The sequence below is a fragment of the Vanessa tameamea genome, chromosome 14 (assembly GCF_037043105.1).
Source record: "Vanessa tameamea isolate UH-Manoa-2023 chromosome 14, ilVanTame1 primary haplotype, whole genome shotgun sequence".
In the NCBI taxonomy this organism is placed as follows: Eukaryota; Metazoa; Arthropoda; class Insecta; order Lepidoptera; family Nymphalidae; genus Vanessa; species Vanessa tameamea.
The window spans coordinates 9,552,567-9,624,655 of NC_087322.1; the positions used below are offsets into that span (position 1 = coordinate 9,552,567).

Here is a 72,089-nt window from a genome sequence, read left to right on the forward strand (position 1 = left end):
AATTAATTAAAACAATTTAACTGTCGAGTCTATTATTCGTCGTGTAAATTGGCTGGTTCTTATTATGTAAACGTGATATGCAAGATTGATAGCAATTATAATACAATTAAAATTCTACACGCGTCCAAACAGCATAACATTGTAAGTCGTTTCTCATCATTTGACAATTGGACTCTAAGCGATATCTATCTGTCAATTGTAAATCTTCGATCACGTGATATCGAATTACTTAAATATATTTTATAGTTCTTTGTGTTTTCTACGAACTAATTCAATCAATTCAACTCTTAGTGGTTCTTCATTTAGTGAATTCTTGCTTTTTACAGTGCCTTTTTACCTACTGTAATGTCAACGACGATTTATTTGCCTCTTTGAATGTTTGATGAAACATGTGTATGGATTATTTTTCATTTTCCCCCTTCCATTTGTGGAAGGGTGCTTAGCCTATTATCACAATCTATGTCAACATCTTTTCTTGACCGAGTCTCGCTCGTCAGCGGGCAACATAAGTCAGTTTCAAATAAAATTTGCTCTTTTTATACTCTACTAACTGGCTGATTTACGTTCAGAAAATTCAATCTGTTTTGATAACTAAATGATTAAGTAATTATAATTTTTTCAATAACAAAAAAATATTTTACTTTTAATTCTTAATAAAACTTTTTTTTTTGTTGAAAGTAGGAATAAGGATGAATAGATTTTACATAAACTGAAGAGGAATAGAGTTCTTAAGATTCTAATTGGATAATATGTTATTACGAAAAGGTCACATACCTACCTCATAAGTTTTAGTAGCTAGCTCTCTTATTGTACCGTATCCAAGTAACAAAAATCTCTATTAGGTAATACCCAGCTGTAAATACTGTTTTACTTAAAAAGTTGTTTTTATTCTACCAGAAAAACATTTTCGCAGTTGTGTTTCATATTATACAATCTTAGAGGATGTCATTTCTGAGAGCTATTTGAGCTTTCGTTACCTTTTATCGTAATCGGTTCGATTTATTAATCGATATTGTTGCCACTTCTAGCACAAGCTTTAAGCTTCATTGAAGAGATAAATTGCATATAATGCAAATGCAAATATAATGCATTTTTACTCTAAAAAAATTAACTCACAAGATACATTTATAACATAAATATTAACGATGAAACTATTTTTATAATAGGTTATCATTTTAAAGTCCTTTCACACGAACTGTTACACGTAACATCCTTTCCGCAATATAATATGTTAGTTTCAGGCACTAGGAATTTCGTGGTTTCAGGTATCACTCACACAGAGTGCCACACGCACACGTGGGCGCAGGGGCGGGCCGACCTCTGACCCGCCCTCTCTCCCCACGGTCAGGGGAGGCTTATTAGGAGACTCAAGTTTTCCTGAATGCAGAGAAATACGAACTTTCCTTTTGTCGTTCATGTACATAACTAAATATATCTACGGTCCTGTTTATTGACGTTGTATTTATATTAAATATAGTTACTGTTTTATCATCGTTATTTATTTAAGAATTATTTTAATAAATTTAATTTTAAGCTATTTATAATTATAAAAATGAATCATTCATTTCATACATTTCGGTCATTCGTTCTTAATCATTTTACATATGAATATATCTAATGTAATTAATATCTCAGGGATAGGATTAGATTAAATTATCGCAACATCTAGAACCATTATTGACTTCTTTCATGAGACACACCATACACGTATCTACTAGACTTATTCTACTAATATTATAAATGAGTATATGAATGGATTTGTATGAAATAGTGATAGGTGAATGACTAATAGATACACGCGGACCAACTCTTTAAAACAATATTAAAATATTCATAACCTAAATAGATCTTGATATATATTTTTTCCATTAAACATTTAAATGTAATTTATTGAACGCGTTTAGCTTTTGGATGTCCATGACGATACTAAGAGTTTATATTATATTATATTTAATTATTAAATTTTATTTTTTTTACTAATCAGTAAGTATTTATGATATATATTTTTTTATTCTTTATTCAAGTAACTTTTATAAGCTCCTTAAATGATCATGTATCGGTTCGGAATATAGATTCCATTGCAGTACCGGCAAGCTCAGGTTATATTTTTATTCTCAAACGAAAAACAGAATATAATGTAGCAATTAAATTGATGCCCCTAGGGAAATTGACGAATACTTAGTTAATACTGCAATGAAATTTACTTGTAAATTTCTGCAATAAAAAATATGTTGTCTCAAATGAACAACACTCCATTTTATCTTATTGAATGAAGATTCACCTAAAAATTTTTTAATTCTTTAAAGCATTTGATAAGTGACACGTCTTCAATGAATATTTATTAATTTAAGCCTTAATTGCTGGTATTGAACATTTAAATAATTTAGTCTAGCACATCGGATTTAGTGTTAAGCCTGTCTTGTGTCACATTGGTCCTTCCAGTTTCCATTCATTACTGTTCTTTGTGTGAACAGATAATCCCTCCAATCGTCTTGAAATCGCCTGTCAACCTTTTTATCGTCTACCTCCTTTTCTTTTCCTATGGTTGCCACTCTGTTATGATTTGTATCAATTTCCTTCTCCATTTCAACTCTTCCACAGTCCGTCAGATCTTCCGCTCTTTCTCGGTCTTTTAACTTTGACGCCTGTCACACTTCATTCTATTCCTTTGGCATGTTACTCGCTTTGAAAGCTGTTTCTGGGTTTGTGTGCAAGTTTGGCATTGATATATAAGGCATGGTATATAATATTATTATCCAATCAATATAAACTAAATATTTAAGTATTAAATCATATACAGAATCATATTTTAGAATATATTTATAAATATAAATCTTTAGAAGGTAAGTATAATCTCAGACACATAAATAAAACGCAAACAAAAAAACATCACTAAAAAGTCATTAAAGAAGATCAATCCGCAAAGAGAACCACAGACTTCAAAACGCGATTAAAATCAAATTCAATTTTGTATTTAAAACGTCACAAGTACCGTTATAGCCGATACAAATACTTTTAAATACATAAATCAATCAGATCCCATCGCAATTTAACCGATCGATCCGCAAATAAGATTAAATAGACAGTCAACAGTCACCCTTAAATCACTCGTTTGTTTTCTTGCTTTTTTGTCTTTTCACGATGCATGTGTTAATTTAAGAACGTCTGTCGCGTTTTCTTTTGTTTTGTTCATCAATTTTGCGTCGGTTAACGTTTTGCGTAGAGCTGAGACTGTCTTAAGACGTTTTAGTAGTCGGCTAGCAATGAATTAGTTTTGTCTTTGATAATACAGTATTATCTATAATGGTAAGTATTACATTCTTAATTAACTTTACATAATTTGGACAATTTTAGAAGCTTTTAAATTAACATGGTTATTTTTATTACTAACAGTATTTAAAACGGGTTATTTACCATGTTTTTTATTTTTATTTGGTGGAGCTCGATATTTCAACATTATCTACGAATGTCTTGTTCCCGTTTTAAATACTGTTAGTAATTTTAGAAGCATCTCACGTATTGTAAATTGCTACTTACTCTTTTTTTTTTTTTTTTAACAATCGTTGAACGACTATTTTGTCTGAAGTCTAATCTGTTGTCAGTACCAGCTTAGAGTATAAGAAGTTTAATAGTTTCAGGACTTGATTAAATAATTTAGGACTTTTTAAGAATTAAATGTTAATAGTATTTTTGTTACAACACTATCTGAATATACAGTGTTTAGAGTAATATCAATCAAATAAAACAAAATTCGTTTCGACACTTATACTAAAATAAATTAAATTGAAATAGTCAAGCGCGTAACATATTTTTTTCTGTTATGGTCTTTGAAAGAAAACAAAATTATGTTAAAAAAAAATTACGAATAAGACCGAAACAATTTAGGCATTGATTTTTTTAATTGCAATTTTATACTTAATGGATCATTAGTTCTAAGTTGACACAGATCATGCGTCCAATGCCACGCTTCAAGAAAGAGGTTAGTTAGGTCAAGCAACAAAGTTCAAAAGTATGTAATAATAGATTTATTTAAAAAAATACAAGAACAAAGCATATTTAGTACATGTTTTTTATAACAGGAGTTATTGAACTGTAACAGGAATTTTATAACAGGTTAGTGAGTACCTACGTTTAAAGACACCGGTGTAAGAAATATTGACTATGGAACTATGACTCAGGTGCCTGTGATTTTACTGGCTCACTCACCCAGACCAGAACACAAGAATACTATATTTTTGGTGGTTGAAGATGTGACAAGTGGTGGTAGGGTGGTGTCTACACTAAGGAGCTTGCACGACGTCTGAAAAGCCTGAAAATTTAGACGATGAGATAGAATGAGATAGAATGAGAATAGATTGTTATAATATTATTTTTGTAATGTATAAGCCAGTACGAGCTTGGTGGTTAGGTTAGTCCCGTTGCTCCACTGTGTATTTGATCCGACACGTGCAGGATGTTTTCCTTTGCGGTAATTACTCAGTGCGAAGTAATACCTCATATGATTTATAAAAACATAGAGCATGTGGAAACTCAATGTTTGAACTGATTCGAGCTCCAAAACATAGACAAGACTTTTAGGTAGAAATGTCATTTGCGATGCAATTACTTGAATCTTAAACAGTAACTCTTTTGTGAAAAGTATAATGATTATCAACGGTAGATATAAATTTAACGACTAATGATTGTAAAAAGTTATTCCTTCGTCATATAATACAGTCAATAAGTCAATCTCAGAATTAAGCATAAATGAAGCTAGATTCTATGAATCTATGTTTTGAACTTTTTTTTGTTGTTTTAGGAGTCCTTTAGAATATCGTATCCTAATCAAGATATCCAAGGTCATATTTTTTAATTTTTGGAACGAACTTCGCACGCGACTTACAGTAGAGTGAACTGGCAAAAATTGTCATGTAAGGAAAAGGCGTCTTGCCCCCTCCAAGCGAAAATTCCCTCTCGTTCTCTATACATTGTATATGGTTTAATATTTGACTGAGAGCCGAGATGGCCCAGTGGTTAGAACGCGTGCATCTTAACCGATGATTTCGGGTTCAAACCCAGGCAGGCACCACTGAATTTACATGTGCTTAATTTGTTTATAATTCATCTCGTGCTCGGCGGTGAAGGAAAACATCGTGAGGAAACCTGCATGTGTCTAATTTCAACGAAATTCTGCCACATGTGTATTCCACCAACCCGCATTGGAGTATGCTCCATACCTTCTCCTCAACGGGAGAGGAGGCCTTAGCCCAGCAGTGGGAAATTTACAGGCTGATTATGTATGTTATGTAAAATTTATTTTAGTGAGTCTGTTATTTGATATGTATATAATAAATGGCGAACGCAGTTTTGTGTCCGGGTGTCCCAAAACGCCCATATTTTTTATGTAAATATCATGATTACTCTGCTCTATATATTTAGTCCCTTATCTTGCCTCATAACTCTTCTATTATAATATCCGCTGATCCTATCGGGAGATTCTCTGAGTGATTTTTCCCGATCCTTTTGTAGCTACTGTAATTATCAATAAGTAATTAAATTTCGATAAATAATTTAATAATTTTAATTTGCCATTGACTATAACAGATGTATCTTTTAAATAAAATGATCAGAAACGTCCCGAATATAACCCATATTTATTGCTGATAGCGAGATCGAAGGTTATCGCTCTTGGCCAGTCTTAAGTGTATCAGTAATGGCTTCCCGATGTCATCCTCGTGGTATGTATATGTACAAAGGGGCAAGCGAGAGGTGGATATAGAGTTGGAAAGAGAAAACACGAAAGAAAAAATTACGTCTTGTTAATACGAAAGTTGGGATTTTATCATTCCATGTTTTTGATGTTTTAATTATGAAATTATACTTTAGTTAAATCTCATAAAAATGAAATGTATATATAGTATAATGATTACAACTTACATACAGATTAACATGAAATACCTTCTCAATATAACATAGCTACCGAAATAATCATATAACAGATTTCCTAGTAAAAGAACAGAGTACGAATCAGCAAAGCTCTACGTAGCAATATTCGTCCGAAAATCTGTCGAAAAAATGTCCCTCAATAATCCGCGGTCGGTCAGAGGCGCGCAACCGTCGGTCGCGGTCCGGAGCCGCTGATGCGATTTCACGCTTCAACACGTAGCGATGCGGCTACTTCGACTGCTAGTTTCATTGGATGCGAAAATACGCACAAAAAATCTCACGGAATTCGAATGCCGAATCATCGAAAGATTTTTTTCTTTGTTTTATTTTTTAGCTTTTTACCGTTCAGGACTATGAGATTTGAATTTGGAATAAGAAAAATATATTGTCATGGTGCGTTATTACCTGTATGAATTAAACAGAATTTCGAAATTAAATGAGGTTTCGTAACGATTCCCTCTTATAAAACGTCACCCTAACAAGTCTAATAAAAGCTCGCTCTGATTCACAATATCACCGCATCGCGGCGCCAACGCTTTGTGCGGAGGCGACCAATTGTGCAGAACCCCTGGCTGATCACTTAATTGACTACAAAGCGAACGGTTTTCGACACCACGACATATCCTCTCGACTCTATCGCTTTGTAACCCTTCCATTGCAGATTCGATGTAGCCTGTACGAATATTTTTTGAATATAATCAGCAATGAATATTGTTTTAGGAAAATCTATTATAGTGTGGTGATGGGAAACCGATGATATCGGATTAAAGTGCAGTGAAAATGAGATTTGTTGGCAAGTGATAGGATTGTGCGCTTAATGCCACTTAATCTACGATTAACGGAGGGAAGCAAGGTTGCTGAACGCACGGTTACATCACAAAAAGGCGTTCGCGCGGATTGAGTTTGGGAGTTATCGGATTTGCAACGAAGCGTTTTCGAGTACCTTTTGTAGGTGCAATGGGATTATAGAAATATGTGCGTTCATATAAACATAGTATGCAATATATTGCATAATATATTTATATGAAGCTAGCTTATAAGCTAGTTACATCCAATATCGAAATGTAATCAAAAATAGCATAACTACTACGTAGGTACATCCTATGTATTCGTATTATTTACCAATAAGTCTCATTATATTAAGACCATTTTTAAAAATAGAATATTGTAAATTAAGCACACTTAAGCAGTTTCTGGGTGTCCAGTGAACTGCTTTGTGTAATGTTAATTATATTAATGTAATTGATTTACCAGTTAAACGAATAATATATGAACCGTAAAGGAACAATTTGTAAATCTCCCGCTGCTGGGATAAGACCTCCTTTCCTCTAGAGGAGTAAGCTTGGAGCTTATTTCACCATGCGTGTCCTCTGCGGTATCCTGGATATGTGACAAAACTTCTATTGACACATGCAGATAGATTTCAAAATGATGCTTTATTTCAGTGGTTCCCAGATTTGAACCTGCAAACTTGTTCAAGCTATTTTACCACAGTAGTGAGTCGCACTGCCACGCTCAGAGACACGTCAAATAGCAGTATAAGATGTACAAAATTCACACAATCACAGTAATCTGTTAATATCACTTTGTTATATCAACTGGGAAAGATTTTACTATGTACATAGTGGAAGCTATATCTGAATAGTAAATTATATTTAGCCGTTATTGTTTTTAATTTTTATAATTAAATACTGTATCAAACTTAATTGGCTGTGCCGTTACTTCCTTAGCTTAATAAAAGAAAAAGAAAACTAAAATGAAACAAGCAAATTCGCAGAAACCTTTACGAAAAATATAAGTCAGTAATATATTTCCCAGGGGAGAAAGTACCGAATCAATAGTTAATCTCTAGGTAATAATCCGCGACGTCCGGCGACCCTTCTGAACAGAATAATCTGACTGTAATATCTCCGATCTAGATATTTCTTGTGACGATATATTTTATCGTAAAAATCGTTTATTTTTTTGTGACGTATTAACTTAATTATATGTGTGCAACAAAAAAGTTCTTATTCTATTTGATATCTAACGATAATATTACAAACGTACAATCTCTCTTTCATTCTTCATGTTGAAATTTAAATATAAATCAATTAACCAATAAACACATACTAAAGTCATGTTCAAGAAAGATGTACAAGAGGCGGCCATATTGCTAGAAAAGCGATCTCTTCCAGGCAACCTTAAGGTAGAAGAGAGAAACAGAGGTAAAAAAATGTATATCACGTGTTAGAAATACCTATTTATGTAGTTACATTTATATTATAATTATATATTTAATAAACTCATATTTTGTTATTGTATCCGATTTCATAAAAGTGTAATCGATTTCAGAACGTCATTCGTATGGCTTTAAAATATAATACAAGATGTTTTCCCGCGAAAAAGGATTATCAAAAAAAAAATAAAAGAGAGGCGCGCATGGAATGAGAATAGGAGATTTTTGTGATCAATTCACTTATTAAATATTATGTTTAACTTCAGAACTATAAAATTTATAAAATAAAACAAATTATATATAAATATTCTGTGTACTGGTGTATTTATTACAAGGTACTCAGGTGATCTTACAATGATCTCACTTTACTTGTATCCAAGAAGTTAATAAATGCTGTTGGCGTAAGCTTAAAGTTCCACGATCTTTAAAAGTGTGCACGAAAAACCCGCACTGTTCGTCTAGACTCTAGACGTTTATTGCTTGCTGTGCGCTGAATGCAGTGACCCAGAAGGCTTTAATAATTATCATTAATGTCAATTTCTCATATTTTTATTAGTTTTTTTATTTTTTATATTGCTCTTACGTGAATGGCAAAGGTATTACAGGATACAGATCAATTTCACCATTGCCTTATAAATGTCATTAACCCGTCAACAATAAGTAATACGATTTCAAATGTCCCTTTAACATCTTTTTTTAACTCGTGCGAGATAAAAAATATATCGAGATTTTTATCTTTTTATATTTTAACCCTCATCTGGCACGTGGTAGGGTTGTAGTTTACGGTTGAGGTTGCGCGATTAACCCTTAAATAGCTACGGATGCTGACTTGTTTAGTGTCGTTTGTAAAGCCGGAACCCGTTTTTTTAAGAGCTGATTTATATTACTGATATATTATATTGTAATTGGAATTAAACTTTTTGTAAACGATTTATGTACCTAAAATTTGATGTCTATAATTATAACTTTTTATTCCGATCTCATACAGTTCCATATTCACCGGTCTACAGGGCCAAGAAATAAATAATACACACATATGTACATTCAAATTTTACAAAATATTTACAAATATGATACAAATACTACAAAAGTAACTTCCGCATTGATAAAGGAGTCAATCAAGGAGATCTGATATCACCGAAACAATTTGCAGCTGTAGTGAAGAAACTTATCAGAAAGTAAAGTCTGGGCAAATATGACATCCTTTTCGGTGACGACACAGTCCTTCTTTTATCCTCAGTCTCCGAGTCAATCCATTCTGGAAGTCCTTAGCAAGGCCAGCTCTGGTCAGATTTTTCATACCAATCAATAAATGATTTCGTCTATCATTCACTTATTGTTGGGGAAAAGGGTTGTACACGTTGATGAATATCTCTACCTTGGCTAAGTCATATTTTTCCAGGCAAGACAAAAAAGATAATTTATTACACACTGAAAACGCATGGTGAATGAAAGAATATTCATGTCACAGAGATAATGAATCTGTGGCCACACCAAAGCCTCAACCAAATAAGTTCGCCGTATCGACCAACGACATCGCTCGAGGCTTCATTCCAGGAGATGGTGAGATGAGCTGGATTCCTTCCAGGATTGGTTTTGTTTTGCTATGATAAGGAATGATGGAAAGAGAGTAGAGTCCAGAAGTGGAACAGACTGAAAATAATATGTAAGCATAATTTACTTTTTCTTCATATTTGATACACTATTATTAAAATACATACCTATTTATTGCGAAATTAAATCAGTATGTATTTACGATTAAATTATTTATAAAATTAAAACAATTTTATTGTCATAGGTTAATCAAATTTGTTACTAGTTAATTTAAAAAGGAAATCCATTTGAAAATAATATTTTACCGTTGAATAGAATTCCATTTTTAAACGCGCTCATTAATTACATCTACAGCTTAAAAAGTATTTTGTATGACATCTGCAGTAACAAAAACTTGAGAGCACCTAATGTAATATTTTAATTAAATCAAACATCAAAAATAGAAATACTTCGTAATTATTCTAAAAATTATTTTCTAAAATCAGAGCGGTCTTGTTTAAGTTGTAAAAACTTTTAACAATAAACTCAATCAGCCGTCCACGAGATCGTCTCTAAGAATGGAATTAATTTTCAATGGGATTATTTACAAATACTCGATCCTGTCTTAAAACGTCGGAGCGGGCTGGATCTGTCAATATTGTCACAAAATATTAGAATGAATAAAAAGTTTCGTTTTTTTTTTAAACAGATAAAAAATATCTATGAATGTGGGCTAATTTTCGCTCTCAATACGCACTTTGTGTGTAAGCATCGGGGCGTAACACAAATTAATTCATACATCCTCGAACCCTGAAAAAAAATTTACAGAAGACCGTTATCTTTTGTACATGTTTTTTTTTCTTTTTATTTATGGTGCAAAAATTGGGTTACTTAACGGGAGCATCCTGGGACTATTGTGTATAAATCCTTGGGGATTTTTTGCACGTAAAACCGAGAAGGTTTTTTATGGTGCTTGTAACAGTCGCGTGTTTTAAGATCGTGGTGATTAATAGATATTAATAGACTTATGATAAGTGTTATTAATGAACGCAAGATAAATACTTCAAGATAGAAGTGCTCATAATACTTTAGTAAATAATAGAATATTTAGAATCAAACTTTAAATTAAAGTCGTGAAAAACAAACGGCGGTTGAGTATTTATTTAATACAGTACATGTACAGTCATCTGGAATTAGATTTGAAATTGTTTATATATTATAAAATATTTTCATATTGCTTTATCGATTTACAGAAAGAGATCGAAACAGAAAATATTCATAATACCTTTATTGAGTAAAAATTTATAATTATAAATACAGTATACAAATTGTATATAGCCCGCTGCTGGGCTAAGGCATACTATTATTTTTGAGAAGCAAGTTCTGGAGCTTATTTTACCGCGTTTCGTCCGGCAAATGTAGGTTACATAAGGTTAGATGAATTATAAACACAAATAATATCTTGAAATTTTATTAATTTCCCAGAGTTTAAATGGACATTTAATTAAAATTTACATATTTTGTATACTATTGTCTATGATTTAGAATTATTCACTGACAAAGGCGCGCCCCTCAACGTTAAATTACACCTAACACTAAAAACTAAGCTAATAAAATAATCAAATTTGAATTTTTTTTGGTAATCGTCTCACGCACACTAACTGTAACAGAGCGGTAACGGTACGAAACACACACAGACGCCATAACTAGATCTATTTAATATATACTTCTATAAAATATAATACGTTCATGTAAAATCCATTTCAGACGCGTTCCATTCAAATACCGTTGAACAAGACGAGACACTTTTTTATACAAAACTAGATTTCAACCGTTGCCTGTTAAAGGGTCTCGAAGGAAGGTCATAGGTTACCGTCGTCTTTTCGACGTAGAAAAAAGTCGTTACGAAACCAGTACAAAAAAATGTTTTTAAATAAAGGGGCTTCAACTAATATTGTGAATATTGATGAAGAAAGGAATCTTGTTTTCGGATTTGCCTACATATTGTTGTTTTATTCAATCGGCCTGTGTGGTCCCACGGTTTGAGCTCACGTGTTTGAAATACGTTCTGGGAATTTATGGTTTCATAACTTGATTTGGAGTTTTGGGCTTTCACGATGTATAATTATAATGTGACAACGATACGCTAATACCTTAGTAGCTTAGACTTCTTATCTTAACACAAATAAAAGTTATGTACGTATCATAAGACGAAGGAACGAACTATTCAGCTTTATGTAAAGGTTTCAACAATAACGGGTCTTTTTATCTGAACAAAGGGCACGTGGTACATTACAGAATCCATGCGCACGATTCTAGTTCCCTAACCCTTACGTGAAAGGGATAAAGAGGGATTGTGCTTAAGATAAACGAGATAGGGGAAGCATCTCGAAGGTGGGTCTTATTGATCCCTGCACGCGTTTACGGGTTAACAGTTAGTAAGGGTTGGATGCTGCGCGTAAGCACGTGGCATTTCAACGGGTTTCTGTGTTTTGTATCAAAAGATTTTTTTTATCAGCATCATATACCTATGAATGAAATTCGAGAACCGAAAATATTATTCTTGTAATCTAATGAACTAGTTACGTACGTCCCCTTTGTAGCAACGACTTAAGACCTATATGTTATTTTTTTTAAATATATATATTAATTTTTTTGTGATCTATACAAAAGCAGTGCTAATAAGTTAAGTAATAAGTACTGCATCTTCGCCTTTTTTATCAAACATTTTTTATCTTTCAATAACTCGAAGATTGTCAATTACAGAGTCTAAACGATGATAATTAAACAGAAGAACATTATTTTTATCATTTCCTTTGGGAATCATTACGAATCTCATATAAGAAAGAGAAGTCACAGAAGTATATCTTATACGTAACGTATACTTTAATTTATTAGTTATCCAACTAGAAAAGAATAATTGTAATAAATAAATATGGAGTAAGTGAAATGAACTGAAAAAACTTATCACCATGAGGATCAGGGCCCATCAGTGTTTTTTTTTAATTTGATGCAGGCAGCAAATTGGCCATCTATGATAAGTGGTCACCAGCACACATAGATATACGTGCAATCCCACCAACCTTGGGAACTAAGATGTCATGTCCCTGCAGTAAAACTGCCCGATTATTGAAATTTTCTTTTAAAAATTATAATCTAATAAGTTGAATATTAGTAAAAATTTGCAAATTGTTAGTTTCTTCACTTCTTAACTTTATTTAAATTTTTCCTAATATCTTTGTCTTAAGATTATAATCTCAGTATCGAATATCACATTAATAAACTTAACCAAATGTCAAAGAGAATTTCCGATAAAATTGAGTTAGCACCTCGACTCGGGTCGATAATCTTTCACCGAAATGCTGAAAAAAAATCAAAATCGGTAAACCGTTCGACACTTACGGAATCCATAAAAACCGGTATTCTGACCGAAAAAGGATGGCAAAAACCGTCGTAAATTTGTCAAGATTCCCCGCCTTAGTGCCGTGTCATTGTTTTTATGCCACATCTTCTAAGTCAGGAACCGTAAAGATATAATTTCTTGGGGGAAGTTGTAGTTCAAAATATGTCATAGTTGATCCTGGCCAATGTCTTACGATTTACTTTAAAAATATAAATTTCTATCTAAGTTTGAACTAGTACTACCTAACCAATTGGATTGAAATTTAGCACATTTTATATATTGGACAACATCACATACATTACTCTGATCCCAATGTAAGTAGCTAAAGCACTTGTGTTATGGAAAATCAGAAGTAACGACGGTACCACAAACACTCAGACCCAAGACAACATAGAAAACTAAACTCTTTCTACATCGACTCGGCCGGGAATCGAACCCGGGACCTCGGAGTGGCGTACCCATGAAAACCGGTGTACACACTACTCGACCACGGAGGTCGTCAATATATGTTGCGGTTTCTTTTTCTGTTTCGAAAATAAATATGTTGAATGATGGTCGATTTGCGATTTGGTCTGTCTACACTGTCTACTCACCGTTAAACATACTTCGAACACCTCATTTTTCCATACACGCAGTACGCAGCTAGGAAATTTAAAAAACAGCGTCTAAGATAATGGAACTAAATTGTTGTTTATACCTACTATTCTGCGTCGAATGATATTGGTTTGAAGTCGATTTCATATTTTTTTCTTATTTGCGAGACAAAAGAAACACGATCTGTACACATATAAAGGCACGCACACATACATACTTTTAAAAAACCAAAATAACGAAATGTCAATAAGGTGACATTTTGATCAACATCTGAGCTTCGAAAATAGAACACATTCTATATTTAATTTTCAAATTGATAACAAACATAAACACCTTCCTTACATAATCTTTACGATAAAGTTGAAATTAAATTGAATATAGAACATCTCGTGTTAACGCGTAATAAAATTCATTAGAAGCCAGCATTAACCCTTTAATTGCGATGGGGCATTCCACATAATACTTATAAGCAATTTGCACTAATCGTACCACGGCCTCTGACCCTAAAATTGTATACGTCTTCACACCTTCGACTGACCTGAAACATTATCATAATTGAACCATACAAATTATTTAGCTAATCTAACAATTGTATGGCACAAGCTTGATATCGCAAATTCGTTGGTATGTATTTAATATATTACTAGCTAAAACAAAGATTAGATCTGATTAAGTAGAAGATTTGGAGCCTATTCCACCAGGGTGCATCAGTGCGGGTTGGTGAACCACATGTGGCGTTTCTAGCGACGACGTACGTTTAATATCTCTCGGATGGTATCTCACTGGACTGTAACAAATCATAAACACAAATTCCGTGAAACCCATTCTTGCCTGGAATTGAACCAGCGAACTAAAATCAACAAGGTCATCATATATAATTATTATTAATTCATTCAATTAAATAAAATTTCATATTCGAACAATAAAACGACAAAGGTTCTAAAAATAATTCTTGCTGTATAGAAGTCGGGTTAATTTGAATATTAATCAATCAAGCAAACCTCAAGGGCACAGCCTAATCAGCGGAACGTATTCGTAGACCTAAATAGAAAAACAATATAGTCATTGTGTGTCTTCACAATACCGTTTCATATCAATTTCAAACAAAGTTAGGTGGGGGTTAAGCATCAATCCGTTTTGAACCTTATTTATAATCGAGTAGAGTCTACTTTGCGCGGTTTGTGTGAGATTAAAAGTTTCTGCTATAATTTTGATATAGAATGGGATACTTGAGCCAAATTAATAGCTTATCTGTGATCAGTTCGTCGGTTATTATGTCACTCATTGCGTGGGCTTCATCGCAACCTTTTGTGGCGGATATAGGGTTGTGTCAGATGATATTTATAATTAATTTTAAATCATTATAACCATTTTAAAAAAATATTATGATTTAACGGAAAAAATATAAATTTCAAATGAGACATTTTATCAAATTTTAGCATAAAGGGTTTGATAATTGGTTTTTTGTAAACGATGTCCCGTTGTTGGGCAAAGGTCTCATTGGTTTGTGCCCAGATTTGAACTCGTAATTTGGTTTAGATCTAAGTATACTGGTATGTAATATGTATATGTGTATTTGTGTTGTAAATATATTTCTAACCCCGTTGACCTGAAATTATGTAAATACTTTTAGCACTTATGATGCACACATGTAAGTTTAATTATATATATTATATCATAATTATCTAGTTTCTATACTAATTTTTATATGTTACTGTTCACAGCTTAAATAAAAGATTACATTTAGTATATAGGTTGTTCCAAAAAATGTTTAATGTCTATAAATATATAATATTAAATTAATTACATTAGCTGTCATGCGGTTGATTGCTAAATTACAATTAACGAATTTATGAGATGTAAAATTATGAAAAGTTTGCTAAGTTATACAGTTGTGTACCAATTAGTTTGTTTTTGGTAACCCTAAAACCGCCGAGGGGTGTAATGCGCCCAGCATTGTGGCTACCGGGTTATCTGTAACATCTAGACTTTTGTTACCGACGTAATCAGAGACCGCCCTATCGACTGAATTGTTATGAACCATAGGGTACTCTTTGTACCCACAATTGATATTCATGGAAGACTTTTTTTGCTTTATAATTAAAAATATCATATTGTACATAATAATAAGCCACTAATAATATCGACGTATAAATGTACTTTATTTAAATATGGATGCAAAATGTTTCCTTGAAATCCACTCAAACATAAATCTAGAAAATAAATGTACCGTACAATTCGATGCAACGTTATTTTAGGGGTTGATTTGAATAAAATTCCCATTTCGTAAAATATAACTTAACGTAAAATGTCCAGCGAGATAACGGAACTAATCCGTTTCACTTCCGAAAACTATTCGCGACAACAATGCAATGTCGTCCAGAAATCGTAGTAATTTTAGAAAAAAACAAATTCACTCGTCATGGGAACTGTCGGCGACTTCACGGTTAAGCTAATAAGGGATTCCGTCCGAAAACTTCGCCACAATGGAAGGACATTCCGATTCGTGACGCGATAAATCGATACAGAAAGTGACGTATGTTTTGAATACCGTCACAACTTAATTTTTTTTTATAATTCAAAATAAGAATAGACGGAGGGGCTAAGGCAATTATATTTTGTGCCAGTAGTTTGTGCAGCCAAGGAGGTCGGACAATGGGTCGAGGTGCACCTTTGCTGTGGTCGTGTGTCCTTTGCCGGCATGTTTGCTTAGAAAATAGGACTTGTCTGATCTTATCGAGCTCAGAGGTAGCCTTTGTGATATCTATCACAAAGACCAAGTTTATCTTGTTTTCAATCATATACAATATCAAAACGTATTTTACCTAGCTAGGTTATTCTAATAAAATTCTCATCTTTCTTAGTCTTTGTCAACTTTAATGTTTTTATGGATGACATTTAACCTTTGTTTTGATATTTGAAACCCATGAATATGTAAGTAAATAATTATGGATGTAGAACTGTTTTTATATAGGTACCAGAATAAAAAGTATTCCATGTTTTAAGTATCAAAAAGAGTTAATCTGACATAGGTACTCATAATATATAAAAACGAAATAACATTCTCTGATTAATCACGAAATCTCGGAAACTATAACACCACATATAACATTACATTTTTTACATTACATTAGCAGCCTGTAAATTTCCCACTGCTGGGCTAAGGCCTCCTCTCCCTTTGAGGAGAAGGTTTGGAGCATATTCCACTACGCTGCTCCAATGCGGGCGGTTGGTGGAATGCACATGTGGCAGAATTTCGTTGAAATTAGACACATGCAGGTTTCCTCACGATGTTTTCCTTCACCGCCGAGCACGAGATGAATTATAAACACAAAATAAGCACATGAAAATTCAGTGGTGCTTGCCTGGGTTTGAACCCGAAATCATCGGTTAAGATGCACGCGTTCTTACCACTGGGCCATCTCGGCTCTCCACACCCACAAAATAGAAATTTGGCAGGCAGGTTCCTTATAGGGCACATCCGACAACGGATTTTACGAAACTCCAGTCCTAAGGGGTAAAACGAGTTTGGAAGTTTGTCTTTTATAAATTTCGCGCGGATAAAGCCGCAGGTTCAGCTAATAAGTATATATATTTTTTATTTAATATCCTAGTTGTATTGGAGACACCATTCAAGCTCATGAGACGTAATAACATACCTAATGATTGTTATCCCATATTGTCTAACTTAAACTAAGACAGAAGTCGTTGAACTCTACCAAATATATATATATGTATATATATTGCTGATCATATACGAATTTTGGTTGATTAGTTTTATCATGACTGTCTCATCAAATCAATATATAATAATTCCATTTGTTCGCATTATAAAATAAAAACAATATTTTTTATACTGGTAACATATTCTAAGGTCTACGCTTTTTTTATAAGAGATGAAATGAAAGAAAAAAATATCAATAGTATAAGCAGCCCATAAATATTTAATCTGTGAATAAAAAATGTTTTCTCAGCCACTAAATGTAAGTGTTGTACAAATTTGCCTAACTTTTGTCGAAGGGAAAAAAGCGGTGACCACTAACAAGCTCTATTTTAAATTAAAAAAAAAAACTGTCTCACGCCCTTCTTGTTAACGACTTTTTTTCGAACCGAGCCTTTTACTGATTTTTTTAAAATATTGACCAGCTGTCTTGTGATGCTACTTCGGTTTTTTTTATCATAGATTTTTCTAGACGTCATTTTATGTTCCAATAAATCTAATTGAAGTGTGGTTTCAGTGTAACTTATTTTTTTAGATATGCAAAACAATTATTATTTTTAAATGCTCCAATTTTTTTTTATTCGTTGGTTGTCCGTGGTAATCTGTAAAAACGGGTTTTCGTTCCTAATATTGTTTAACTTTAAAAAAATACATTACTACAAGTGCAAACGTCCGTGTGAGTTAAATCTTGCCACGGAATTATAATCCAGTTATTCTGAATCGATAACGTACGTGTTTACATTTGATTCTGATATCGAACAATTATAATATAATATTGTTTTTGTTTTAGATAATTGATTAAATGAATATTATTCAATAATATACTAAATAAAGGTTTGGTTTATTTTCATATGTAACACCTCGGCTCATTGCCACTCGTGACAGGAGGACTGTTTCCTTTTTTTGCCCAGGATCGGAATTGCGATCCAACGCGGAAATGGTGGCCCCATTGCACGCGGTCAAGCTTTATACAGTAATTATTTTTAATTCACAATTGAATATATACAATTAAGGACCGAAGTTAATAATTATTATGTAAATAAATATTTTTATATACATATTTACTTCTAAAATAAAGAATAAGACAACTATGTAAATTATTACGAGCTCTCAAGATGAATTAATTTTACCGATATTTATAATATTTAATAAAATTATATTATAATGTATAATGGAATTGTTGTTCCTACTTGACTCTTTTTGCATACACTATAAATTAACATAATCATTGTATTTTTTTTTAAATTTAAATTACAAATATATTTTTTTTCTGTATTAAAAACTTATTTTATAATGTCGTTATCGCCGTGTTGTAAAATTAAAAGTAAATTTGGTTTAATTTTAAAATTATGTTTTTAAGAAACTAGAAGTAATATAAATAATATTAGACGAGTGCAGTCGTCGTAGTTATGAATTTTTGAACGGCAAAAAAGATCAGGGATATTGCCTCAATATCCTACCCCTATCCATCAAAGAGGGCAGACGGATGACTTTTACGAGATTAATATTTACAAAAGTGCCCTCCTTATACTGTTTATATTGTACAATGTCAATTTATGCTTATATTATTGCAAATAACTTTATTTTTATTAATTGAAATAATTTGACAAGGTACTTTAATTTGTAATAAAGTAATATTTGGTAGGCCTTTGTGCAAGTCCGTCTGGGTATCACCCACTCAATAGATACTCTACCGCCTAACAGCAATGTTTAGTATTTTTGTGTAGTAGTATTTTATCAACACGAGGTCAGAATATTTGACAAAATTGACAAATTTACATTAAATCGGTGACAGACATTTTATTTCATATTAACGCGGGAAAAATCTTGTATAACCAAAAAAAAAATACGATTAACGTTCGAAAACAATATAATCTTTTTATGAAATCAGATACAATAAAACAATATGCATTTATTAATCCACACAATATTAATATTAATGAAACTGCATATACCTGAATATTTCTTACATTCAAATGTTATCAAAAAAGCTAACGATATAACCGTTTTATTATAACCTTAGCAACACATTTATATTTTGTATATATTGAATCAATTTAGTTATTATACATTATACAATTCCGTTTATTTGATTTTTTGTTTTAATAAAAATTAATTATTATTGTGAAAATAAGAATAATACGTTAACCAATGAAATTCTCGAATACTTTTATTTAAATATCGAATACCTTCAAAATATATAATCTGTCCCCGTCCACAAGCAACCCCCCGAAAATCTAAATTCTCACGCGCTATAAATAAAAAATGTCATTTGAAATTACTGACCATGCAAAAATGGTTCGGGATATATTTTACTTGATATAATTAAAATAATAATTTTATATAATTAGTTTATCCCTGAGAAAGATACAAGCAAGATTAATTGAACACAATGATATAATCAATCAATGATTTCGAAAAAAAATTGTTTGGGAGACCTTGAATCCATGGCATATAAAGCCGTTTTTAACGCACTTTTAAGGTATTTTGAGTATGTACTGAGTTTTGCGCTTTAAAAAATGATACAGTTCCATGTAATCACAGCCGTTGGTCTCAGCCGGCACAAAAACAGACTTGTACCTAATTCAAATATCTAAAGTATTATATATCGGCAATTGTCACTTTTTGGTTTTAGTATAACCAAAACTATTGATTGTTTTTTTATTACTCGAGTTAAAGAGCTTATTATATTAGACTTAAAAATGTGAGAATTAACAATAAATATATTTTTCACCAATCTATAGCCAATTAAAGGTGGACTCCTATTCCAAGTAAATCCATAATATCAGGGGGTCATTTTAAAATGACTTTTCACTTAATTCCATGCAGCCGTAATATTTATAGCATACAGACAAAAACCCTACTATAATATTATAATTTTTAAAAGTGTGATTGTTATGTTCATCTGTTAAGCCCTTCCTTGATGGTGCTGACGATTTGAACATTTTCCCAAGGATTTATTTATCAAGAGCGTTTGCAAGAAATTGCTTATATTAATAATATATATACGCTAAAAGTGTTTACAATTATTAAATATATTATAGTTATAATTATGTTTACTTTTAAATATTTATTTTTGGATCATTAGTAACCACATTTAAAAGTATAAAATAAAGTTGTTTTTTTTTTCTAAAAAACTCAACGGATTTTTCAAATTATGTGCAACGAATGAAACTCTTTAAATCAGTTGGTCAACTGGCTGTAACAATACAATTTTGAGCTTGGCAGCTAAAATTTGAATTTCGATTTTTATTTGAATTTTCAATTTCCAAATTTTAATCTAAAAATCACGAGAACACTTTCTTTTTAATAAATTACATAGGTACATTCTTATCCCAAAATATAAATAACCTTTATCCAGAGCAGAGAGTTTCAAGAGAAGAGCTTGCAAAGAAAATGAAACTTCTCGAGAGGCAAAATGATGCAGCCAGCGCATTCATATTAATATAAGAGAAAGATACGTACAATTTTACAATAGATTACAATTATAATTTTTCCCACAATTATAGTTGTTATCTCCGTTTATTTTAGCAACTTTATATTTAAATTCATCTCAAATGTAGGGTGGTATAAATAAGCCATTGAGAAAATATCTGTAGATTGAAGAGGAATGATCTTAAGATAAAATTTTACGAGCCTTGGTTAAAGGGTACGTCTGTGCGTCCATCACTGTTAGTATCCATTTTACTAGTTATTAGTTCCATTATTATATACGTGTTATTAGTTCCATTTTACGTTTTTTTTTTTGGACTAGGTTATTCGGCGTTTGACCTATAGTATATTTGGCATATCAACCGAAGAGCAGAGCTGTCCCAACACATACGGCTACGTGAGTAATAACAGAAGCCATGGAGCTCAAAATTGAGCTAACATCATAAATTTTCGTGTGCTTAAAATGTGTTTATAATCTCATGCTCGTGCAGGAACAATATATACTACACCTGTGGACCTGCTTGGTGATTTAAACTCAAAAGCTTCACCTGAGAGGAATGAGGTTTTTTAGCCAGGTATGGGACATTATTGTTAATACTTTTAATGTCACGACAATTATTCACGTTTAAGTTTGATATTATGGTTTATATATGTGAGTGAACTGGTACTGATAATATAAAACGTAAAAATATGACTCACAAAAGAAAAAAATGTGACAATGGAAACTCACAATTACTTGTAAATCAGATTCACAAAGGGTTGGCGTGATCCGAGTAAACGGGTAATGTACGCAGCATCCGTGGCCAAGGATTTGCGTCTAACCCCGAGCGGATTACCGGGACTCAGTATTGACTCGCCGTGTCGTTTGTTTTAATGTCAAATATTACCATTTCGTAGGGCTCCTTACTAATCTAGGTATTTTCATGATAAGATTTTCAGTTTTGATAAAAATACCAAGACTGGTTAGATTATAAATCGCACTATAGTTACATGCATCGTTTAGCATTTAGCATTTAGCGTGGAAGACCGCAGATGTAGTGGCCTAGGCTAAATTGTACTATAATACTCGTATTATGTCCTGCGCAGTTGGCTATTCTTTCTTGTCATCTTGCCACTATGGCCAAAATCGTGAGAGGACATCTGAGTTTAAATTGGTTAGTGGCTAATTGACGATGTAAGGAATGAGTCAACGCTATGCTCGTCCATTTAACTATATGCTAAAAAAACTAAGTAAAACCTAATTTATTATTATTAACTAAAATCCGCCCGCATATGAGGGGGGGGGGCAGGTGTTAGATACTCTAAATTATTTTCTGTACTAACAATGTTAAGACTTAAAAGCGTAATAAAATTCGCTTTCGCATTTTTTGTAATACGTGTAAAACCTCCCTGCTGTTTCAGACAAGTAGCAATATAAACGAGAAATCAATTCCGTCCTTTAGTTGGACATTATAATTTTGATACAGAAGCGGTCCCCGGGGTCCGATGATTAAAGTGAAGAACGGCGATCACTCATGTAATCCCATTGATGGATGGTCCGCCTTTGTGGAAAAATTTCCCTCTTTTCGGGAAAGCGGCTATCTCCATGAATAAGTTGGCTTGTTGATAGAGGCTATTGAGAGCAAACGGATTTTGGTTGTGTTGAATATTGCAAATATTGCTCTTGTAATATATTTATACTAGCGATCCGACCGTACTTCCCCTGCCACTACAAATATTGTTTAGGTTTAAAGTTAGAACTTATATAATGTTACATTTTTGGGGTTTTTTATGTAAGTTTCTATTAATAAAAAAAAAACCAACACACATTTTTAAAAATAAAGTTTTTTTTTTTTAACGTACAAACGTCGTCTAACGGCAAAGTAAAATAGGGGCGATTTATAATTGTTTTGCGTGATATAAAAGATGAAAGTCTGCTAATAATGTTTCAAATATTTTATTAATTCAATTATTCATTTCTATAATTTCTTTAATTTCATCATAAAAAACAACCGTAAAATACCAATATTTTTTTTTATATAAAAATGTAATTCATAATAATATAGAAGCTGTCACTGTGTCATGTGTGTATTTTGAATTATTTCAGACGCAAGTAAGCAAGTGAGAATATTTACGTTGATAATTTTAAATAAAAACACAGGTTTTTTACTTACTATTGTATGTTTGTTGTCTTTTGTATATTAGTTTTAATCTTTTTATCTTTAATGTTGCACTTAATTCATTTTATACGAAATTAGACAGACGGATACATTCTTAATTTAATTTCCAATAATAATATTTAATGGCATAATAATTAATGACGTAGGCAACTATTTATTTTTAAATATATTCGAAATTTAAAATTCTCGACCAATCACAAGACCTAAGTAGATTACGGAATCGAAGGTCAGTTCTGTTTGCGTCCGGCAGCACCTGCTCGCATTTGAATAATAATACGATGACACTGCACCGCGCCGCGCCGTACATGCGACAGAATAAATTATTTGCACACAAAAGATGACCGGTCCGCACAATAAGTGTTTTCTTAACGGACCTTACATGTTTTGAAGGGGATATTCAAATTTTAGGGTCGCGCGATTTTAAATATGGAATCATTATTTTTATTTTTTTTCAGTGTTCGCTTTTCTCACGGGTCAAGCGGTGACCTTTGCCGGACAATGCTCGATACATCATAAGACCGCGTCCAGAATTTATAATTAATGGCTCGGGTTCGATCCCCGGCATTGTGAGAATTCGCGGATAATAGCGCCGCGAAACTTTGTTACGATTTATGTTCATACGTGAATTGTTGTACTAGTTGAGTAGAAAGTGGATTTTCTTGAATATTGATGAATGAGCTCGAGTCGTCGTTCGTACGGGGTGCGGTGAGCTACGGTCTTGAGAACTACGAGCGAGATTGTTTTGTATGATACTTGTCTATCATTAATCTTTAGTCGTTCGACCTTTGCTTGTCCTTCGTTCAATTTTCGATATTAGCGGTTACGAAATACATATAAAAAGTAACCGTCGTTTACTTTAAATAATTTTATCGATATATCGATAAATTATTCTGTAACAAATGATTATGCTAACCCTATCTCGGGTGACCTGATCCTATAAATTCTCGTTGTAGCATTGATCACAACGCACGCTTAAGCCTTTCATCTCATTGAGATGATAATGTAACTAAGGGGATTAAAACGTGTTATTTATAAACGTTACATTATCTCTTGAATTAATACGTCGGCCACGCTCTGACCACGCGATGCCTGTCTCCAAAGATCACTTCAACGGGACGCAAGTGGAAGAAACCAGTTTTGTAATATATTATACAATTTTATTGTTCATACTTATTTAAATATTTTTAATTGCTTTTAAAAAAGAATGACTAAAATATTCATCGATTTAAATCATATTGTCTTTAAGTCCTGTATTAATTTGAATATATAATATTTTTATGCGATGCGATAAGTATTTAAGCTTAAATAGGAAGTATGATGTATCTAAAGTAGGTATTTCAATTTTAGTCTTTTTTCCATGATATCAGTAGGCGGACGAGCAATTGGATCACTACCACCCATAGGCAATGGGCAATGGCGCTTTAAGAAATATTAACCACTCCTTACATCACCAATGCGCCACCGAACTTGGGAACTAATATGTTATGTCCCTTGTGCCTGTAGTTACACTGGCTCACTCACCCTTCAAACCGGAACACAATAATACTGAGTACTGCTGTTTGGCGGTAGAATATCTGATGAGTGGGTGGTACCTATCCAGACGGGCTTGCACAACGCCGTACCACCAAGTGATTATTATTTGCCTAATATTTTGTTAACATCAAGGCTTTAACACTCATTAAATACAAGTAAAGCAATATATATTAATATTTGGATTATAAATATAGTAAATATATTAATTAATTATAATATTTATTATTTAAAAATGTTTTTGTTTTAAATTAAATATACCTACGTGTTTTATTTATTGTTTTACGATGACACAGACATTTATTTTCAAAGTTTATTATTATGACGATGTAAACAATGCATTATCTGAAACATACAACAATGAAAATGTTGTTTATACGTCAATAAATATATTTATTTTATTGTTGTACAAGCAAGACAACAAAATATTGAGCTGATTAGTAAATTAGTATTTCTATTTATCATTTTGACATACTCTGTAATTGAAATGGTGGAAAAGAGTAACTACTGAGTTTTTTGCCGGTACTTGTCGGTAGAATCTAATTAAATATTTAATTCATGTCTGTAACACGACGATTCAAAAGGGCTTTTATGATCCTACATTAATAAAGAATATTTTGATCTCGATTAAAATAAATATCTCAGTTGCATAACACCGCGATGTTTTGACGAATTTCTTTAGAAAACTCAAACTTGTCATTCCTTAGCATGACGTAAGCGACTTGTGAAGTTGGACTAGAATTTGACATTCTGCTTGATTAGTACTATTAGTAATATAGTAGTAATAGTTTCTTTTATTTATGTCAAAATATTTACATTGAACTTAAATGTGTCTGTACCTACAAATTATAATTAAATCAACTACGTCACAAATCATGACCGCGTAGGATAGATGCAAAATCGCTAACAGAATTTCCCATTGTAAAAAATAATGAATTATTATAGAATTATATTATTCGAAACATAATTATACAAAAATAGTCGCTATCAGAGTTCTCTATCCCTCTTCCGTATTTTGGCAAGATCCTTCATTTCCATTCTTTCCATTCTTTCCATTCTTCCATTCGACTTCATTTAACTGATAAGATAATTTATTAAAGCTGCCTACTAGAATATGCTTCTCGATAACGTTACTTAAAATTAAGTTAGTTAGGTTAGGTATTGTGAAAATGAGCAACTTAAATACAAATATTTTAAAAGACTTAAAAAACAGTAAAGATTTTACTAAATTTTAATATTCATTAATTTGTTAAATAAAAAATAATTACATAGTTACGAGCCGAATTAAATTTTTCTCCGCCCAAAAACGTAAGAAAAAAAAAACAAATTGCTTTTTTAAATACTCTAAAGCCATCACTAGTTTATTAGTTTGTATAATCGAGAACAAAATGTCATTAGTGATGTGAGCATTTGTCGGAAGCGGCGACTTTCACGATTTATGTCGACAGTTACGTACGCGTGGATCTGAAAACCAAATACAATGCGCGTGTTGTAAAACATTCGAATAGGAATGTGATATGATTCGAATTTATCGATATCGACAATTTTTTTAATTAAATTTTTATTATACCTTAATCTCATCCACATCCATTCTTAATGTTTCTGTAATAGTAACTATTTTTATATATTTTTTATTTATACATTATTTGAAAATGATTTTATAAAATATATTTATATTGATATTTATTAATATCTATATTCAAATTATTTAAAAAAGCATTAAGAATATCAATGAACGATATACAATAAAATACGAAAACAGTGGAAAAGCGCTATTACACAATATATTTATTTAAAATTTATTAATTCCATCGATAAATATTCCACCGAACCGCAACACTAAACATAAGAAAAAAGTCGCCAGGAAGATATATCTCAAAAAAGGCATGTAGAGTATTTATGGAAATCTAAATAACTTTCGGCTTTTTTTAATTGTGGGGAATGATTTTTTTTTACAAGATTTTTGTTTATTTTCGTGGTTCAGTGATTTGTTCGAAGCTGAATATCACGGCTGATGTGCGCTGTATGAAGGGAAACTATAAACACGAACCATTCTCCGGGGAGCTGTTTTAGTTTAAATTATACTATTCGATAGGGAATTATCGTAAAGAAGACTTGCAGCGTTTAAAAAACTTCTGTAGCTCATTCGGTCAATGATAGTTTTATTATGGCGGATTGATGACTCATATAAATATATTTTTATATTCAATAAATAAGCTTGAAGGAAAAAAACTCATCTACAAAAACAACTACAATATACAAGAAATGTTTATTACAAGAATAATGAAAAAAAGACGTCAATGCTACAATTTGGACTAATTTGCAAAAAAAAAAACGAAAGACAGATTTCTATTAATTAAAGATTACGCAAGTTCATATCATGATAGTTATTTCCGAACAAAATCAACTTTTCTTCAACCTTATGCTCTGTCTTGTCTTATGCTCTGCTCACTCACCTGTCAAACTAGAACGCATCAGTAGTAGGTATTACTGTTTGCTGGAAAAAATCTGGCGAGTAAGGTACCAAAGGAGAAGGCACACAAAGCCTTTTAATTCCTGAGCCTAACGTAATACTTTTTTTTATGTTTCTATTCTGTAATTAGTATCCTATATTTTTCAACAATAGTCACATTTCCTTAAAAATCAAAGACTTACAAAAGTCTCGTAATCCAAAACTCGCAAGCCCAATGTGGATTTATTCAACGTGCGGTACAGCCAAGAATACACTTAGTACATTCAAACATATAAGTCCTAATATTTTAAGCATAAGCAAACAACAAAATAAAAAAAATAAAAACATAAATCTTAGAATGTTCTATTTTTAAATTAATAAAATCAATGAAACAGTTAATAAAAATATATTTATTTAGAATGGGTTATCTTTGTAACGAGTGCTTATTGTTTGATTAAAGGGTTAGTGATCAAGTGTAATGAAAGGATACACAAAAAAACTGGTAGATTTGTTTGACAGTTCAATGAATTATTATACATCTTTCACGCTTTCATAATCCTCAATAAAAATAGATTCAAATTCGTGGCTAGACTTTAGAGTTAGGTTACTATTTAAAGATTATTTTTAATTATTTGGAAAGTTGAGTGTGACGTCTTATTCTTATGCTTATTGTAAATTTACATGATACTATACCCGTGTTTAAATTATTATATGTAACCAAAATACATTAAGAAGGGTTAATTAAGAAATAACATAAACATCATATATATAAGTTATGCAAATACAAGCCGTATAAATATCAATACATATTAGGTATTAACATTTGTTTGTTTGTCTGTAGGGGCTGAGTGCTGAGGGTATAAATTATATTTAAATGATATAATTTTCTTTATTAATAAATTTCAATCTTACGAAGAAATACCAATTGATATAAAATTTTAATTAACAGACGTATCGAATACGTTAATTAATACTAAAATAAAAAACAATTATAAAGTAAGAACTTTTCTGTCCGATTATACGACAGTACGAGCAGACTTTCAAACCAAGAATAGAATCTTTCATCTCACCCTGAACTTCTCTACCAGAGCGGGACGGGCTCACGTCGGCGTCCCGACGCCATTGGTCCGTCACCTCTGACCCCACCCATGAACAAAAAATATCACCCATTAAATCTAAAGAGATCCGTTTCAGTTTCAGATAGTGGTCGAGTGCCGTTAATGTGGTATCTTATCGTCTGCCTCTTCCAGACGAGGAATATAACATCTTCGCTTTTTTAAAATTGGAACGTTAATCTTGGAACATTATACACCGCATACTTTTATCGCCTATAAAACATAATGCATTACTTTTTACATTCATATGGTTATATCGAGTCACTACAGTCATTTCCAATCGAAGGAGAAGAGAAAAACTCACCTTAAATCTGCATATTCCATGTGATATTAGCATATCGCTATTTTATACACAGTTCTTGATTCATCTTATTTATTAAACAATACTATTTCATTTAGCTACTTATATCAATTATAGATTTAATTCTAAAGATAAACATTCGGTGACATTCAAAATTTATTTTATCACGAATACGTCAAAATGAGTACCACAGAATATTAAATATTTCGATCATCTTAATACTGTGATTGGAATAGACTTTAGATGCATGAGGAGAGCTGAGGTGGTCCAAGAGATAAACACGGGAACGGTGAATCATAAATAAAGATAGCATGTTCATAACCAGACGAGCATTACTTACCAAAGGATAAAATAAAATATAAAATTACTGGTGGTGCAGCTTTCTGCAAGCGTGTGGTCCCTCTGGAAAGGTCTCGTTTCATAATTCTAGCGCCAAACAGCAATTCTTGTGTTGTTGCGTGCCGGTTTGAAGGATGAGTAAGCCAACTACAGGCACGAGGGGTATACAATTTTGGTCTCCTAGGTTGGTGGCGCATTAACGATGTAAGGAATGGTTAATAAAATTAAAATATGAGATTCATGTTTCTTACATTGCAAATATCTAGGGGCAGTGTTACCTTACCATCATGTGTTTCAAAAGTTACTTTCTAGAACGTTCTAGAACACCGTTAATAAAACCATTTTTTATCTGTTTTGTGTTACCATAACATAAAATATATTAATTATTTATAAATAATGAGCTGTAAAATCAACTTACTAAATTCGGTTACGTATATTCTACGCTAAATCTTTAAATATTTTTAACATGAATTTGATACAGTAAATCCACAAAACTTAAACGTTCATTAAAATTTAATTTCAACATTAAGGCAACAATTTTTTTAATTGTATTAAAACGCTTTAGAACAGATTAAACATATTTCACATTTTTTTGTCTGTGCCAGTTTAAAAGACGTAGTCTATAGTTCTAGACTAACTTGCCAACTACTTTTGAAATTTTCTTTTATAACATTATCAAAACGTACATTATTCATTTTAACTCGGCGTTAGCATTAATTTTATTGCACGCGGGATTTATACGTATTTGGTAAAAGAAAATTGAAGAAATTCGTCACAGCGGGGATGTATCAAGCGTTGCAAAGCAATAAATGCTATTTTTTTTAAAATGGCTCAGGCCGTTGGTTCGATACGTTACGCGACATTTAGCGAGAGTGCGCAATATATTGTGCATGAAACTCAATCTAATGCATTGAGCAATGAGCCGTTGTGTAACAAAAAAAAAGGTACAAAATAAAATAAAAAATTAAACAAAAAAACTTTATAATGATAAAAAATAAATCATACTGACCTGTAACATTTTTAATTTTATACGATAAAATTAGATGATAAGTAATTTTTTTTTTAAATCACGAATTATATAATAAATCTGTTTTATAAATTATTTTCGTAATGTGTGGATTTAAAAAGAATTCAAATATTGAATTAATTTACAATAAAATAAGACCGCGTACATGTACGCCCTAATGTGGTTATAAAAATGACACAATTCAACCACACCCCCATATCTTTGCGATTATTTGAAACCATATAATACTCCACACAAAATAACAATTACAGCACAAAACTTACCTATTTAAATTTTACAACCTTATAATTTAAGTAACAAGGACTATTTTTGCTTGACGTTTTTAGTCTACAGACTTTTTCATAGCAATATAAATTTTGTAAGTGAACTAAAACTATGGAAATATTATGGTGGGAAGTTGCTTACGAATCGTCTTTAAAATAAAAGGGAATATATCCAATGAATTTTAATGGGCCTACTTCGAAATGTTTTGTTTAAGCATAAGTCCATCGTCATTTCCTCTACACATAACCATTTTAGGTTCATTAGGATAAATTACATTTTTATTGAGAATTTTTATCCTTAAATATTGTAGTTTACAATATTATGTATTCATTACATAAATATCGGATTAAATATTCTTTATTTTATATTTTTTAAGTTTGTTAATTTTAATAATACAAAGAATTCATTTTAAAAATATGGTCACACAGACTTCGTTAAAAAGTTGTACTAGTATTAGTAATACGTCTTGGTCACAAAATATCGAATACATTTGCCGAGCTGAATTACCGGGAACTTTATTTAATTTTAACTTAAGAAATAACGACCTCAACTCGCCGAACTCTACTCACAACATAAATTTATTTAAATAAAATATTAATGTTAAACTTGATATACATTTTTAACTTTGCCGATTCATAAATTCAAATCATTTCTAAAAAAGAAATTGGTAAAGAAGGCATATTATACGATACAAGATTATATAGATGATAAAAAAGCGTGGAGTTAATGCTTATTGACTTCCAGGCAGGATATATAACATACATATATGATTGTATTTAACTAACATGACTGTATTTTTAGATGTTGAAAAAAAGTAACTACTGAGTTTCTTGCCGGTTCTTCTCGGTTGAATCTACATTCCGAACCGGTGGTAGCTTTACTTAATATAGTTTGTTAAATGACAATTCAAAAGTGCTTATAAAAGCCTACTTGAATAAAGTACATTTTGATTTTGATTTATACATATTAAAATCAAAACTTAAATACATATAATTTAAATATTTGATAAGAGAGCTTATTCCAATTGCCGCGTCTCAGATTCTATAATTTTTAAGCGTGTAAAATCACAACTACTATAGTCAAGCCAGTCGATATAAAGCATCGTGATACTATTACATTATTTATATATTTTCTATGGGTTTTATTTTCAATTTTATAGAAAATAAATTGACATAATAAATTACATAAATAATAATAATAAGTATATTGGATATAAAAATTAAAAACTTTGAGTAAAATATTATGATGCTTAAAGGTTTTTATTGTAGTTAATGCATAGCTCCCTTAATACAAGACACTGAATAAATATTAGTCTGACCACTGGAAGTGGTCTCAATGGTCAGAGGACGGAAGTCCCACGTGTCATTAGTGTTAGATTTCAACTTATACTTGCCCCCGATTTACTTGGGGGGTGGCCTTTTATATGTCAGGGCTTTTGTATTCCGAATAATTCGTTATTTGAAATTTTTGTACGAGTGTCAAGACATTTTTTTAAACTTATATGTAACTCGTTGTCGTTCACGACTTTAATTGCGTTTTAGGGGTTGGTCTATGCCCTTGCTTAGGGTTCAAGCTTGCTTCGTATAAAATTTTCATCAATTTCGGTTCAGTGCTTTGACCGTGCAAGAGTTACAGACAGACAGACAGACAAGGTTATTTTCGTATTTATTATATTTAGTATGAAGATAATTGCTGTTCATATTCGATCTGTGATTTGACTTATCACGTGACTTCGACAGTGTTTGACCCATTACCGTGAGAGTTGACACATAATTATATGTATTGTTTAATGGAGATGGTATTTTTAACATCGAACTCGCCCCTGGATGGCGCTGTGGCACATCTTCTATACCGTCGAGCTAATCGTAAATATTGCTATATAACTATATATATACAGGTATGACAACGTCTGACATCTGTCAGGTGAAATTAGTTTAACATAAAACCTTTTTTTATGAATGTTTGAATTTATTTATGTTGCCGTAACGTAGTAGTAGTACAAAAGACAGTAAGTCTTATCGGTTAGGTACATTATCATATATTTTCGGAGATTGCTACCTAAAATAGGTCCTGCACATCAGGTCGCCGGCCGGCAAGTTGTGTACGTTATTAAGTACAGTAACACTTATAATGTACCTTAGGCTGCATCGTCACTTCATCGATTCTGAAAACAGACAAACACGCGTTTGTATATATTTGAAAAAAAGAATCTTAGCGATTGTCAAAAATCTTCTACCGGTTCAGAATGAAAGATTTCGGACCTCAAAAATCCGGCGTAGGAATGTCTGCTTAATGACATATTTTATTTTATTTCGCGATATAATATTTATTTGCACAATAAAGCGCACCAAAATTATCGCTAACTATTATAGTTATTGCCCTGGGGGCGACCGCTTCGAGGCAAAATAAAAATTTCTTTGATAAATCCTTTAAGTAAATCATAATTTATTTTTAAAACTGCAATCATTCATTAATTCAAAATAAAATACAGTCAATACGCTGTCCACATGTTGGAATCACTTGAGGAATTTCCCTCTTGTACTTAAATTTTAAAGACATTTATAGCAATACAGAAATTTTAGGGTGATTTATGTAAATATTTTCAGTACATTAATAACATTTCACAATTATCCCACATACTGGTCAAAGGACACAAGGAATTTTGAGCCCAAATAGCAAGTAATAATGATCGGAATAGTGTGTAGATTTTTTCGGTGGTATTGCCATATTTAGAGGAAACGGAAGGTGAAGGTGATATCCGCCATTAGTCTAACTTCGGCACTGATGTTTGTTTTCTTTTACGTAATGGGACGTTTTTGAAAAATGGTTCGAGGTGAGGGTCACATACGTGTTTGAAAGATTCGGTTTCTTAATGAGGATCAAGGTTCATATTTTCGCGGATAGATGGCGTGGCAAGTAATGTTTATCAGTTATGTTTATGAAATTTATTCACAGCGCAGCTACATATATATGACATGAACAAAATCGCACCTGTCACGTCGATCGTCTAATTCAAAACGGGTGAAGTTACTTTTTTTTTTTTTATCTGTATTTGTGTATTGCTGTTGGCCCTACTGGCCTTTACAGCGTCACCGAACGTTGCGGCGAGTGCTAAGACTCTGCCTTAAGGTGAACCCTTTTGGGCTCGAGAGTGACGTTCGTCCTGAGGGTGTCTCCTATGAGATCGCATCTCGGCTCAGAACGTACTCGGTGGGGCTGGGTGAAGTTACAAGACACGGTTACTTATATACTAAAACCATCTGCGTAACACGCTGCTGACATAAGTTTTGTGTATATTGGTTTAGGAGGTCTTGCTATTTAAGAGATAAGGTATCTATTGGTAGATGTAACATTAACTCAATGTATGTGCTCTTGTAAGCGCTATGGATATTCTTTCTATTATATAGTCTATTGTATTAACCATTGGATCGTCGTTTGACCTATTATCTCTTTTAATTAACAAATGGTGAAAACCCGCTTTATTCATTTACATTTAGATTTGAAATTGTTTACTTTTATGATCGTTACTTAAGCAAATAGCAGAATTATAGCAAAGTTTTCTTATATAGGTATGTTTAAAGATTTTTATGTATTCCATGTATTGGTGGTTAAGTATAGAGGAGTGACTAAGAGGATTGTCTTTCCGTTTTAATTCTATTGCGGTACCACGATACAATTTGTACGATGGCCATATTGACATTTCTTTTTTTTTTTTTTTACGTTGCCTAGTATAAATTAATACAGCCTAATTTATACTGATATTATAAATGTGAGAGTAACTCTGTCTTTCTCTTTGTTTGTCTTCACGCTTTCACAGCTAAACCTTTGAACTACTTTTGATGAAATTTCGAATGAAGCAGCTTGAAACCCAAAGAAGAACATAGTGTGCTTTTTTATACCTAAAACCTACGAACGAACGTATGTGGGACAAGCAGGTGAAGCCGCTGTTGAAATCTTGTATTTAACAATTCACAGTCGTTTTAATAGTCTTTAGCTGGCCTCTACGTTTGATGAATTAAATATTTTAATGTATTTAAATGAACATAATTATCGTTATTGTACTATTTTTATACATATTTTTTTCAAATCATAATATTACAATTTTTATTAAGAATATTCAGTCTACATAATTTCAAAATCATTGTTACCCTTGTTAAGAAGCCAATGAGCAAACGGAAGTCTCCACCAAAGACGGAAAACGAAATTCTTACTTTTCCTATTACACCCACATACTTGAATCTTGTGTGGCTTCTTGAATTAAGTTGGATGACAGCTATTGGCAACACGAATGGTTTATTTACCGCTAAGAGAACTTGTATTACGTACCGCGACCATTCTTGATACTTTTAATAGAGTTTAAAATTTAAGCATAATGTATTTTGTAATGTATGTAACTTTTAGCTTTCGAAAAATATACGAAGAGAAAAAATGCTTGACAATATGATCATTTTTATTTTCTTTCCATTGTTTCATTTTTCATTACGATTGTGATACCAACTTCATACCTAAGATACTTATAAATGTCATAACTCACTTAAACTTCACTTTTATTTCTTTACAAAAATCTTCGTATTTTTGGGTATTGTACTGTATTTAAATTTTTATTGCATAATATTAGTTTCAAGTATCTACATATATCGGCTGCAGGAGACTAAATTTTTATTTTTATACTTAAATGAATAACTTAAGACAATAATAGCGCGATTTAAATAACTATTAACGCCATCTATTAACAACAAAATAAACCAACATTTTTACCGATACATATTAACCGACGGGCTTTAGTCGTTTGTGGAGCCCTAACTGATATGGGTTACATCCGAAACGTATGCAATTCATTGACAATTTACTGCTAAAAGGAAACAAATTATTTTGCAACAATGAATTGGTCGCATGCCGTGGGTGGACCTTTGAATATGTACAAAAAAAAAAAAACAGCGGCGCAGCTGTCAACGTGATATTGAGACGTCATATTGACAAATATTTTTATGCTTGTACAAATTACTTTTAAATACTTATTACTTTACGGTTAAGGTTGATTTTCAATTGTTTTGTACATTTTGAGTTTTATATTCAGTTTGTGAGGACTCAAATGGGACAGTGGTCATTATTGTGTAGTAATTTGGGTGACACGGGTGTGAAAGTAGCTCACAATTAATTTTATGGACATTACGTAATTGTCGTGGAAAAAAACTTATGTGGGCGGCGCGGCGGCTTTGAGGGATCCGACAGGATAATAAAATAATTATTATGCTTTTTCACTCCGGCCATTGATACTTTGTAATCGATACAGAGTTAGTAATCTACTAAGAAAAATGAAAAAAAAAAAAATGATATTATATTATTTTTACAATCTCATAAATCCATGAAAGCATAACTATCTTTCAATTTACGAAGCGTTGATTTAACTGGAACTTCTTGAGGAAACAGAAAAAAATCACAAATTTATGCATTTTCTTAAAATCCACCCGCGGGACGTAAAATCGCTACCGCGCGGAAGTCCAGGTGTAATAAATCAAGCAGCGTCGTCGGTACATGCCACCAGATTAATTTCATTCCATGGCTAAACTTCACCATACTAATTTAAATATAAAACTTATACCAATCGAAATTGAACCTTGTTACAATGAGACAAATATCAAAATCCTTTCAATTATTTACTAATTTAAACACATCAAACCAATTTGAACTTAATCAATTTGCATTAAGGTTTTGTTTCGTATAAAGGATGGAATCAGTCAGTAATTCCACTAATAAATATTGGGACTCGTGAAGTCACGTATGCGGTGCATTCGGATTTACGTACGAGTCTCTGACGTCATTGAAGTGCGATGGCCCAGTGGTTAGAAGAAGTGAATCTCAACCGATCCTTTCATTTAGAATTCAATCCCAACTTGAAAAGATTATATGTTGTTGTGATGATGATTGTTGGTTAAAACTCAGACGAGCACCATTATCATGAGCTTAGTTTGTATTTCTAATTCATCTCGTACTCGGCGTTGTAGGAAATATTCGTAAGGAAACCTACACGTGGCATACGTTAATCCTGCCTATTTATATGCCTGTGTCAGGTAACAGGCCATCGCTATGTCAAATATCATTTTTATTATTTCGAGTGCCAGTAACTATTGTATGAAATTATTTCCATGTGACTTTTATATGATAACTGACTATTCAATCCGTTTGAATTGATTTAAATTGAATTATTGAGTCGCTAGTTAATTAGCAAGCTTCTAAGTTTACGGATCTCGAGGTCCTGAGTTCGAACCCCGGAATTATACAATGAAAAGGTATTGGGTAGAATTCTTTCCGGTCGTTTAAATCTTATTGGATTTTGTGAGGATATTGGGAATGGAACGAGAGTGTTTAAGCACATACTTGTGCTTTGGAATATGCCCTGCGCAAGTGACTAGTCTCACTCGAGAACAACTCCCGTGCCCAAAATCGGTCACGAGAACATCGTCGTAATACATAATTATATATTTTTAGAACCAGAAGTAGGAATTACTTAAAAAAAAAAAACAAAAAGACTAACCCCTAAAACAATGATCTTTAATTTACAACAACCATCAATCAACAACAAAAGAAAAACATTTAATCTACGACACAAATAACCATCAATAATGACACTACACAGTGATAACGATATTAACGAAGTACGATACGTACTAATCCTGCTCTAGGCGCCTAACTACTGCCTCCTTTTTTAAATTTAATTTTCGTGACGTCACACAGATGTCGCTCGGCTAAGACGTTTATTCCAACAATATCTATATGGGCATTTACAAGATTCATTACTGTATATATTATACTATCATTACCTTTAAAGGCAGAATAATTCGCACTAATTATAATTATAATTAAAAAAAAAAAAAAAACAAACACACAAAGCTAAGCACCTGCGTAAATCACTAATAATAATTAGTCAGCTAAATCACAACTGCACGTGTGTCCGTGGGAACGCGACAACAGGTGTCGCCAAAACGTTCCGACTCACCAGGAAGAGGGTGGTGAGCGGGAAGTGATATTATTATAATATCATTACACAAATCATGACTTTGTTTTCTCTTATGTAGAAATTGTCTGTTAATCCGTTTCGCTCAACGTTTTTATTTATTTAATACATGTAAGTAAATTGACCACTTGATGGTAAATGGTCACTATTATTTATTGTTAAATCAGCCTGTAAATTTCCCACTGCTGGGCTAAGGCCTCCTCTCCCGTTGAGGAGAAGGTATGGAGCATATTCCACCACGCTGCTCCAATGCGGGTTGGTGGAATACACATGTGGCAGAATTTCGTTGAAATTAGACACATGCAGGTTTCCTCACGATGTTTTCCTTCACCGCCGAGCACGAGATGAATTATAAACAAATTAAGCACATGTAAATTCAGTGGTGCCTGCCTGGGTTTGAACCCGAAATCATCGGTTAAGATGCACGCGTTCTAACCACTGGGCCATCTCGGCTCTTAATGCTCTTAATATGAACAGTTCTACTAATTTATAACGGTTACGATACGTTATCGATTCTATTTCGATCCAAGTTCGACAGCACTGGATCGTTGTGTAAGTAAAATAGAAAAAAAAAATGCTATATGGGAACCAACAAATGGCAATTTTATAGTAGAATTCGATCCAGCTATCTACAAAATTTGATACACATACCTATGTCATCAAAGCCTTAAAAATATTAAGCGCTGTCATTACTTACGCTACATTTGCGTACATCTGTCTGATCCTTTATCGTTCGAATGAATATAAATCTTTATGAGTTTCCATTTGGTCTTTCATATCCAGTTTGAAAAAAAAATGTATATAATTCGAATATTCTAGTACTGTCGAATAGATTAGTAGTAGATATTTATAAAAGTTGGATTCCGTTCTATTCAATGTTTGACATATATCTAAGTTAGTTTAAGGTTTACTTACTTACTATCTTACTTTTGTATCGTGTCGTAAAAACTCAAAAAGTCATAAGCGACATGTACTATAATAATTTTAATATATTTATATACAGATACATTATATAAAGATACACGTATCGAAATAGCGTAAATTTTTAAGTCGATTATCGACGTTTCTCAACTGGGATACGAAGTGAGTTCTCATGGAACACCAAGTCAATCCACCAGGACTCTAAGAAAATTGATACAACTGTCGTAAAATAGTACAAATATAAGATACTTTTTATATATATATTCTTAATTTAAAATACAGAATGTTATATTCTAATTAAAGTTTAGTAAAATAGCCGTTTACAACGAGTTACTTAAAGTAACTTTACGAAAAGGAAATTTCGAATTTGGAATCGCGAAGTTTTCGTTTTAATTTCCATATATTAATCTAGCAGAGTTCTCTTGTAAATTATTATAACATATAACTTCAACTAATGTTTATTTAAATTTAAAATTGTAATCCAATAAGATATTTAATTTATCACTGAAACAGGAACAAAAACAAATATTTCCTGGTTGAAATGGAGTATTGGAAGCGGAGAGTTCCCACGGGGTCATGTTGTTGTATACAGCGTGTTTTCTAATGACGTTTTATAAACATTATTATTTCATTTCGTGATTATTAATAATTAAATATTATTAAAATTGATCGCGTTATTATTAATTACTTATGTGATTATTGCATTAGTTTTTTATATCTCTCAACATTAAAATTGTTAATGAATACTTTACTTTTTAAAAACGATGAATAATAATTTCCTGGATTATGTTTTTTTATTATATAGATTGGTAGTCTGGTAAATAATACACCACCTGATAGTAAGTGGGCATCACAACGACATCGGCAATGTAAGAAATATTAATCATTTCTAACATCGCCAATGTTACATCTATGTACCTTGGAAGCTAAGATGTTATGTATCTTGGGCCTGTACTTACATTGGTTCACCCGCCCTTCACTTCGCGATGCTTTTGGTATATAAACAGTATTTATCAAACATAACTCTTTTAGAAGCAGTTAGACGAAAATATGTTTTGAATTATAAGTATAACAATACTACTAGTATACTTTCTAAAAATTATAATATATGTCGAGAGTATTATCAACAGCCTGTATATCGAAATAGTAGGAATTTTGGTTGAGACGCGAAATACACAGGTGGTTCCGCCCCTCGGAATTCCGCGGTTTTTGTACGAATTCCATTAGAAAAAAACCTTGACGACATCCTTAACTCCGATAGAAATACAACTTATTGGTTTATTTGATTTTTTTTACTAATAATGATAATATTTTATTGATTGAAGTAGGTTAGTCGTTATTTATAATTTAAAGAAACTTAGTACATTAGTTACTATATTTATATAATATAAAAAGTCAAATTGGACAATTCATTGGCCTCTTCTTAAAAGCAGAAGGTTTGAAGATTATCCAACTATATAATTCCATTAGAGATCTCAGTAGATAGAACGTAATATGTTACAATGGTGCTTTTCTAAAATGAGGTTTACGGATTAAACTTTAAAACTCGTTTTCCATAAGTACAATTTTGGCGCTTTAGTCTTTCTTTCTTTTCATTGACAATCAGATTCTCAACCGAATGTGGTTTCAAATCAAGGTGAGCATTACTGAGTTTTTATGTCCTTAAATTGTGTTTATAATTCAACTTGAACTAGAATGGTGAAAGAATTTCTTTTTTAGTAATAGCTAGGCGAACGGGCAAATGGGTCACCTGATGGTAAGTGGTAACCACCGCTAATAGCCATTGACGCTGTAAGAAATAATGACCATTCCTTACATTACACCAATGCGCCAGCTTTGGCTTGTGAGCTAAGATATAATGTCCCATGTACCTGTAGTTATACTGGCTCACTCAATCTTCAAACCGGAACACAATAATACTGAGTATTGCTGTTAGACGGTAGAATATCTTATGAGTGGGGGGTACCTACCCATACGGGCTTGCACATAGCACTGCCACCAAATGAAGAGGTGTAATAACTACCTCGATTTATTACCATAAAGGAGTATATCTCAATATATATATAGCAGTATAAATTTATTATATATTACTTTTCCCTTTTTTACATAACATAAAATTTTAAAATCTATTTAAACCAATTATGTTCCATTACAGTGTCAAAGCGAATGTTAAAATGATTCACACCACAAAATATTTGCCTCACTGAATACATCAATTTACACAAACTCTTAAATCTCATACGCAAACATTTTAAACACGAGCACTGATCGAAAACGAACGGGGTGGCATTAAGTATCGTGAAAACCCGATATTAAACCACATTCAGCTTAACCTGGCCTATGGATTGACGTGGCATTACCTCGATCTCCCTTTATATTGCAGGGCAAAGGGAGAGGTAGGGGACCATGATAGATTGGACAGAGTTTTGATTCGAATTGTCGACTCGTCAAGAGGCAGAAAATCGCATCAGATCTGAGAGCACGTAAGGGATTTGTGATTTTTTTGGCGCTTCGTTTGCACTGAAAGTGTATAACATATATACATATGATATACTATAATATTTAAAGACGTTTAAGTCGGTTATAATAAACACGCCGTTTCGATACCGTGGAAAAAGTACATACGTATATATCACTAAAAACTTCAGTAAATATAAAATGTAGTAATAACTATGATATTTTTTTTTGGTAAATAGTGTGAAACATTTCAATTTTTACAATTTTTTATATTTAATAATTTAAATTAGTTCTAAATTCGTTTCTTCAAAGGTGACGTAGACGTATTTGTGTAGTCTGTTGTGTGTGATGTTTAAATAGCTATTGAATTTGCTTTATGTGAGAATATCAATTTTAGTTTTTGTTAAGACTCTTTGGAAGATTTTTTGTGCAAATATTTTTCTTCTATTATATTAATGTATGTATAACTAACACTATAATATTATCCTACTGTTTAATACAATACTAATTATAATATACTAACAAGTAGATGTTTCTGTGATGCTTAAGCACCAAAACCGTATTTTTGGAAAATAAGATTTAAAGTCCAAACTTTAAACCTCATTTTACAAAACTACCGTTTTGGCGCTTGAGATTTTCTTCCTTTCCACTGACGATATATATTATATATCAATAGTCATGGCATTCGGTTGAGAGCTATAGAAATTGATGTACCGGTATAAACAATTGGGCGGATATAAAAATCTATGAAAATAATTAAATTTCTAGGATACACGTATCAAAATCGCATGTCACCTTACGTCAGTTCTCAACGTTTAACGAATGAGATACGAAGCGAAGTCTTCCAGAATCGCACTGCTAGAGGAGAGTATTTTCACCAATTACGCGGTTTTCGTTTTTCATCATCATTCATTACAGACTCTCTTGTATTAAGATCTTATAAGATTTATATATTGTAAGTTATTAAATATTATTCCTCATCTTTCCATAGTAGGTATATTTTGATATATGACGCTGATATTCTATTTTGCCACATAATTCAAACAAACAGTTTGTCGACTTTGCTAATCAATCTCGTAAACTAGCAGTGATAGTAAGGGTATAATTAATACAGCCGTGTACACACATCGTGTTCAATTAGTGTGGATCGGTCCGACACAAGACTCGGATGACTGTGAACTACGAACATTACTACGAACATTTGTAAAATATATAATATTAAATTTTCTTCAATTTTTTGTAACGATTTAAATAATTATAATTTTATATAATATCCTTATAAACTTTTTCAATGTTATTAAGAATATTCATTTAATTTTTTAATAAATAAATATTGCAGTTTTAATATTAAATTGTGTTACTTGTTAGTAGGAATTTGTTTGAGTTCGTTTGGTTAGGTAACACAAACTATCGCCGAGCAGTCATACGTCGTATCACTTGTATCGTTGTATTACGGTTTTACGGGCGAGTGAGCCAGTGTAATTACAGACACAGAGATCTTAGTTTCCATGGTTGGTGGCCCATTGGCGAATTAAGGAATGGAAAGAAATACAACGTATCGAATCGCCGAATTTTTCACCATTGGAAGTATTCTTTTTTATTTTATTTATGTGAAGTATGTAACTCTTGAACTATTATCTAACCAATATTACTTGAATAATCAATAATATTGGCTTATGAAGTGTCAGTTATTAATTAACATACAAAGTAAAATAATAGAAGTTTTATACCCACCATTACGACCCAGCAGGCTCAGGCTTACCGGTGATTTTATTTTCAATTTCAAAAAGGAGCAACTAGGTTTATTTATATAGTTCACGTACGGCGTCTTGCTGACATAACACTTTAGCTAGGCTGTTGTAGCACATTGATGGTGTAAGTAATTAATATATTATTATTGTCAGTATATGGATAAAAATCGGCAGACGGTTTCGTCGTCTGATTTCTTTGACTAAATAAAAAAAATACTAAATGTTTAGTAGTGCCTTGTTCTGAACTATAAAGGTTTCAAACTATTTGTAGACCAAATGTCATACAGTATAACGAAAAAAATTAAATATCAGACGAATTTATAAGTTTGCAACTGTTGAATGTCAATTGTTTAATATATTTTTCACAATCGGGATCTCATTTATAATCCTTTTATATACTTTTTTTTTGTAATGTACTTAAGTCAACAGTTTCAGTTGATGGGTTAGATTTGGTTAGCCGATGCATTAGTCAGTTGGACGGCGTTTGTGTTCCAATCGAGATAATCAACTAAACCGCAGTATATGTATTATTTGACTATGCAACTAGGTAAACGAAAAAATTAAGGAACTAATTATTAGTTAACGAATATTTTAAGATAATATGATTAATTTTGAATTATATTTAATGAATTTGTCTTTTACGATAAAGATAGGCTTACGGGCAAATGGGCGAACCGGATAGTAAACGATCGTCACCGCCCAAAGCCATTGTACAAAATATTAACCAACCTTTGCATCACCAATGCGCCACCGGCCAACACTACTGACACCAACACGATATTACAATACTAGGTATTATGTTTGGCTGAAGAACCATCAAGTAAAACTGGTGCAGCTTTGGGCAAAAAAACTCCAAGCCAACTCCACACCAAGCCTTAATAGATAAGGAAATTTTAATGATATATATGTTGTAAATAATAAAGTAGGTAGTGCCATAAAATATATAATATGACCTTTTCAGTACTGCATATTAACAATATACTTATTACATTTTATTGCTTCATCAGTCAAGCTACTCTTTCCTTGGCTGTATCTTTAAACCCTCGTGCCTTGGATCTGATTATGAAAACAAGACAAAGTGCACTGACTTCCGCACACAATTATGAATCATAATTTCAACTATTTAAACTCCTAACATCAATCCTATGTATAATTAATATTACATAAACTTGTTTTAACAAGATATTTAAAAACGAGTAAACGCTAAATGTATATTTTACAAGTAACTAATTAATTAATTATTAAATTATAAATTAATAAATTTAATTTATTAAAAAACTTATAACATCAGTGTATGTTTGTATATTTTATTTTACAAAAAACATATTTTTAATTTAGAGGTGGTCGGTTCGTAACATAGGGGCGGTTAAATCGCAGCCTTTGGTAGTCGGCGAGATCAAAGCGGAATGAGAAAGCTTCAGAGGTCTTTCAGGCACTAATGAGGGCGAGGGTAGTTTTTGTTTAGCCGTCTCTTGTTTGTGTTCGTTTGATGTACTGTTTGGAACATTTTTTATGTGTGTTTGTAATTAAGCCCTGTGTAAATGGAAAGTAAATATGTATTTCCAAAATAAATATATTTTGACGACACGTCATGATTTTTTTTTTATTATTTTCAATCATTTAATTTACCATAACTACCTAATTTATGACGTAGAGATTTGACATTTGATATTATTTAAAACTTAATGTACGGAATTATTTAAATTAGGACCAGCCTTTATGACTAGTTATTGTAAATAATAACTACATTAAAAGCTTGCGTTATCCCTATGATAAGGATTTCAAGCGTTATCCATTTTAATTACGAGATTGCTAATCCTACGTATCTATATTGTAAATGTTAAAGATTTTTATGTTTGGATGTTTGTTACTCAATTGCGTAAAAACAAACAGACGGATTTAGATGAAATTTAAAAGATAGATAAGATAGCTTAATGTTTTCCTGACTAATTTCTGCCACGGCAGAGATTTTCAAGGGAGGCCAGTCAACTACGCAGGACATATTATAGTGCACTATTCCTTCATGATTCATTTCAGTTCATTCGATCAGGCAAAGGAACAGCGGCTTTAGGTGTTTGTTGAGACACAGGAGACACATTTCCAACTTTTAGACTCCGGACTGTTACTTAGAACTTGTATCCTAACTTAACACAGTCTACCTAACCTAAAACCTCCCTCCTGTAACGCGAGCGACGCCGCGGGCGGAAGCTAGTAATACAATCATATTTTAATATATTTCAGAGATATTTTGAGCGACTTAAAAGAAACAAAAGTCTTCGTTTTATTTTCGTTATTTTAGAAGATTATATTAAATGTAAAATAACCAATGATTAAGAATGTAGAATCTTCCGAGAGAAACGGATCGGGTTATATCGGCAGTTACTCTTTATCACCAATTAAATAACGTAGGTATATTGAGTTAAATTTATATATTCTGTCTGAAAATCTAAATATAATAACTACAATATTTTTCGACATAATTCTGTGTTGAGTAACATGCCTTATATCAATTTATTAATTAGTTTAGTTAAAATTCCTACATACATGTAACAAATTAAACATATATATCTTATGTATATAGAGATAAATGAACAATATAAATAAGGTGTAGTCTAGAAGGAAGGCAGCGTGGCAGTCGGCTGTCGTCTTGCGCGTCCTAAAAATCAATAGAGCGCCCTCCGCCTCCCCTCCTACCCCTCTACCTTTTGTTTTATCTCGTGTTTGGGTCAAGCGGGCCTCATCGTGGAATGAAAAACACTTGAGTTTTATACTAGAGAATATTATGTGAAAATATATATTGCTGCTATTTTTATAAATAAAGCCAGAAGCGAGTTTTATAACGTTCATTCACACGACAATAAGGCTAACTTATTGAAATTGTTTCTGATCACAAATTTATCACGTGACAATAACATATAGATTTACATTATTTAACGCAAGTAGACTCATAAGATTCTCTTAAGGTTTTTGTTATGCTAAATGATCAAATTCGATGTAAAACTATTCCCAGTTCGGAATGTAGATTCTACTGAGAACCAGCAATAATCAGTAGTCATTATTTTTCTCAAATGAAACGAATCGATTCAATAGTTAGTTCATCAATCGTCTCACCGACTAAATCTCAGTTAAAATTGAAATCGGCGACTTTAATTACTTTCGTATTACGAATTTATTCTGTTATTAGTATATCGTGTTTAGTTTTAACAGTTGAACCGCTGAACAAATTTTAAATGAATTAATTTTATATGAAGATTATTGACAACCTTACAATGATACGCGATTATGATACGTGTATCGTATACATTTTATAATTATTATAGTGAATTTCGTATATCACATTCTGATATTGCGAGTTGGTGATCTGCGATGAGTTTCAAGTTTCTTGTTACAGAATATCCTAACTGGTAATAGACTATCCGTTTAAATAAAACTATAAGTATTATTAGACGGATTTTGATAAAATTTAAAACAGAGATAGCTGATTTCCTCATATAATATATAGAATATCTAACTGTTAATTCCACGTGATAGAAAACGCGTGCGCAAGCTAGTAGGTAAATATATATGTGTATGTTTAGGTGGGCCGTGCCTAAGCAGGTCAAAGACTGAAGCCGCGTTGCACGTTACAAAGCTTAACATTTTCCTTTAAAGACATACAACGCGTACTCTCATTAAGTAGGTATAACTTGTACTCAATAACTAAATCTTATTTGAGTTCAGTTGTAATGAGGTAAGTATGTTACATTTTTGTTTTATACACGATTTCGTATAGCGTCGCATTGAATGGTGAGTTTATTACAATTATGAAGTCTTTTACATCCGTTTCATCAAACACTTGAATTTATTACAATACATATTGTTTATGTGGACGCTTACAATTAACAGATCGGTATAATTATTTTTTTTCCAGTCTTATTTTTACACAGTCACCTCACACACACAAAGATATCTTGTGGAATCGATTGTCACTCATAATAATGCACGTCGATAATTTATAGATAGTGGAGGGGCGCGCCTTCCCGACTGTATGTACACTCATACGGTAATACTATTATCTTAAGCTTCGTATAGTGTTGCCAGAGCGATGATATACGTACTGTACTGTGTTATATAATTTTTCAGTCGTCACGTAGAGTTATGAACAATTAGGGCGGGTACAACACGATTGGCGGGGTCGTGACCCGCGGTATCAACCAATCGGGGTGCAACCCGCCTCCTGAACCCGCTGAAACAACTTACCTGGTAATTAGAAGTTAGAAATACGTGTTTATTAAAATGAGTTATGTATAAAAACGGTTTATTGAGAACGAATTCTTTATTTAAATTCATCTTATAAGGCTCGATTATAGTATTCAAAAACACTTTCGTTTAGTATCTATAGGTAAATTATAATTGTCTAATTTAATAAATTTTAAATGACAGCTGACGTTTTCATACATATAGTTTCCTATATTTATGAAACTTTACAATACTTTCTGATATATATATATATATATATAAGTACGTACTTTCTGATATATGTAGCAAGCCAATGCTAGTAAGCAAAATGATAATTACTCAAATATTGTAACTTAATATTACGCAATGATGATATAATCTATTTTCAATGAATACTATGTGTTGAAACCTTTACTTTAATTGTAATTATTGTATTGAACAGCTGGTCTGAGGCTCAAGATCATGAAAATGATTTTCATTTTGATTTCCTTACCATTTTATCTGTGGAATCTTTCGACGATGTTTTATAATCTGTGTTATTGTGTTCTGGTTAGACTTAACGAAAGCCACACTCTCTCATTCAGGGTGAGTGAGCCAGGCTAATAATCTCTTATACCTGCTTACCTCTGTACACTATAGCTCAATTACAATGAGCTACAATATTGCTTTCCACGGTGCTCGTATCATAATATAAATGTTTGCTTAACAAATTATTTACCACGCATGAAAAAAGTTAAGAGATATTATTTTACGACGAACGAAGTAGAAAACAATCATCTTTATCTTCAGTTATAAAAAAATGCCATTATCATAAACACAATATTTCTTAACGCTTATCTTAGTCGATAATTCGTGATGAGTGATCCCCGGGGAGTGTTTCCCTCGGCAGGGAGTTTTTTAGTGGTAACTTAGGTTTGCCGAATGTGTTTTGTACTCGTATCTTTGAGATGTCTGTTAAATACCTAATGTGTTTTTTTTTTTGGTTATTTAATATTCAAAATACATACACATTTAAAGGTATTAAGATTTAATTTCAATATTCATTGAATAAAACATTTAACAAATTCATATTTTAACCTGTAGTTATTAAAAGTTAGTAGTTATTCAAAGTTAAACGTATTCAAAGTTTAATAAATTATGACTATTAAGTAGTTTAATTATAAAAAAAGGATAATAATATTCTTGAACAAGCCATGATGGTTTTAAAGCCCTTATTTATTGTAATTAATCTCGGTTTCGATGAAGGAAAACATTGTGAAGAAACGTATATTAAATTCCAAATCATCTCCTCGAGTGGACTGGAAGTCTGTGCCCAGCAATGAGCCATTCACAGTAGGTGAAAATTCGTAGTCTCAATTTTATCAGATAGACTAATTTTAGTATAACAAGTATTCTTTGCTTTGAGTGTTATTGAAATAAGTAAAATATATTTTTTATAATATAATTTTCTCATAAGTGTACTTTGCTTTAAGACGCCACAGATAAGCGGGATGGCCGACAATAAATGGCCTTGTTTATGTTCTGTTATCAGCTACGATATGTGTGTGAGATCATTCCTCCTTATAGATTCTAGGACCGCCAATATATGTGGATATATTGATGTGGAATGAATTATGTAGGTGAACTTTACTCGTATATCATTTATTATAGAATATCATGTCAATGAACTCTAAGACAAAGCATTCGAAATTCGGTCATATTTACCTATATACAATATCTATCTTTCGTCCTCAAATTACGTATAAAATAATTTTCATATTCTTAACTAAATTATTTTAAATTATACAAATCCATCCATAGTTTCATAACATTGTTAAAATGTTAGGTATATGTTTCTGACACGTTTTTTTTTTTTTAAATATGTATTATGTTAATAACATTTTGTGTAATGCATATACCCAATGGACAAATTGTCTCCTTTGCTGACGATACTGCTATTACCTTCATCGGTAAATCTTGGCCTGAACTCCAAACTATAGCCCAGAATGGACTGAACTCCGTCCAGCATTGCATCCACTCTCTGCACCTTACAATCAACGCTACAAAAACTAATTTAGTAACTTTCTCCATTCGTTCAAACTCTCAACCAAAAACTCCAGTTTTCCTCAAACTTCACTCTTGTTCCAATAAAAACAACCCAAGCTGTCAATGTCCATCTATAACCTCTTCTGAAAAAATTAAATATCTTGGAATTGTTCTTGACAAGCATTTAAATTTTAAAGATCATATAGAGTTATTAACAGGCAGAGTGCGCAAATTAATTTATATTTTTAAAACACTAAGACATGTTGCTAATTTTTTAGTGATTAAAAAAATTTATTATGCATTATGTCAATCTCTCATTGTATACTGCATCTCATGTTGGGGTGGTGCACCAAAAACTACTATGAAACCCTTAGAAATTGCTCAACGTGCCATCTTAAAGGTGGCAACTTTTCGGCCACATCTCTATCCCACCAATCTGTTATACTCAAATTGTGGGGTTCTTAGCGTAAGAAAATTATTCGTATTAAATTTAATTATATACCAACATAAGAGGATTCCGTACACCACTATTGACAAACGACGCAAAAATAACATTTGTTGCTTACACACTCCAAAATTTGTTTTCACTAAACGATTCGGTTATTATCTTGGTTCTTACTTGTATAATAAGCTGAATGCAGAACTGTTTATATATAAATTGCCACTAGCTCAGTGTAAAAAAATGGTATTTGCGTTCCTGCTTAACATTTTTACTTTTATTAGTTTTGAGAACAAATTCATATACCCACTAAGCTTTCATTCAAAATAATAAAAAAAAACATTAAATATCCAAATGAATTTTGTTAATACTTATTCCTGTTTTATCACGAAATATCATAAACAATTATTTTTATTTAAATAAGTATTGTTACTATGTAAGCGTTATTAAGTTTGAAACATATTAATATATACATAAAACGAAATTAGCTAACTATAAAAAATATATAAATATATTTATGAACCTACACCCCAAAGTGGTACCAACAAAATTTGGTACTTAACCTTCTATAAGCCGCACTTTTGCCTGTACGTTTATAAGTTTAACCTGATTAACTTAATAAATATAATAATAAATGCTAAAGCAGGCTAGTAACGCCTTCTTGTCTTAACAACTCAACCGATGAAATTTTGCATAATCGTCTTCAGGGGTGCAGACATTAAAATGGAGTACCTAAAACCTTCAGTAGAGAGTGCACTTGAGTTTACGCACAAACACGTGTGCACTCTTGTGCATCAATATTTCTCGGGCAGTCACTTTTAAAATTGGTCTCCGTGGCCACAAAAATTCAGAAGGACATAAACACAATAACAGCTTATTTAGAATAACAAAACGCTATTATTCGATTTTTTTTTTATGTTATAGGTGGCAAACCAGCAGGAGGCTCACCTGATAGAAAGTGACTACCACCGCCCATGGACATCTGCAACAATGGGAGGCTTGCAGATGCGTTGCCGGCCTTTAAGGAAGGAGTGCGCTCTTTTCTTGAAGGTTCCCAAGTATCGGTTCGGAAAAACCGCCGGCGGTTGTTAGTAAGTAACGCTACTAGATATTTGAAAGGTTGTTTTATCCAAATTTGATGTGTGTACACTTCCGTGCATCAAAGAGCGCGTAAGGTTGGTTAAGTTCTGAACTCTTTCCGGTCGATTCGGATTTGGCGTCCCATCGGATTATGAGAGATACAAAAAATAGTGCACCTGTATTTGTGCATTTTAATATGTCCTGCGTATTATGTTAATCTTGAGATTTGACCGCCGTGAACGCAATCGGTCAAGTCGGCATCATGACCTCCAAGTAAACTTTTTACCTTTGTGTGAAATAATACAATAAAATAATATGTATTTATTTTAAACCAGGTGAACCTGTGCGAAATTTATAAGGCTTTACCTATAGCACACAAACTGTCCCATTTTACTCTCTCGAGGGATGAATTATGAAAAGTAGCCTAAGTCCCTAACCCCGGGACTCAAACTAACTAAATCGGTTTAGTGGTTTACAGATAGAGTAACTTTCCCATCTATAATATTAGTACAGTTAACAATATACTCGACGTATTACGTTGTTTTATAAGTTGTGTTTTTACGGCTTTAGGTACCTACGCGAGCTACACCGCGAGCCTAAACTCAAAACGACCATCTTAACTTGCATGTATTACACTTCGATATTCATTTGTTACTTGCAATGGTCGCTCTCATTGAAGGTAATCAAAATCACTTGTTCAAAATATCGAGGATGTTGATCATGTGTGTCGCATCAGTGAAACATGTGACCGATTACATCACAAGTCGTGATAATGAGGTTCTTTGATAAACTTCGACTTGCTCTTAATGATACCACGTTTTAGTGATAAAATCATTTCGATCATAATATTTATATTCCAGTGTTTTATTTAAACGTATAAAAACAACATATTATTATCAGATTTGTGCTAAATGTCCAATTACATATTGTTAAAATGATATACAACTGTATAAGATTTTAAATTAACATGGTTATTTTTATTACTAACAGTATCTAAAACGTGATATTTACCATGTTTTTTATTTTTATTTGGTGGAGCTCGATATTTCGACATTATCTACGAATGTCTTGTTCACGAGACTAGATTTTCTAGTTCTCCACCAAATAAAAATAAAAAACATGGTAAATATCCCGTTTTAGATACTGTTAGTGATATACAACTGTATTGTAATAATATGTGAATAGATTGTATTATTTGACGTAAACAATAAAACGTATGTAACGAAGTTTATATATGTATTAAATAGTAGGTACAGTGGCCAAGCAACTCGCTTCTGTGTGAACGATCGCAGGTTTAATAGCAGCTCATGATAAAATATTTATTACTTAATAAATTTTATAAAGACCGTTTTCATAATTTAATTTACAATAAATATAACGCAAACTTTTGAACACCGAAAAATTATATGCTATAAAGAATTACAAATTATAATGTTTCATCGTAAAATTAAACTCAAATGTAATTTCATCGACGTATAATAGGTATTATTAAATACGTAGGTATCGTGTAAGAGCCCACTCGCTACGATTATTTCTAATTGATACTGTTAAAGTTAAATAACACTGTGTTTACCGAGAACAAATGGCATTCCTCAAGCGTTTCCGGACATACACACAATTAGGGAGAAATCCGTAATCCTCATTCATATCACTGACCGTATAATATATGACCCACTCACGATTTCGATCACAAATTAAAAAAAAAAAGAAAAACAGGAAGACAACTTCAATACCAGTGACGACCAGTAAAGTCTCTATAACTGGTGTCTCAAATAATTATTATTTGCTTTTATATATGTAACCTTTAACAGCCCTACGTTAAACTAGGGTTAAATGATACACTTTCGTGAGAAGTCATCACATTCACCCCTAGGTCACAGCGTATTGTTCCAACGATAAATTATTAAGTAGGTGCTGTTTAATGTATGCTGTGATTGTATGGTAATTTGAATTTGACATGCAAAATACCTAAAGAGAAACGACTTACGTATGCCATTGGAAAATATCGAATGAGTACTAATAAATGGGGAGACGACTTTTTTGTAATTCTTAAATGAAAATGAAACTAAACGAATATACTTAAATATAATACGAGATGTATCGTTTTTCGATGAAGGTTTTAGTATAAAATTTTATCATAAGCAGACTGCTGATGTGAAAATTGAGAATTTCATATTGATGTTTTAAATATATAGGAAGTTGACTATTAGTTTGTAAAACATTTCAAAAACGAAAAAATATATTTAGTTTTCCAAAAAAAAATTAAATGACATTCGAATTGTTTGATAATCAAAAAAAACAATTTTAATACCTATTACATACCAACGCCATCTATTGATTAATATTGTAAGCTTTTCTTATTTTGTTGTTATTGGTCAAGTAGCGCCAACACTATAACACAGATGGCGCTATTAAATTATAGTACTAAAATAAAAATAAAATTATACTTTTATTATTTATTGATATTTAACATAATACAATGTCTACCTGATTTCTTACAGATACCTCTGATAGAACACAAAAATATATATAAAAAAAAATCTTCTGAAATGCAACATTTTATAGCAGTCCTAGTGAAAACGAACACATGCATTGAACGAAAGCAGTAAGGGCGAGTGTATATTTTAACAGCAGCGCTAAAATTTAAACAATCCAGTGTTGCCAACAATCAGAATATTACGGTTGTAATTTTATTCACAAACATAATTTTTACTTGTGATTATTATGTACTCGAACTGAGTCACATAGGAGAAACTGCACATCAATTACTACTACACACATTTTTTTAATTAACTATGATTATAATTATGTCTATTCAAAATTTAGTATATTCAACGTTTTCGCTTATATTATTATTTACAACAGATCATAGCTGCTTACCCGAACCTTTTAAATTATACATTCAAAAATTGAATCGAAAATGTACACTGATTCTTAAGATTATAAAAATTTTGTTTTTAATTTGAATTATACGTCAATTTACAATAAATACCTTATTAGTAACATTGATGACAAAAATGATTAGTTTCTATTTCATATAAAGTCATACAGACAGTCATTCAGAACAATAGCTTCAATACTTACCAAATAAAATTCTTCAAAACCCATTTCGTATTGGAAATAAACATAAAAAACCAGGTTTCTTTAAACGTAATACAATTATTATACAGCGTATGAATGGTGAAAAGATAAAGCTCGGTTACTATATTAAAAAAAAAAAGACAGATATAGACTTATTAAACATTTATCAATAAACCATTTTAAATCCTAGTTATCTGATATTTGTTCGAATCAATATTTATGACATGATACAGCCTGTATTTAAACCTACAGCATTATATTAAAATGCATCTAATTAAACTTTATGGATTTTTAATATTCAGGATTTGTTAATTTAAAAATACTTCAATACTATTCTTATACATACATTTTCTATTGACACAATTCTCCATGATTTTTTTATATCTAATTATTTTAATATACAATTAGCACTTTAAACTGTATTAAGAGATTAACCGAAACTTATTTGCGTTATTAAATAACTTTCTAAGAAATAATAAATACTGTTGACACCAAATTCAAGAAAAAAATGATATATTAGGCCCAAAACATTTTTCATGTTAAAAATTTCGTTATTTCTCTTCATCTTCAATTTATCCAGATTGTAAGCGATTTTTTATGTGATTCAAGTACTAATAAATTGTAGTGCAATTAATGATTATGAGACTAATTTAATTTTTTAGGTGAAGAAACAAAAACAACTTATTTATTTTTGAATTTAGAACATTGATATATGTGAATATATTACCATTTTAGGTATTATACTGCAAACAAAGAAAACCTTGCCTCTTTAAAAAAAAGAACAGACAAAATTACGAATCCATAATTGAATTTTTAGGTTTTTAATTTAATTATCAAAAAAACAAAGATGAATGCTCAAAGAATTTACTATATTCGACATAATTATTTTTAAACTTTTTAGGCTCAGTAACTTAATACCATGAATTAAAATAAAAAGCAATCCTATTTATTTTATATTTTATCCACCTTCCATGACTACCTTAAGTCATAAACATATCCCATAAGGCAGTCTCTTTGAATAATCACGCTACTGTATAATATTGAATTATTATTACGAATAGTAGTACTTCAAAAATATTGTTATAATAAATAATAAATCTGGCAGAAATCATCACGTAAGGAAAGAAAGTTTTGCCTCTCTTTTTCTATCTATTATATAAGGTTTTATATATTATTCAACTTATTTCTTGTCATTGAATTATTCTCAATGGTTGTTAATTAATTTAATTGAGTCTGTTATTTAGTATATAATACATTGTGAAAGCTACTTCTTTCCAACTGGGTGTCCCACGACACTCGTTTTAGATATGGTGGAAAGAAATATATTATATCATTTTGTGTGATATCATATTGTTTAGAGGCTTTCTAAAGGCTTCGTTACAAAGGAAACTGGACAATTTATAGTAGATTTGTAGACTCAGTTATAGTCACTTATCAAGAACACAGATTAAATATAACATTTAACATCAAGTCTTAAATAAATCACCGACTATTCTACATCTTAATCTAACTTGTAATATAATCTAAATGAGACCATTTACAATATTAGTTACGATAATAATATTCATCAAATCTTTCATATTATAATGTGTATATAAATTTTGATTTATAATCAATAGCTTTTATTTTTTCATTTTAATTTCCGGATACAGCTGTATAAATAATACGAGTATAGAATAGAACCTCCTTTGTGCGTGTCCAAAACGTTAATTTAACTCCCCCCTGTATATCGCTCTCGCTCTAACCTACAGAAGAGTACAAGCATTCATTGTAACATCTAGCACAGTTCGATGTTAGTACCAAATTGGTTTCTTTTTTAACGCCCGTCTTGTGGAGTCATTTCAACTCGTATTATTTTATTTAAATGGGGCATACAATGTAGTATGCCTAAAACAATTACTTCATAATAAATGTACATATGATAAGTTAAATTTTGAATTACTAAATGGAATGAGCTGATTCCATTCATATAACACCTACATACAGATTATTTTGTCACAGATACAATTAGACTTACATTAATTCCTAGAACACACTTTAAATTCTTTGATACAAGAAAACTTTTATGTCATAACAACATTTTAAATTATCAACATACCGTCAACCTGCAATGTAAACCTCGTAATGTACAAATTCATTGTTTTGTACAATATGTTGGATTATAATTCTGATAATTAATAGTGACAAGGGATAAGATCAGTTTTGAATTGCATATATAATGAGAGTAGAGAATCATCAATGTTACTCACAGTTGCAGTTCATTTTAAGAAGTCAACCTAGGTAGCATACAATTGACTTCAATCAACACTGTATACATTTTTTTTGAAGACATTTTCTTTTTGGTTTTCACTGAAGGGCTACGATATGAAGTTTCTTAATGCTAATAACTTAATTAATAAAAATTCAGCCTCAACCATTGTATTTTATCTTTCTCTACCTACGTGATGTAAGTAATGTGTGAACGGGACAAAACATTTTCTAAGGCTAAAATTTTTATTAATAAGTCCATATAAGTTAAAGTCTTGTAAAGTCTATGGAAATATGTGTGCATGACAGATAAGTTCTCATTTGTCCACACTTAATTAAACTCTATTACTTTTAATGCATACCTTATTCTAGTAGTCAAGTTTAAAAAAGTAGGTGCACATAAACTTTTATTTTAATTAAAAAAATTTTGGAAAGATTATGAATTTTTACTATAGATTCAAACAAACAATCTATAAATTGTTAGTAATATAATTAAATAGCAACTTCGTTTTGAGAACCTCACATGATTCTTCCAGCATAAACAAAAAAACATCAGTCGGTAAAATTCAATGAGAAGCAACCTGTCACTTGTCACAATACTTAACACTACACAGCGTCTTATCGCACACTCACTATGTGTCAATATTCACGTATAATGAGCACTTTCCTAAAGTCCCAGGATCATTCTGGCTCTGCATACATAAATGAAAACTTATCGTGGCTGGTGGGAGCGATCACTTTAGCTTCGATCAGGCACTGGACGACCCATGTTGTTGACACTAGAGGTATGTTGTCTTGGTTTGCTTTGTTCTGTACTTCATGCGGGCAGTCCCATTCGGTGACTAGACATATTGCTCCAGACATGTTCAGGTCTTCTTCGTTGACGACTCTCGTGTTTGCTCCGGCGAGGGTGCAAACTCGTTCCCAGAATTTGACAAATGTGTCTTGATCACCACATAAGAGTATGGTTTTGTCTTTGAAGAATGTGGTGTTGCGTTTTCCTGATGATGGGTTCTAGAACATTGAACACAATTTATTAATGTATTTTTATTAAAACAGTTGTAACATAATTTAATCATACCTTACATTCATATTAAAAACTTGTTTATTTATAACAAGTATATAAAATCAACAATGTTTAGATATACATAACATCTTTGTCTAATTATAGGACCCAATTGATGCATTACGAATGCGACATAATCACTTTCAAAGTTTTTATACCTTTTATTATGTTTAAAACTTTTTATAATGTTGTATAGAGTTGTTTTGAATAACAATTGCTCCTTTTAAGAACGAATTGCTTTAAATTCTTCATGATAAGTTTTAAATATTTAGTAGAAATTATATTTCTTTTGTGGGTTAAAGTACATACTAATTGTACAAAAGCATTCAATTATTTGAGTATTATATAATATAGTATGATATAAAACTTACCCAGTTAATAAAGCACTTCTTTAGTATTGACCAGCCTGAGGGCAGTACGAACGCGTCAACATCGACCAGTCTGTTGTTGGTGCAGCTCATGATGACCCACGCGTGGGAAACCGACCGGATATCCGCTGCTAGGCATTGGATGTATTTGGCAGTAAGGCAAGGACGTGGTGCAATCAGCTTGCAGACAGTGTACTTGTTCTTTGGGACATCGTCGAAATGACTGTAAACATACAATTTATTAAATTAATAAACCTTTAATGACTTTGTGTATTTCCTGCACCTTAAGATTCACTAGTATAACAAATGGCTTTTACAGAGCAGTGTTACATTGAAAGGTATTCATTATGAAATGCTTTTGACCTAATACATACCTATAAACAGTACCACCGCCAGCTTCCAGCTGTTCCTTGAGACGTTCCTTATTGAAGGGCCGGTCGGTGAACTCCAGGTCTTCAGTGTCAGTACCAGCCATAGTCGACGTAGTTTCACCATCTTCTTCGGATGAGTAGTGTCGAGTTTCTTGACACTGAGAGGAGTTCATTAGATATTAATTAGGAAAAAAATATATCTTTAAGGTCCTTATTGATTCATCGGGACTACGACTATTAGGTAACACTGATTACAGGGAGTTTTCAATATATCGGTACATACCTTCTCAGATCGAGCCGGTCGCGGTGGTTCAGTACATGTAAGTAAGAAGCAGAGCCCCGCAAATATCTTGCTATCAGCGCTAGGGATCGGTCCCAATGTAGAGACTGTATCTTCGTCATTTTCAAATTTCGTCAGCTTTGAGTTTTTCTTTCCTATATTCTGTTTTGCAGCTCCTTTTAGTTGTAGAGGTCCAGCTGAAATTACGTAAAATGGTTAATTTTTATTTAATTGGTCGATTTTATATATGAGCCCGTCCGGTTAGGTTCACCATCTATACATCACAATTTCGACGATTATGAAAATGACAATTTTTTTGAATCCATAATAAATAATAATTATAAATATTAATATTATTATTCAAGATCTAGACTGATGATATCGACAATTTAATGTCAAAAATGTTTGTTTCGCTTTACTTCGCTCGTAGTTGGCATAGACTAGAATACACTCACCCTTAACGCCGTCGATCTTCCTGGGAGTGCGCTGTACCTCGGGCTCCACGCCGGCCACCTCCTCCAGCCGCACCGGCGGCGCAGAGTTGCTGCTCTCACTCATCTCGCTGCTCTCACTCGCCAGACGCTTCCGTCCGACTGGGGTGCTCTTAGTTTTGACACCTAAATTAAATAATTACATTATTATAATTGGACGTTTTAATAATTAATAAATCACACTAACAATGGTGAACGACCTGAGGTAGATGCTTTTGGACTCTTTGGTGATGCTACCCGTTTCCTGGCACTCGAATTCCCCTTGTCTCGACTGCGGGCGCTCCGGGGACCCTGAAATCGTAACCAGCGATAAACTTGGGTTGTTCACCCTTTAAAAAAAATAAAAATATTGTATGTATGTATAGTCTTCTATTGCGGCGTGGTGAATATCTAACTAAACTAATCTAACTCACTTTTAGATTCTTACTATATTTAATTTGGGTACGGTTACGGATACAAAATAATTTAGTTTCGGATTACGGAGCTCCATAACAATTCTACTATATAACACAAATGGCTTTGTGGAGCCACAGATATACATAAAAATTATACACAATTTTTTTTTATAAAAAAAGTACGAAGCATTATGAAATAGACATCTTAAAACTCATAATCTAAACTCGATGAGTGTGATGATTTATCAAAATTTTGTTATTAAAAAATGGTAGCAATCGGAGAGGCGAGCGGGCATCGACCTGTATGATGTTGTCGAGGTCGAGCTCGCGGTGGTGGCGGCGGCGCGGCGTGGCGGGCGCGGCGGGCGAGCGGCAGCGCGACGACTCCTTCAGCGAGCGCGCCTGGTCCTCCGTCAGGTACAGCTCGCTCGCCGTCACCAGCACTATCGTGTCACTGGAACCACGACGATCCGAATATACCGACTTTTATTAGATAAATCATTGTGACTGCCTCGTTGCTCTAGTGGCTAGATATGAAATTGCAGATCCCGAGGTCCTGGATTCAGACCCCAGGTCGAGCCGATAAAATTTTATTGGGTTTTTCCAATCGTGTCGGATTTGTCGTCTCATCGGAATATGAGTGAGGGAATAGAGTGCGCTTGTGTTTTACGCACACACTTGTGCAATATTATATGCCGTGTGTTGGTTGGTTATCCGTTGGTTTGCGTTACTTCCTTGATATTAGATTTTTTTTTTCCTTGATATTGATGAACGTGGCCCAAAAACGTGGTTAGGACGACATTATTATATCTCTCTATCATATATATTACCAATCATGAGGAGTGAAAAAGTCCTAAAATCGGTTGAGTAGTTTTTGATGTAATGGATTAAAATAAAAACGTAATAGGGAAATAAAAAAACCACCAAAGAAACTCATGAAAATACTAATTTCAGTATACTATAAGAATAGATTAATGTTGTCTTATAAATAATATCAATCTTACCCATCTGTAGTGCAACGGTACGTCACAGTGCCGTTTTCATTCTCTTCGATTCCAAGAACTAGACCTGGCTCATAGTTTTGTTCCTCATCGACCATAGCGTAAACAGATTGGCCTTGTAACGGTAACTTTTTCATATCTCCAAAAATTATGAAATCATCCAGAAGCACTTTGCTTTGACCATCATCGAATTTTATCAGATATTTATTCAACTCAGTTATTTCCAAGACTTTCCCTGAATAGTAACGTTTGTCCACCCATTTAGCTAGCACGACCGTATCTGGTGCAAACCCTGGATATTCCGGCTTCACGACTACCTTTTCAACTGGCGTCGCCGGTCTGGGAGATGTAGGCCGTCGTTTTTGTTTCAATTTGGAAACAGATTTTGGTGTGCCGACTAAAGCAGACAGGGGCTTTTCTTCCTTTGGAGATTTCACAGGAGACATTTTTCCACTGTCGCCGTTAGTAGGAATCATTTCCGGAGAATTCATACCATGCATGTATTCAGCCTCTTCGTGCTGTGTTGGTAATAAAGCGCGTTTAGTTTTCCCAGCGATTGGCCGACGTCCTCTCACCCTCGACTTTTTGAGAGAACTCTTTGGAGTTGTCTTGTCACATTTGTTGACTTCTTCAGGACTGGCGTTACCATTGCTAAAGCCTGTGTCAGACAATGTCGCTTGAATACCAACTGATATTTTGTCATCATTCAAGGAACGGTTAATATCAGAAACTGATGCATCCCGAATGTGTGAAAATATATCTTGGAGTTTTTTCATTAATGAGTCGTAGCCTTTGACTGTAGTCGAAGGATTGGATACAGATTTCCTTGGAGGTTGTGGGACCACAAATGCTCCGTCACTGGTACGGTTGCTAGATGATGATGCTGTGCTAATATTTGATGCAAATGATGTTCTGTTTTGTAAGTTAACCATCCCGATACTGGTCACGCTTGAGGGAGAAGTGCTTACGGAAACATCGCCTAAGTATGGATCAATAGTAAAACGTTTCGAGATCCTCTGGTATTCTTTACACATATCCATCCCGACATCGTTATCAGTTCGAACTACATAAAGCGATAAAAATTCGCAGTCTTCATTGTGGCTGACGTGAACATCAAAAACTGGTATTTGAGGCGTATTTATGGGTAAAGAGTGTCCGTTTTGTAAAGGAGATATTGTTGAAGGTGTCGTCGTATTACTTGCTCTAAACGATTCATTTTTAATTCTTTTTTCTTTATTACCATTCAACTTCATCATATCGAGAGTATTTTCTTCAGACCCGTGTTTATCATTGTTTGTTTCAGTTGGCGTTGAAGAATTGCCATTTGACAATTTTGTGATCATTTTCGATGCGACAGTCGGAATATGTTCAGGACTATCTAGACTGACGGAGCATATGCTATCCGTACTTTCTTGATCCGTAGTTTTATCTTTCGATATGGATTGGGTGAAATTAGTCAGGTCTGAGTAGTTATATCCATCGCTTTTTGTTTCAAGAACTTTCTCAGCAGCGAGTGTTTCTTCTTCGTCTTTAATTTCTATTGGATCGCTATTATAGTTAGTTTCTTTCGTTTTATCCTCACTAGTGCTATCTTCAGGAGATGGTGATAGGATTAGTTGAAAGTTCTGTGAATCATTCATACTTTCAGCATTCTCCTCCGCAATGGTATCAGGAACTTTTGGCAGAATTTCTCTAACAAATTCTAGGCTTGAACTGTCAGAGTTTATTTCATGAGCATCATCTTCTATAATCTTAGCTTTTTTAAAATCTAGTTTCATTTCGCTCGGAGTGTTTCGACTTTTAGTTAAATCAACACTAGCTGATCGAGATTTAGTCTTTGGTGTTTTTGGAGTAATATCAGCACTGTTGCTTCGTTTAGTAACTTTTCTAGGACTTGAACGCCCGGGCGTACGAACGCGAGATGTAGAAGGTATTTCATCTTCTAGTTTTCGTTTCGCCACACTCGTTATCTCAGATACCTCGTTATCTAAGGTCTGAGTTGAGACAGCTATTTCCTCATCTTCCAGATCTAGCTTTTGAATTTTTGCGCTGTTGTCAGGGGCTTCTTCAGATAACTTTCTTTTAACGTGACTGACTGGATGGTCATCTGTAAAAAGTAATTAATTATTTCAAATATAGTTTTTACCCTGGAATATTAAGCAAATTTTAAATTATTTACCTTTTGTTTTCGATTCAGCTGTAGTACTATCGACCTGAGGATTATATTATATTATATTATCCATAATCTGTGTAAAACTAATATTGACAGTCAAAATTAAAAAAACAATACAAACCTCAATATTTTGTTCTATAACTTTAGGTTCTTCTTCTGGTTCATAAACTGGACTCTCAGGGAATAGATTTTGCGATGTGTCCTGAACTTTCACAGGACTAAGGTTGGAAACTGTTTGTATACTCCCTGTAAAAATAACTGATTCTACATCATTCAAATATTGTTAAAAAAATAATTTTATTATACATAAATGCTTATACTACCTAACAATGATTTAAGTGTGAAAAAATGCATTTATTCATAAAACCCATATTCATAATATCATCGAATTATTGTTTAAAACTTACATATTTTACATCCATCATAGCATTAACAAAATAATACATTACCTATTCCAATCGAAGGAGTACACACAAACATACCTTAGATTTGCAAATTTCATAAGATTTGCTCTGTTGTCTTAATTTGAACTACATACAGTTCTCGATTAATGTAATTTTATTTATAATACAACACTCTTCCACACTACTATTAATATATACATATATATATTATATAAATTTTATATATAATATATATCATAACATAACCACTTTAATTTTACTTGCAAATATACAATAACAACTTTGTTAAAAATAATTTAGCCACATACAAATACCATAGATTATTATTCAAGGTTACATATCCAAAGACATTATCTATTTAATCTCCTAGTTGTTGTTGTATGTCTTTACTCCCTGTCATTGGATTATTATTTGTTATGGATTATTAGTTATTATATGCCTTCAGAAACATTTAAGTTGTTATATGTATATATATATATATATATATATACATACAGATATCCTCTCATTAAGGTATTAGGGTACGTCTCTAACATCTTTATACATAGCTTACCATCAATACCAACTGAATTTTGACAGAGACATTCATATATTAAAACATTGTACTCTCTGATGGGTAAATCATTAATATATCTTGCTTAAATCCTACATGAAATGTGCATAAAATAATCATACATTATTATAATACTTAAAAAACAAGCCTTATCTGATATGTTACCCTGGTAATATGAAACATTGGCAAAATCAAAGAGCATTATGATTTATTATTATATACTGTGTTAATATGTTATATATTATTTGATATATAACTTATTACGCTGATGTAATCTGGGGAGAATCGCCAGTCTAGCTTGACCCTTTCGAAGCAAATACTAACAAAATTATACCAGATATACAAAAAATATTATATGTGATATTTGTGGTTATTCGTTTAAATAACAACCGAATAAATAACATATTCATTTTGAATGTTTTATGAAGATGAGAGAGAAAGAGAGATATTATTTTTTACACTTGTAATTAGAACCAGAATTTGTAGTGATGTTACAAAATATTTCAGACAGTGCATAAAATACTTATAAAGTATGTATATTTTAATATTTGTATGTATATTTTAATGCAGTAGCAAAGTATGAAATTTTTTTCTTATGGTATAACCAATAAGATATAAACATTTTACCTAACATATTTTGTTGAATATAAAGATTAAAATGTTTATATCTTATTGGTAATATCATAAGATTTCTTTTTCAGACACTTAGTCCGGACTTGTTCCTAGTCTTTTAATAAAATTGGTAAGTATAAGGATAAAATAGATTTCTGTCAGTCTAAACTGTTTTATTTAAACACAGTTTGTTTTGATAAGCTGTCAGTGAAATAAAAAGAGTTTTATATAAGTACAATCCTAAATACAAATTTACATATTTTTAAGATCAGATTAACAAATTTGACCTCCTTAAGAGATGAACTAAGAAAAAATCAAATGTTCACTTAAATACATTTCAGCCAGCTTTTTTCAATATTTAGTGGTGCTTGCTTGGGTTTGAACCCGCAACTTCCACTTGCGAATTGAGTGAAAATGGTCATATTATTTTATTATAGTTAGTGGAAATGTTTTGTATCTATGTATTGTATTACTTTGTTTCACATACAGAAAGGAAAAAACAATCAATTAAATAAATAAACAGTTAATTGCAATCCTCTTTAATTACATAAAATTAAAAAGATTTGTGACCAATGCGTATTGACAACACTTTGTAATTTTATTTTTGAAGTGCTGTTTTCCGTTTAACTCCATTTCAATATAACCTCTTATTTAAAATAAATTTAAATATTAAGCAGAAGTCAAATTCATAAATAATGTAATGTAATGTAATTCATAAATATAAAAAATATATTCTTTTAAGTTAAGTATTGGTTAAAATCATTATACAATGGCATTGACTAGGCTAAGGATTTTAAATTTGTTATTTGTCTGAAATAACCTTTATTTTCTTATATGTACTTGTAATAACCATAATATACATTGGCCTAATATTTTGTTATTAAAAAAATATATAAGTTTTTTTAATTCACAATATTTATAATAGGTAGCTTCCATAACCTAAAACAAACATTAAAAAGAAGTATACCTTATCTTATTATAATAAGACACAAATTTGTATGAAGTATTTATTCTTAGACGATAATAATGAAATTTTAAAACCGCAAGAGTTAAAATATTCGATAATCTATTTCCTATATCGAATGGTTCTCGTAATGGATCTGAAGTATCTCAATGTACGCTCTGTACTCCATGTCGGTTTCGTGCGCTTATTGATATTTGGATAGATTATAACGCGACCAAATTAAGATGCAATGAGAATGTTAATCCTGTTACGCAGTAAAACTGTAAATGTTGTTATAACGGTATTAAGTGTTAAATATGAACGATATTTTAGCGTTTTATAATGAAACTAAAGCACTGAAATGGTTTTTAAGGTATTTAATGTCCAATAATGCAAAAATCCTAGTATGTCAAACGTAACTAGTCGTACTAGTCAACTTTGTCGGTTTACATAAACTATACCGAAAAATGATAAACGATAGTTGGAGGAAATATCACGCTTACCTGGTTCTCCTGTTGTAGATTGAATATCAACGAGCTTTTCAGTGGTATCCTCCATTTTTAAGAAATAGTTTCACTTTATTTGATTAAAAACTGGCGCGTTTTAGCGAAGAAACATCTGTCACTTGAAATCGGCCAAAATTACTAGTATTTCCATACGTGAGACTATAGTCGACACTCACTAGAATAACTTTAGAAATATATAGGAATAAAAGTCATCAGAAAGTTGCAAAAACAATTTAAAAAGTCCTAATTTTATATTTTTGCAAAAAGGTGAATGAAGCACGGCCGCTTGTTGATTTGGCCTGTGTTGCCAAACTAAGCTAAATATAATACAAAACATACTTAATATAGAACAAAAATAAACATTTTCATTTCCACAGTTTTTTTTTAAATTAATTTTAAAACATGGGAAAATAATCTGTCCTATATAATTTATTTTAAAATTATATCATTAAATTTTGCAATCATTCATTCTCTATCATGTCAAATTGAAATTGAAATTTTTGTTTTTGTTGTACAATTTATTAAAGTTCATAAAACTGAACTGAAATCAAACACTTACAATTATAATATTTTTTGTTTACTTTTGTTTATATAAAATATATTATTATTATTGTAATATCGAAATGCTTCTGTGACATGCGCACTAAGAATTATAAAAATTAAAATTTTGTAATTTTTATTTTTATCTTCTGTTTTTGGCGGTAGCATTCGCCATTCATGTTTAGCTATTGATGTCGTACATTATGTTTTATGTTATTATGTAGGTAATTCTCTTATACTGACATTGTAAGTATATTTAGTATAATTATAAGCTAATCTACAAGGATTTTTAAAGCCATTCGTCACATGAGATGAATACCTAGCGTTCCTAGCGGTGCTTAGCAGAAATGTGATTATGACTTATAGTTACGGATAGGTAATGCGTAGAAGTAACTACTAGTTATCGTTTACGACTTACTGTTTTTAAAACAGATTTATGTAAATTTCAAATAAACTTGTGATATATAAATAATAATTGTTTTAAGAAATACAAGAATAGAAAACTGACGCCATAGATTTTATAATGCCACATAAATGGTGTACTTTTCATATTAAAAAAAAAAATTAGAATAAGCTAATATAAATAATAAGCTCTGTTTTTAACGCATTATAGTACGACCTTAGATTATTTATATATGTATAGTGTCGCGCTTCAAAAAAACTACAATTTTACAACAAACGAACATTTTTATTTTGGCGTGCGTAAACAGCTACGGATGAAATTCGCCAAACATCATACTACTTTACTAGTTTGCTTATACTTTGTTGCCAACTGTTGGCAACTATTTTTATGACTCGATATCAGCTGTGACTGCCTATCTAGACATATACATAATCAAAGAGTAGGAAGAATCTTGGCAGCTATCGCCTCGCGGTCGAATTACTTATACTCATATTATTGACATTTGACAGGAGCGTAAAAGTTTGATGTAGACTTAGGGTTACCAGTTAAAAAGATAAAATCTACTTACTTTTAGGGAACATTCTAACGCTTATCATCAAGTTTTGTTTAATCGATGGCATAGGAAATCAGATGTGGAGTCCAACTGTCTGCCTTTAATTTTTTTATTGATTTTTATACTTTTGCCTTTTTTCATAATCAAGTACGTTAACAACTAATTGAACAACACAAAGTAATCCGTCTTTAATACTATATATTTCATAAAATTTTCTGCGTAAGTTAATACTATGTAAAGGAATTTAGGATTCCTAATTAGATATTGTATTACCTATCTGTTGCATCAGCTATCAAAATATGAAGCTTGACAAGATTAATTTACTATTATTAGTTCATAACACTTCTCTGCGTGTGCAAGCAGAAGCATAAAATATTTTTGTAAAAACATAATGTACGAATTTTAGGTAGCACTTTGGGAATGAAAGAGATAAGAAGAAACGCACTGATACTCGATAGAGTAAAACGTAATTACAGAGAGAAAGATAGACATTCGCTTATAAAAGCCACTATTTTGAAATTATTTTGTTAGTCAATTTTATAAGCCCCAGTAAAGAAACATATAAATGTACTCCCATTTAGGCATTTGATGGAACTCATATCTCATACATTTCGGTACACAGACAGCATTTTCAAATGAGGACTTATCTGAGATACTTCTCTTAACATTAATTCTCCTTTCTATACTCTCTACCAAATTACCAATCGGGTAAACTTTTTATATATTAATAGCGTAAGCCGATTTTCGTCTCAAGTGATTATGGGACGATAGGTGCACATATAAATCGGTCATGTGCAGAAAATTAAAGAGGATTCTTGATTGCTATTTGCCAAATTATTACAATTTAACAAATAATTAATTTTAGAGAGCGGAAAAAAAGTTAGGGTACAGGCCGGTTAGAGAGCTACGGCAGTACAAGAAAAAAAAATCATTTCAATAAGGTTTCATCATTTTGGCGCCAAATGCAGATGAGTGACTTGAAGTTTCCAATTAAATGAAATCTTAACAAAACCTGTCTAATAGGTTTTGAATTTCCTAAAAAATCTATTGAATAAGCGCGAAGTTTCGCGGGCGAGCCACTAGTTTAAATTAATCATAAAAACAACAACAACAATTCCATAGAAAGAGATCAAACGACACGTGGCCAAAATATAGATTTATTATATATTTATTACGTTTCAATGCAACGTCAACCGGAGCGGGCGTCTTAATTTATGTTAATTAGGGTGAGCTTGCATAAAACTCCGATGATGGTCAAGTCTTGGTGTACTTGTGATGTGTCCCAGAAGATATCTTAAAAACTTTTTTTGGCCATTTTTATCCTCTAGACTATTTACTATGATAAAAAAATCTACTATGATAATTTAACACTTATGATATGAATATTATGATAATTTAAGTTATGTATCGAACATCAATAGCTTAGCAAACAGTAAAAGTAAAAAAAAAAAAACGGTTAATAATTATTTTATAAATGGTGCAATAAAATGTGCTAATGAAATTAATAATATACGATTTAATTTATTAAATTAAAATAATGCTTCAAAAATTAACTAAGTTTTTTGTTAAATTAGATATACTTTTATTTTATAAATAGTTCGTTTTCATTAATTTACAGCAAGTAAGTGTTTTTATACAGTTTCAATAGACAGATTGACATATCGTCGTTTGGCATTCAGAATCTCGAATGTGAAAATATTGATTTTTTTTTCTTATTTATTATTTAGATAAATACTATCGATATAAGGAGAAAAAAAATGCAATATTTTCACATTCGCGCTTCTGAATGCCAAACGACGATATGAGCCACAAATTATGCTTTGTTTTTATAAACGCCCATAGACATACAGACATTGACACACTGAAATAAATATTCCCCTTACGTTTCAAATCTGCCATCAAGACTAAGATTTTGATAAATATATTTAAAAAAAAAGAGGCTTATCTTATAAAAAGTAACAATCATTATAAAATGTCATGTAACTAAAAATTTTTTTTTTTTTTTTTTAATAATGTAATAAAGAAACTCAACTACGTACCTACACGAACCCTGGAAACATTACACTACTTTTTCGGCAGTGGTGTATAATTAATACTAAATGTTTGACTATTATATATTTTATTCGAAAGTATTGAATTTTATTTGAAGTAATTTCTAATTTTATAGTATATTTTATTGGTTTTATTAATTATTATTTATATTATATTTATGTTTATATAAGTATATAATAGTTAAACAAATGTATTATAATTCTCATCTCTAATCATTGATTATGTTTGATTTATAATTTTAATACTTCCTGTAAATAGTAAAACATTTGCCAAGATAATTTTGAAATGTAATATTTTTAATGTGATATTATATCTACTGTTGGTTGTCCTACTGAAAATAAAATAAAATATATATATATATATATTTTTAAATACTATAAATATATAATTATAATCTTATAGCATTTAAAACCTACAATATACCTACTTAAATTACGATGAAAATAGCACGAAGAAAAGTATAGATATAAAGTACTACTTTTACCTTTACCAAAATAATAAGTTTTATGTTTTTAGACGCTTTTTAATTTTAATAAATTAAGAGTATTCATTTTCTTAAAACCAAGTTTTATATGTATAGAAAATTTTAGTTCTATACTATTGATTGTCTGGTGAGAGATACTTGGAGTAAAATCAGCTAATTCTATTAACTCATAACTGTAATGATATCCCCGATTTTCGACGAATCCTCATAAAAAATATCCTTAGCTTAATCGTTAATTTAACTTAACTGGACCAACTTTTATATATCGGTTACGAAACGATCTCGATTATATTCCAATCTACCTTTGACCGAACCTCAACTGGATCGTTGCGTTTGTAGAATAGGAAAACAGCTGAACCGCAACGACTATGTTTCAATAAACTGTCACTTTCCCAGTCCATACGCATTGTCATCGAAACCTAACAAAAATGAAAAAATTCAAATCGGTTGTATAATAGCTTCTAATTTAGCTAGCAACAGTTGACCAAAACAGACTAACAAATGTACATTGCAACGTTAATAAAAGCTTGTGTTTGCAAAAGTTAATACAATATGATTGCTATGTGGTTAAAAACAAAATGAACAAAGTCCTTCAAAATATACCTTCGCCAAAAACAGTTTATTTTTTAAAAGAAGGTGTCTTTCATTTGTTTTAACGGTTTTCATTTTTAAATATCAGGCTTATATTTTCTATGATGATAGGTAAATAAGCAGAACTTCATGTTTTGGCTTAGTGTACTCGTGTCGAAATGATACTTTGAACTTTGAATATTTGGTATATTCGAAAATATTATAGACAGATGCTTGGATGGATTGATTTTAATCAAACAAAGAACGGATCTGAATGATCTGTAGGTAATAATTGTTATATATGTCGAGTTAAAGCCAGATGACCAATAAAAATAATAAAAACCATAAACAAAATGGTACTTTTATTTAGCTATCTTGTAATAAATTCTTACAATTAACAAGAGGAAAAAGTTCCTTTTCTTGAAAGCATTGAGAGTTAATTAAAGTATTCACTTAATTTATACTGAAACAGTAAACAACATAAATAAACATTTTAATTCAGTTCATCGCTTTGTCCTTTGTTAGGTTTTTACTAATTTGTTAAAAGCATTATTTTTTACAATTAATTAAAAAAATATATAAAACCTCTTTCTATGGTGTGGCGAAGTCCCTATTTCATTATCCATTCGCTAGTAATAAAATAATTGAAAAAAAAAGATTCCAACTGGATTTATTTAAATACTTCGAAAAATTACGTTTTAGAGATGTGTATAAAAATATTTAGATGCATTATATAGTTTTCAAATGATAAGAAAACTCTTTTTAATTTAAACATTTATATCAAAATAAATATACTATGAAAAGGAATGGAAACTGATTTTTAATATTACTTGAGATGATTAATGTAAATTAAGGCCTCATTATATAAAAATAAAAATAACTACTGTACAAAATCACGAATAGTTGAAAAGTTATTCCGTGTATTCTATTAAATATATTTAATAATTAAAATAAATGGGTTTCAAAACAAAACTAGGCAATTTCGGGTTAGAAACGTGAATAGAATAAATATTTATCTACCCACATAACTTAAGCTTACACAATGTTCGACACAGGGATTTTTGTTTTTGGCAGTAAGATATTCGAAGTACCGCGCCGAGACGCCATTTCTTGCTTGCCTCTCGAGGTTTCTTGGAGAATATTCTCGTAAGTTTCATTCCATGTATAATTTAGAAACACTTTAGTATGTATATAGAGTAATCCGATTAGTCGAGCGTGCGCAACGTGCTATTTTTTATTTATACATAAGCAGGGTATTTCGATTTAAATGTAAAGGATTTTTTATGTATTGTTATGTTGGTACAATTGTGTTTTTTAATATGTTTTTTTTTCATGTATAGTATTCAACGTAACTAAAACTATAAAAATTGAGGCACATTCTCGAAGACAGTTTTTATTTTTTTTCCTCAAAAATTATGTTATCATAATAATATGAATATTATTGATAAAATACGTGACTTTGATAGTTTATTCAGTAAAAGTATAACTAAATATTCAACGCCTGTAAATAAAATCACAGCTTTTTTTCAACAAAGAAATGAATACGTGTCTATTTTTTCCAATTGCTATAGATATTTAGACAAGGCATCCCTTCGTAACGCTTGCCACGCCAGTAAAACATGGAAAAGGATTATTACAGTCAATAAGAAATTAAGAACTCGTATTAACCAGTTCGAACTAGTTTTCAAATTGGGTTCGGAAAAAATGGCTAATTTTCACAGGCGTAACAAGAGATTGCTGAAGAAGTTGACGGCTAAAAATTATTTACCCGTTGGAAAGACCGTAGGTAGGAAAATTTTAATTATTCATTATGTGAATAAGTATAAATTACATACTATGATAAGTTTTACCGGGAGTTATAACAATCTGATTGACGAGTATTTTTTTTTTAAGACAAAACAATCTGTGGGTTCTGATTATATTGCCATTGTCACGTGTGATTGAATGGTGCTGTCGAGATTACAAATAGTTTTATATTGAAAATAAGTTGATGACCGTTAATTCCAGTAATTTTAATAATTTAAAAAAAATTGAGTAGTACATAGATATATTACAATATTTGGACTCTTCCGTTTAAAACATTTGACTGGCAACAGCGTAGAAAAGGGCACTTATTTTATTTTAATTTATTTAACCATAGGTTTTACCATATTTATTGTTAATAATTACAACTAATTGTTTGTTTAAATATATCAAAATATACATACATAATATAGTAGGCATTTAACGATGAGTCTACTTGTAAATTTAAATTATTTTATTGTGTATATATTGTATACTAGCTGTGCCCGCGACTTCGTGCGCGTTGTTTGAATTTAAGTTATTTGGATATTGTAGCGTGATTTTATTTTTATTCTATATATAATTCTAAAATAAAAGTAGCCTAAGTTACTTCTTATTACATCCGCTATCTGCCAGTGAAAGTCCCGTCGAAATCGGTTCAGCCGTTCCAGAGATTAGCCGGAACAAACAGACAGACAGACAAAAATTGTAAAAAATGTTATTTTGGTATATGTACCGTGTATACATACATATGCATTTAGTAAAAATGGGTTATTTTAATATTACAAACACACACTCCAATTTTATTATACGTGTAGATATATGTAGATAGGCTAGGCCAAAAAAATATAAGCGAGTCTTTTGGCATAGTATAGCTATTCGTCACGAATGTATTTTTATGTCGAGTAAAGTTTACAAATTGTACGTATACGTATAAATATTTATAGAGCGAATTTGAACTATAGATGTTGATTTATTTTATAGTATTTTGATTATCTTTAGTTTTAGCATGCTTAGCTTGAATAGCATTGACATCGCGAACTCCTATTTTTCAACCAAGATGTCCCGTTAATTATTGATTTTTTCGTAATTATTTTTTTGGTGGTAGGTAGATGGGTCCGTCTACCTATCCGAATACCTACAGTATCAAACATTTATCACATACATACATTACATTCCATTAGCAGCCTGTAAATTTCTCCTACTGCTGGGCTAAAGCCTCCTCTCCCTTTGAGAAGAAGGATATTCCACCACGCTGCTCCAATGCGCGTTGGTGGAATACACATGTGGCAGAA

The 72,089-nt window shown here is 31.7% G+C and overlaps 1 protein-coding gene and 1 long non-coding RNA gene across 2 annotated transcripts; both read right to left on the reverse strand.

Moving 5' to 3' along the window:
• Nucleotides 1–13,681: 13,681 nt before the first annotated feature.
• On the reverse strand, nt 13,682–32,102 carry LOC135193622 (uncharacterized). Its single transcript, XR_010309337.1, has 3 exons — nt 32,072–32,102; nt 14,163–14,211; nt 13,682–13,721 (listed from the first exon to the last, which is right to left on the reverse strand). It is a non-coding gene; the product is annotated as an uncharacterized LOC135193622 (long non-coding RNA).
• A 23,140-nt stretch (nt 32,103–55,242) lies between these two features.
• LOC113398548 (uncharacterized) lies at nt 55,243–64,713 on the reverse strand. The gene is made up of 11 exons (XM_026637330.2): nt 64,408–64,713; nt 61,514–61,638; nt 61,399–61,432; nt 59,223–61,326; nt 58,519–58,672; nt 58,024–58,114; nt 57,788–57,949; nt 57,336–57,529; nt 57,056–57,210; nt 56,685–56,904; nt 55,243–56,261 (listed from the first exon to the last, which is right to left on the reverse strand). Exons 1-11 carry the CDS (start codon nt 64,460–64,462, stop codon nt 55,929–55,931), a joined length of 3,627 nt encoding a protein of 1,208 aa, XP_026493115.1. The 5' UTR covers nt 64,463–64,713; the 3' UTR covers nt 55,243–55,928.
• Between the last annotated feature and the right edge of the window lie 7,376 nt (nt 64,714–72,089).

Coding starts and splice junctions, on each gene's coding strand:
- LOC113398548 (XM_026637330.2), bottom strand. CDS start 64,462: ATGGAGGATACCACTGAAAAGCTCGTTGATATTCAATCTACAACAGGA. Junction 57,950..58,023: donor TCCAAAAGCATCTACCTCAG/GTCGTTCACCAT, acceptor TATTTAATTTAG/GTGTCAAAACTAAGAGCACC. Junction 57,211..57,335: donor GACCGGCTCGATCTGAGAAG/GTATGTACCGAT, acceptor AACTCCTCTCAG/TGTCAAGAAACTCGACACTA.